Here is a 70067-nt window from a genome sequence, read left to right on the forward strand (position 1 = left end):
AGGGTCCCCAGGGGGTCACACACTCACTCCAGAATGGTCCTTCTGAGTCTCCTTGGCCCAAACTGACACTAGCCAGTCTCAGTTCAGAGGCTAAGGGGGTAGGGGAGAAAGGTCTTTAGAGTCTGGCGACTTGGGGCCTGTTCCCTGCCCTATTCCTGGCCTGCTGTGTGGCCTTGGGCCAACCACTCTCCCTCTCTGGGGCTCCATCTCCCCTTTTACAAAATGGGCTGGCTAAGACTGGGGTCTGCTTTGTCCTTGGTGTAAGGACTTCCTGTAAGAACCCAGCTGGAACCAGTGGGCTGAGGGAGAGGTGCCAACAGTGGCCTGGGGCCAGAAGAGCTGGGGGCCTCCGCTGGTCCTCTACTGTCTTGGACGATGGCCCAGGCATCTGACTTACGTTCTCTGAGCCTCCCTCTGTCCCCTCCTCTGGAGAGGGGGGTGATTGTCACTGTGTAGCAGAGTCCTAGTGAGAACTAGAGAGCTGACTATGACAATGAGAATGATAATACTAGCAGTGGTGTAAGGGCTCCTGCTTAACAAGCATGGCCTGAGTGCCCAGGGCTTTACACACATTAGCTCATTTGCCTTTGCAACTACTCCAGGATGACTATAGGCTTCTCTGTGTTTCCAAAGGAAGCTTTGGTCGACTTGTCCAGGGCCCCACTCAACCACAATGCCCCCACCTGCCGGTTGGAGCAGGTGTCTGAGGCAGCCTTTTTTTTTTTTTTTTTTTGAGACAGAGTTTCACTTTGTGGCCCTAGGTAGAGTGCAGTGGTGTCATAGCTCACAGCAACCTCAAATACCTGGGCTCACTTGCATCAGCCTCCCGAGTAGCTGGGACTGCAGGCACCCGCCACAAGGCCCAGCTATGTTTTAGAGATGGGGGTCTTGCTCTTGCTCAGGCTGGTCTTGAATTGTGGAGCTCAAGCAATCTACCTGTATCTGCCTCCCAGAGTGCTAGGCTGAGGCGCCTTCTGCTCTTCTCTCTCCAGAAGCAGGATGGCTGCCAATGGTCCCTACCCACTGCCTCCTCCCTCCATCCCCTTTGCATTCCCAGCAGATTCCACTATCCACTCTCCCTCCACCCTTGGGCCACTCTTATCAGGAGACATTCCTGCACTGGCTGAGAGCAGTTTCCACCTTGGGCCCTTCCAGGAGGGTGCGATTGCTGATAGAGGCCCTGTTGGTGCCTCCTTTAGGGGATGGGGCTTAGGGAAGAGACTGAGAGCTCAGACAATCCAGGTTTGCCTTCAGACACTGTCTTTATGAGCTATGAGACATTAGGCAAGGAGCCAGACCTCAGTTTCCTCCTCAGTTTCCTCATCTGCAAAATGGGGCTAACCACAGAGGACTGGGGCAGCTTTACCTGGGCTCACACGTCTATAGCGCACTTCTTAGCTTCTGCCACGCACAGGAGCTGTTGTTATTCTGAGGTCCAAGTGTCCCTCCTCTTTGTGGGGCCCCTAGTTTATTCAGCACCTATGTCTATCTTCTGGTGGGTGCATGTCAGGAGGGCTCCTGTTTTTCTTCTTTGGCTCTATGGAACAAAGAGAGAGCTTGAGTTAAGTTATTTTCAGAAGTTGAGAACCAGCAGTGTGATCGTGGGCAGTCCCTCTCCTTTGAGCCTCCGTTTCCTGGGTCTGTTCTATGAGCACTGGGACCTGGGTAAAGCTTTGTCCCAGCTCCTTGTTGTCACTGTCCCTGTACCTTCTGTAAGTCCTCTCTAGGCTGGCCCTGCTATTTGGCTTTTGACTGTCTTTCTTTGCAGTGTAGGGCATAAGAGGTGCTCAGCTAAGCTGATTTGTGGAAATGCCTCTTGTCCTTGAAGCCTTTCTCAAATGCTGCCTCTCCAGGAAGCATTTCCCAGTTTCTCCCAGCCAGAGGGGATCTCTGGTTCTCTGAACGCCTGGTCTGAGGCGGTTTGGTGGTACCTGCTACAATCCACCTCAGTGCCCCAGTAACAGATAAATAACCAACAAGGACTTGTGCTTGCCCTGTCTCATTTAATCCTCAACAACAACCTTGCAAGGTAGTTATTACTATTCTTCTTCTTTTTACAGAACAGAACACAAAGGCCAGAAAAGTGAAGTAACTTGCCCAGCTATGAGAGCCAGAGCCAGAATTTGAAACCAGGTAAGCCTGTGTTTTTCTTCAAAAGGAAAGGAAAAAATGTTAACACATACACACAGAGTAAAAACAATTCAAACAGTGTAAAAGGAGACCGAGAAAAGCAAGTCTCTCCCACCCAGGTCTCTTTTCCAGGGGTAATCACTTCCAAGAATTTCTGGTGTTATCCTTCCGGGGAGATCCAGGCATGGATAAGCATGTTTTTCTAAACAAATTTTCAAAGTATGCTCCATATTGATATTTTTAACTTCTGTGTTTGACTGAAAATTAAACGTTTGCAAAGCAAAAGATATTTTTAAAAACATGACAGCCACAGCATCTACCCTGCTCTTGAGCTGACTCTCAGAGATCCGTTTGTACCATGGCTTTCTTTTTCATGGTTATGTAGTATTCCACTGCAAGGATGGAGGTGAGGCTTCATTTAATTAATAAAAGACATTTAATGTATCACAACTGTATTGTGATTATTTCCAGTCTTTTGCTAGTTAGTCGGTTCTGCAGGGCATGTCTTTAATCCTATGCTTAGTCTTCGTGTGTGAGGATTCCTCTAGTGTTAATCCCATATTCAGGGTGAGCGGGTGTGTGCAGTTGTAATTTTGTCTTTTAGAGACGTTGTGCTGTTGTAAACCACAGCTTCTGATTTTCCTCCCTCTCACCAACACAGAATGTTTGTGAATTTTGTGACAAATCTGATAGGTGCCAATTTGCCATTCTTTTTTTTTTTTTTTTTTTAATGGAATGGTAACTATGTACATTAATGCACTTCTGGGGTACAGTGTGGGGTTTTCACACACAATCCGAAACACTTCCATCAAACTGGTTAACATAGCCTTTGTGTCATTTTCTTAGTTATTATTTTAAAACGTTCACATTCTGCTCTTAGAAAGATTCACTTGTACCCTTGTAAGATAAACCTCAGAAGTGATCCCTCCAATCCCCCTCCCTCCACCCCAATCCCCCTCCTTCTCCCTCCCCCCTCTCCATATTCTTAGGCTGTTATTAGGTTATAGCTTACATATAAAAGGTATAAATTAGTTTTATAATAGGGGTGTGTACATTGGATACTTTTTCTTCCATTCTTGTGATACTTTGCTCAGAAGGACATTCTCTAGCTCCATCCATGGGCAATTTGCCATTCTGATAGGAGAACAGTGGCCTCGGATACAATTTGATTTTTTTTTTTTTTTGCAGTTTTTGGCTGGGGTTGGGTTTGAACCCACCACCTCTGGCATATGGGGCTGGAGCCTTACTCCTCTGAGCCACAGGTGCTGCCCCCATAATTTGATTTTTTTTTAATATATCACAACTTTATTGCAATGACATTTACATTCTATAAAATTCACTCATTTAAAGTTTACAATTCAGGCTCAGCATTTGTAGCTCAGCCTCTAGGGTGCCAGCCACATACACCGGAGCTGACGGGTTCAAATCCAGCCCAGGCCTGCCAAACAACGACGACAACTACAACCAAAAAAATAAAAAATAGCTGGGCGTTGTGGCAGGTGCCTGTAGTCCCAGCTACTTGGGAGGCTGAGGCAAGAGAAGCACTTAAGCCCAGGAGTTTGAGGTTGCTGTGAGCTGTGACTCCACGGCACTCTACCAAGAGCGACAGCTTGAGACTTTCTCCAAAAAAAAAAAAAGTTTACAATTAGTGGGTTTTGGTATATTCACAGATTGTGTAACCATCACCACAGTTTATTTTAGAACATTTTCATTACTCCAAAAAGAAACTGGGTACAAATGACAGTCATTCCCTACTTCCCCCTAAACTTTCCTTCCCCAGGCCTAGGCAACAATGAACAAGTTTCTGTTTCTGTACATTTGCATACTCCACACACTTCACATAAATGGAATCACACACTATGTGGTTGTTTTATGACTGGCTTTTCTCACTTAGCATAATGTTTTCAAGATTCACATGTAACAATACATCATTCCTTTTTCTTGCCAAATAATATTCTATTATATAAACATACCATATTTTAATTTATCCATTCTTTAGCTGATGGACATTTGTTGTTTCTGCTTTTTGGCTATTATGAGTAATGCTGCTATGGCCATTTGCGAGTTTTTATGTGGACATGTGCTTTCATTTCTCTTGAGTAAATACCTAGGAGCGGAATTGCTGGATCATATGGTAACTCTCTGTTTAACCTTTTGCAAAACTAGCCAAACTGTTTTCCAAAGCAGCTGCATCATTTTACATTTCTACGAGCAATGTGTGGAGGTTCCAGTTTCTCCACATCCTTGCCAACACTTGTCTTTTTGATTCTGGCCTTGGTAGGGAGTGTAAAGTGGTGTCTCACTGTGGTTTTCATTTGCATTCCCCTAATGACTAATGATGTTGAGCATCTTTTCATGTGCTTATTAGCCATTTGTGTATTTTCTTTGGAAATGGGTTTATTCAGGTCTGTTGCCCATTTTAAAATTGGGTTGTTTGTCCTTTTTGTTGTTGAGTTGGAGGAGATTCTTGTATCATCTAAATATCAAATATATTGCACATCAGATATATGATTTGCGAACATTTTCTCCCATTCTGTGGGTTTTCTTTTTACTTCCATGTTGGTGTCCTTTGCAGTTATAATTCTGATGAAGTCTGGTTTGTCCTTTTGGTTTTTGGTCCTTTTTGGTTTTTCCTTTTGTTGCTTGTGCTCTAGGAGGAGTCAGATCTAAGAAATCTTTGTTATCCAAGGTTATGAAATTGATTCATTTCTTTCTCTCTATATATGTGTAATTATATATAATATATATTAATATGTGTGTGTGTATTTTTTCTTTTCTTTTTTATTTTTTTGAGATAAGTCTTGCTTTATTGTCTAGGTTGGAGTGCAGTGGTGTGATCACAGCTCACTGTAACCTCAAACTTCTGGGCGCAAGTGATCCTCCTGTCTCAGCCTCTTAAGTAGCTGAGTGTGCAATACCTGGGTGTGCAATACCACCCCCAGTTAATTGTTTTATCTCTTGTAGAGATGGGGGTCTCTCTATGTTGCCCAGGCTGGTCTTGAACTTCTGGGCTGAAGTGATCCTCCTGCCTTGGCCTCACAAAGTGCTGGGATTATGGGTATGAGCCACTGTGCTTGGCTGTTGTTTTCTTAATTTTATTTTGGATTATTTATTTTATTTTTCTTTCTTTCTTTTTTTTTTCTGGAGACAGAGCCTCACTATGTTGCCCTTCGTAGAGTGCCATGGTGTCAACAGCTCATAGCAACCTCAAACTCCTGGGCTTAAGTGATTCTCTTTTTTTTTTTTTTTTTTGAGACAGAGCCTCAAGCTATCCCCCTGGGCAGAGTGCCATGGCACCATAGCTCACAGCAACTTCCAACTCCTGGGCTCAAGCGAGTCTCCTGTCTCAGCCTCCCAAGTAGCTGGGACCACAGGCGCCCGCCACAACGCCTGGCTATTTTTTTTTGGTTGCAGCCGTGATTGTTGTTTGGCAGCCCGGGCTGGATTCAAACCCGCCACCTTAGGTGTATGTGGCCGGCACCTTAGCCACTTGAGCCACAGGGGCCGAGCCAAGCAATTCTCTTAGCTCAGCCTCCCAAGCAGCTGGGACCACAGGCGCCCACCACAATGCTGGCCATTTTTTGTTGCAGTTGTCATTGTTGTTTAGCTGGCCCAGGCCAGGTTTCCAACCCACCAGCCTCGGTGTATGTGGTTGGCGCCTTAACCACTGTGCTACGGGCACTGAGCCCTGGCTGTTGTTTTCTTAATTTTATTTTTGGATTGCTCATTCCTAGTGTATAGCAATACAATTTATTTTTATATATTGATCTTGTACTTTGCAAGCTTTTTGAACTCCTTTATTAGAGTTAGCATTTTTGGGGTAGAATTCTTAGGATTTTTTATACATAAGATCGTGTTATCTGCAAATAGAGATAGTTTTGCTTCTTCCTTTCTAATCAGGATACTTTACATATCATTTTTTTCCCTAATTGATCTGGCTAGATCCCCCAGCACAAACTTGAGTAGAAATGGTGGGAATGGACCTCTTTGTGGCATTCCTGATTTTAGGGAGAAGCATCTCTTCTTTTACCATTAAGCATAAAGTAGCTGTGGGCTTTTCATAGCTACCCTTTCTCAGGTTGAGGAAATTTCCTTCTATTGAGTGATTTTAACAGGAAGGGGCATTGGATTTTGTCAAATGCTTTTTCTGAAGGTATTGAGATTGTTCTGTGGCTTTTGTCCTTTATTCTATCAGTATGGTATATTACATTAATTGATTTTCAGGAGCTAAGCCAACATGGTATTCCTGAGACAAATCTCACCTGGTCATGGCGTATAATTCCTTGCATATGTTGTTGGATCCGGTTTTCAAGGTATTTTGTAGGAGAGTTTTTATATCCATATTTATAAGAGACATTGTAGTTTTCTTATGTCTTTATGTGGTTATGACATCAGGGTAATACTGGCTTTATAGATTGAGTTGGGAAGTGTTCTCTAGTGAAGAATTGGTATTAATTCTTTAAATGTCTTGCAAAATTCACCAGTGAAGCTATCTGGGCCTGGGCTCTTTTTTGTATGTGTGAAAAGTTTTAAAATTACCAGTTCAATCTCTTTACTTGTTTTAGATTTATTCAGATATTCAGATTTTCTATTTCTTCGCAGTTTTGGTAGTTTGTGTTCTTCCAAGATCTGCTCATTTTGTGTAAGTTAATTGAATTTTTTGGCATGGAGTTGTTCATAATAGTCTCTTATAATCTTCATTTCTTTAAAGTTAGTAGTAATGTCTTCCTGATCTTAGTAATTTGTCTTCTCGCGTCTTCCCTTGTTCAGTTAGGTAAAGGTTTGTTAATTTTGGTTATCTTTTTAAATAATCAACTTTTGGCTTTGTTTTTTCTCCATTAAAAAAAATCTTCTATTTTATCAGTTTCTGCTCTAATCTTTTCTTTTCTTTTTTTTTTTTTTAATTTTTTAAAGACATTTTATTTTTTTTTTGCAGTTTTTGGCCGGGGCTGGGTTTGAGCCCATCACCTCTGGCATATGGGGCTGGCACCCTGCTCGTCTTAGCCACAAGCACCACCCTGCTCTAATCTTTGTTTCTTTCCAATTACTTGCCAATGTTCTTTTGCCACTGTCTGAAGGTAGAGGGTGATGGTGTTAATTTCAGATCTCTCTTCTTTCTTAATCTAGGCATTTGCAGCTATAAATTTCCCTTGAAGTTCTCTTTTACTGTATCCATACATTTTGATATCTTCTCATTTTCATTTATCTCAAAGTACTTTCTAATTTTTTTGGTGATTTATTCTTTAGTTCATTGGTTCCTGAGGACTGTGTTGTTCAATTTTTACATCTTTGTGATTTCCCAGATTTCTCTGTTATTGATTTCTTATTTTATTCTCTCATGGTTGGAAACATGCTTTGTATGATTGCACTCCATTTAAATTTATTGAGGCTTGTTTTATGGTGTAGCATATGGTCTGTCCTGGAGAAGAATGTGTATTCTGCTGTCACTGAGTAGCTTGTGTAGTTTTAATTTGCATTTATCATATGAGTGAGGTTGAGCGTCATGTGGTTAAGAGCCATTTGGCTTGCTTTGTCTGTAAACTATTGGTGGTCATTTTTCTTTTGTGGGAGTGCAATATTTTTCTTAATTTGCTGTTTGTCTCTTGAATTTGTATATGGCGTTTATTCAGCCACACAGACATTATAGATTTTTTTATTGTACATTGTTTTATCATTTTGAACATGATTTCTAGGTTTTGTGTTATGTTTAGGAATGCTTTTCCCATTCTGAGATTAGAAAATATATTCTGGCCTTCCATTTTTGGAGCTTTAGTTTCACTTTTTTTGTGGGTTAAATATGATTGATTTGGAATTTTTTTTTTTTTTGAGACAGACCCTCACTTTGTCATCCTCCTTAGAGTGCTGTGGCGTCATAGCTCACAACCACCTCAAACTCTTGGGTTCAGGTGATTCTCCTGCCTCAGCCTCCTAAAGTAGTTGGGATTATAGGTACCCACCATGACACCCAACTAATTTTTCTATTTTTAGTAGAGATGGGGTCTTGCTCTTGCACAAGTTGGTCTGGAATTCTTGAGCTCAAGCAATCCACCTGCCTCAGCCTCTCCAGAGTGCTAGGATTACAGGCATGAGCTATGGCACCTGGCCTGATTGGTTTGGAATTTATTGGCAGAAGGAATGACATTGAGGTCCAACTTGATTTGTTTTCTGCTGTCAGACTGTTGGTCCCAACTCTATCTTAAAAATAGTTCACCTTTTCTATCATTAATGTGAAATGGCACCTTCATTGTATATTAAATTTCTCTGTGTTTGGGGACAGTTTTTGGATGCTCTCTTCTGTTCCATTGATCTATTTATATGCTGATATCACCTAGTTTTAATTACACTGTTTGTACTATTTTTCCTTCTTTACCGTTCCTTTTAGCATTTTATTCTTACCCATATGCTTTAATCAATTTAAAAATCAAGTTGGCTAGTTAAAAAAAAAAAAATTCCTGTTGGGGCTTTTATTGAGATCCCATTCAACTTTTAGTTTGATTCAGAATAATTGATGTTTTAATAATGCTAAGCTTTCTTTCATTTTATTTGCTAACTGCTATTGGTATATAGATATGTTATTGCTTTTTGAATATTAACTCAATTCCCTGCCACTTTAATTTGCTTTAAAGCTTCAAGTTGGATTTCAATCTCACTCCTTATGCCAATAAATTCCAAATCAATCATATTTAAACCACAAAAAAGTGAAATTGGAAAGCTCTAAAAATGGAAGGACAGAATGTATTTTAATAGTTTTGCAGTGGATTTTCTTGGATTTCCCAGATCTACGTCCATACCATCTGCAAATGATGAGACTCTTATCTTCTCTTTTCTAATATCATTTTATTTCTTCCACTTCATTTTCTAAGCTAATTGCATAGGCAGGCATCTCAGACTGAGGTTAACTAGTGAACATGTGCCCTAGTCCGTTCAAGCATCTTTGATGAAATACCACAGACTAGGTGGCTTAAAAAATGAACATTTATTTCTCACAATTCTGGAGGCCGGAGAGTCTGAGATAAGGTGCTGGCAGATTGAGTGTCTGGTGAGGGCTCTCTTCCTGGTCTGTGGAAGGCCGCCTTCTTGCTGCCTCCTCACACAGCAGGAAGAGAGGGATCTGGTCTCCTTTTCTTTTAAGGGCACTAAACTATCACGGGGAGTCTATCCTCATGACTGCATTGAAACCTAATTATCTCCTAAAGGCCCACCTCCCAATACCATCATATTGGGGACTAGGGCTTCAACATAAGAATTTGGGGAGAACACACATTGAGTCCCTTGCAACATGCCTGTTTTTTCTGGACTCTTTCACCGTGAAGTGGCTTTTTAGACCCTGGCTCCCAATCAAGTCTACCAGACAATCCTTCCTGGGCCAAGCACAAGGTGGGGCAGATGGTAGGATTTTTGCAGGCTTTTGCCTAATTGTGAGAGTGATTAGAAACAAAGGCCAGGGTCTGAAAGTCTCCCATAGAAATGATAATAATAGCTAATATTTGTGGAGTACTTCCTGTGTGCCCAGGCACTTTACAAATACCACCTCCTGTTTTCCTCACAATAAGCCAATTATGCAGCGGCAATCACACCACTTCCCACTTTAGAGGGGTGAGCTGAGGCATGGCTGGGTAGTGGTGAGCTGGCCTCTGAGCCCAGCTTTCTGGTTCCAGGCATGTATTTATTTATTTATTTATTTTACCCCTCCTGGTGCTTCTGCTTCCCTGGAGGGTCCAGAGACACAAGTGGTGATGTGAGAGGTTGCCCTTTGTCCCCTGTGTTGTCTTGCGCATGGTGAGTAGGACAGCAAGGGTGTGTCCAGCACTGCCCTGAACTGTGAGCAGCCAAGCTCTGCTGCAATCACTTGCTGTGTGGTCTCAGGCAGGGTTCCAGCTCCTCTGAACTTTGGTCCCATCTGTGAAGTGGGTGTAATTCTAGTCCCTGCTTCATGGTGCTGTCAGGGCGGTTGACAATGAACTACATGTAAAGTACCCCACTTTGTGCTCCTTTTTATTTTTTTTAAATATTTTAAACATATTTGGATATTTTTTAAAAATCTTGTTTACATTTCCTCTCCTTTGTCACCCTGGGTAGAATGTAGTGGCATCATCATAGCTCACAGCAAACACAAACTCTTGGGCTCAAGTGATCCTCTTGCCTCAGCCTCCCAAGTAGCTGATGCCCGCCACACAGCTTGGCTAGTTTTTCTATTTTTAGTAGAAATGGGGTCTCGTTCTTGCTCAGGTTGGTCTCAAACTCCTGAGCGCAAGCAATCCACCCATCTCTGCCTCCCACAGTGCTAGGGTTATAGGTGCGAGCCGCGGCACCCAGCCTCCCAGCTTAGTGCGTGGCCTCCAAGGTCCTGCCACCCACTACTGCCTCCTCTTACTCTCCACAGTGATGGTCACAACAGTAAATAACACAGTGCTGTTGAGTGAGCATTTATTCTTTTCCTGGCACATGGACTTGCTCTTGAATTTTCCAGATATTAGGCACATTCTTATTTCCATTTTCAAAGGGAGGAAAGAGGGGCCAAATGACTTGCTCAAGAAGATTCACCTAGTAAAGTAGAAGCAGGACTTGAACTCAGGCTCGCCTGGTGTCCTCTCTCTCGCCACCTGAGCACCTTGGCCTCCCCTTGACCCTTAGAAGTGAAGGTGATGTTCCTTAGGGTTGGGAAGGAAGGGGCTGTTGTATTGTGTCTGAACAACAGCTTGTTGTGGGCATCTGTGACCAGGAGGTGAGAGTGAGTGTAGTGCTTTTGGTCAGTCAGGTCATGGGGGAGCTGGGAGAGGCCATGGGAGAGGGTGGCAGCAGCAACTGCAGGACCGGGTGGACTCAGGGGTGGGGTTTAGGCCTGATCTACAGGGGAGCGAGAGGAAGCTCTTGAATATTTAAAAAAAATCTCCATTTAAAAAAAAATCATGACAAAGTAGTTTCTTTTTTTTTTGAGACAGAGTCTCAAGCTGTCGCCCTTGGTAGAGTGCTGTGGCGTCACAGCTCACAACAACTGCAAACTCTTAGGCTTAAGTGATTCTCTTGCCTCAGCCTCTCAAGTAGCTGGGACTATAGGCACCCGCCACAACACCTGGCTATTTTTTGGTTGTAGTTGTCATTGTTGCTTGGCGGGCCCAGGCTGGATTTGAACCCGCCGGCTCCTGTGTATGTGGCTGGGGCCTAGCTGCTGAGCAATAGGCGCCAAGCCAGACAAAGTGATTTCTAAATGTCAGTTGACACAGGATATAAAGTAAAAAAGGGATTTTCCTCTCCTTATCCCATACCTTTTGGATAAAACATTGTGAAGAATTTAGAATCCTTCCAGAACTTTCTGGAAGCATCCAGAGTATGTGTGCATGTGTTAATGTACACATGCATGTGGAAACCCATTTTTGTTACAGAAATATACTGGTTCATATTTGCTACAGGCCAGGTACCGCACTAAGTCCATTCCATGCTCGTCATTTATTCCCCCACCAACCCTGTGACGTAGGTAGCATCATTGTTTCCATTTTTCAGATGAGGAAACTGAGGCCGCAGGCTGTCCAGTGAAGATTCTTATCTGCCCTCTTTCTCTTTTCACTTAACAGTGTATGGTGAGCATCTTCTCAGGTCACACTGAGCTCTTGTTCTTTTTTTTTTTTTTCACATTTTTTTGTAAAGACAGGTTCTCAAGTCTTGCTCTGTTGCTCAAGCTGGAGTGCAGTGGTGCATAGTTCACTGTAAATCTCAAACTCCTGGGCTCAAGCGATCCTCCTGCCCCAGCCTCCTGAGTAGCTAGGACTATAGCAGCATATAACCACACCTAACCAATTAAAACTTTTTTTTTTTTTTTTTTTTGGTAGAGACAAGGTCTTGCTGTGTTGCCCAGGCTGGTTTTGAATTCCTGGCCTCAGGCCAGGATCTGGCCACAAAACCAGATTCTCCTGCCTTAGCCTCCCAAAGTGTTGGGATGAGGCATGTGCCACCAAGCCTAGCCTTCCTGGCCTTTTTAATAGCTGCTCAGCTTTCCACTCTGTGACCGCAGCATCATTTATTTAACAGTCCCCTCTGATGAACACATAGACTGTTACAGGTTTTCTGTGGAGAATTTTAAGTAGGGGAGGCCCCCAGTTGTCTGTGTGGTTTACAGAGATGCCTCTGGCAGTAAGAGGAGGATGGGCTGGAGTGGGCCACCACTGCTGTGTCCAAGGCCTTGGCCAGAGAGAATGGAGATATGTGCGGGTAGGAGATACCATACCCAGGGCTCCACCTGGTTAGGGCCTAGCACAGGGCTTGGCACATAGGAGGTGCTCTGCAAATATCTGGTGAATGACTGGGAGGAGTGTGTGTGCAGAGGTGGGGGTGGGATGCAGGCCTGGGGAGATGCTTGGTCAGCTGGGCCCTGGGGAGCATGTAGTACTCAGGACATCGCGGGGGCATGTGGGAAGCTGCATCCTGGCACCTCTCCTAGGGAGTGATAGTGCAGGCTGGCTGCCTGGGGTGACTCCTCAGAGGAAGGGGCCATCTTCCCTGGGAAACCTCAGGCACCCCCAGTGCAGGGTCCCCACTGCTTCCCTTGGACCCCCCGCAAAGATCTATCTCTACTTTGGAAGCTGCAGTGGAGGAAGAGATGTGGGGAGTTTGGGCCTTCTTCAGTGGGAGACTCATGGTGACTGGGCATTTGGGCCCCAAATCAGGAAGCCTGCAGACAGGGGATCTGCCCCTGTGAGGAGGGCCCTCTCTGCCAAGGTCACACAGCACAGGGCAGCAGCCTGCTGAGACTTGCCCCCGTCCTAAGTGGATCATCCTTCCCCAAGCACAGCCTGAAATCTAGTGCTTTCTGCAGGAGCAGAGCTCGGCTGCCTTCTCTGCTCACTCCCTCTACCAAGGGCGTCTGGCTGCTCCACAGGAGAGGGAGGTCCCAAGGGTAGGAGATGGGGCCAAGAGTTCCCCCACTGGACCCCAGGAGCAGGCCCTAATTCCTGATTCACACATCCAGTGTGGTTTCCTGTTCCCCTTTCTTTTACACTCTCACCCATGCTGTGCCACCTCAGGCAAGTTCCTCAACCTCTCTGTGCCTCAGTTGCCTCATTTGTAAAATAAAGAAATCATTAGTGTCTACCTCCTAGATTATCATGAGGATGTGATGAGTCACTGTTTGCAAAGTGCTTAGAGCAGGGCCTAGTCCAAGGTCAGATCTCTAAGAGTATTGGAGTGTCAAGGAATGATATTTGGTCTCTACAATGTGGCATTCCAGGAACCAAACAAGGTGCAAATGACACATCAGTGCTCACTTGGTCTTTTGTCTGTAACTATTTCCAGAGCATCTGGCAGGTGCCAGGCCTATCCTGGTCTCTGGGGATGTAGACATGGATCCAGACAGGACTTGCCCACAGGGAACTCACAGTCAAGGGCGCTAGACTGATCCCAGTTTTGTTTACAGTTGTGTGTTCCTGTGATACTGGAAGGAGACACGCTGTCATGCCCAGGCGGTTCTCTTGTAGGGGCAGGATTATGAGGCATTTCTTTTCTTTTTTTTAGTTCCTGGAGTTCCCAAAGAATACATGCTGAATGATAAAACATTGCCATTTTGTTGAGGACTAGCCACATTCCTAAGCACGTTCTGTGTACTTTTCTCATGGATGGTCCCAAGGCCCTGTGACATGGGGATTGTTATCCCTGATTAACAGAGAAGCAGCTGAGGCACAGGGTTCCCCACGGGGGTGGCAAGACTGGGATTCAGTCACAGGAGTGTGTTCCAGCATGCTAGCTTTTAGTTGCAACCTGCCCACCTCTACACACACACACACACACACACACACACACACGCACACACGTCATTTGTACAGTCAGAACCAACCACCACACAAACCAAGGCTTAGGTCCCCTTATCTTGGCCTTAAAGGTCCTGTTATGCTTCTTTTGAATGCCCCAGGGGGGAGCAGTCTTCTTGATTAGTTTAAGAGTTTAGAGGCCAGGGGCTGTGTCTTTTTCTCTTGCTCCTTCTCAAGAAGGCACATACATTCTTTGATGTAGGAAGGGCCTTCAACGTCCAGCCCTGACTTGCCCTATCCCTCCATGACACATGAGCCAAGAATCCATTTTCCTGTCTTTGATTACCTCTAGTGACAGGAAGCTCACTCTTTTTTTGCAATTTTTGGCCAGGCCAAAACGGGGCCAGTGCCCTACTCCTTTGAGCCACAGGTGCCACCCAGGAAGCTCACTCTTATCATTTAGTTTGTTCTAAAGAAAGTGAGGGCTCTTGGATAGTTCTTTATATATGCATGTATTAAATTTTGTTTTTAGTTTAAAATATATTTTTATAATTTTTATTTCCTCTCAAAGCCCACAATCAAGTCCCCAACTACGGCATCTTCTGAGGTAGGACCTGTGTTCCCCTCATCTCTGTATCCTCCTGTAGTGACTAGCAGAGGGCCTGTTAGTAGGTGCTATGAATGATGCACCAGGGAGCAAGTGTGGGGTGGCTGTCCAGGCCTCAGCCTCCATCAGGTTTGGGGCTGCAGGTAGCCAGCTCAGCAGGTCCTATGGGACACCAACTGTATGAGTGCTGATGGGCTGTGTGACCACAGTGGAATGGATTGCTATAGAGACTGGCCTTCCTTGTCCTCAACCCACTGACCAAGAGGCCCTGGTGATCCCTTGGGCTATTGAGCAGGTCTCCCCAGGGCCTTCCCAGCCCCACAGTGTCTGAGCTAGATGGTCCCTGGGGAGCATGCAGGCCACTTCCCCATTGTGTAGCCTGACAGCCTAACACCTAGAGAGTGCAGGGTGCCTAAAGTTCACATGGGGAGGAGGGTGGCAGAGATGGGCTTGGCATTCAGGACAAACAGCCTTGCCAAAGGCCCCAACTAGTCAAGGGGACTTTTTGTCACTGGGTTCTCAGAGGATTGATTCTGGGGTCTTCAGCATCCCCTGGAGAATAATTGGAACCTGCATTGCTGGTGTGTCCAGAATCACACAATATCAATAACAGCTGGTATGGCAGGGAGACCTGAGGTGTTCCTGGCACTCTGTATTGCACTCTGTATCACAATGACCCTATCCTTTACAGATGAAGAAATGAGGCATGGGGAGAAGTTAAGTCATGAGGTCACATAGCTGATTAGGGCCAAAGCCAGGATCTGGGTCTGGAGAGCCTCGCTCCAGAGCCCACCTTCACCACCATACCCTGCCTCACTCTTGCTGTTAAAATGCTTTGGGAGGGTTGAAGGATGTTTCAGGTCTGGGAGGTTCTTAGCATTGGATCTACAAGAGTCAGACCCTGATGAACAGTGAGCCAAGAATGAGCACCATTACAATTTCTCTTTCTAATCATATCTTCACAGCAGCCCTGAGAGGTCTGCTTTATTCCTGTTTTACAGACGAGGATGCTGAGGCCCAGAGAGAAGAAGTGACTTGGACAGGGACACACAGCAAGGAGAGGTGGAGCTGGGCCTCTAGTTTGAAAATCCTGACTCCACACCTGGTGTTGGTGCCAAGACCCCAGGCTGCTTCCCAGATCCTCTGGGACAGCCCCTGCTTTCCACCAGGTAAAACAATGGCCATGTCAGGGCTAAGATGCGTGGGAAACCCCAGTCAGGCTTGATGGGATCTCTGACCACCGAGAGCCTGTGAATGGGGAAGTGAGAGGCAGGGTGGTGGTGGCAAGGCTGTGGGCACTGGGAATTTTCACTTTGGTTCCGTGTTTCCTAAGCTCTCGACCTCCTAGCTTCCTGGCTCAGAAATCTCTTAATTCTTGAATAGACATTCATTCAACTCAACTCCTTATTGAGCACCTACTGTATACCACCCCTGTACTAGGCACCAGCAGCCCAGCAGTGACTAAGACAGACCAAAGGCCATGACAATAATTATATAATCACTTGAATTTAAAAATAATTAAAAACAGGGCCACTGATTATCAATATCAAGGAGAAGCACAAAAATCACCAGAACTTAATCCAGTGAAAGAATTTGGGAAACACTTGCTGAGGCAGTGACTTTTGAACAGAGAATGGAAGGAGGCCCAGGTTACCCTGGTAAAGTAGTTAGGACACTGGGAACAACATGTGCAAAGGCCCTGTGGCTAGAGTGAGCTCACAGCAATCTCTCCTTTTAACCTCCCACTTTGTATGGTTGCCTTGGTTGCCAGTTGTCTCCCAGTGTTAGACAATTCCAGTCAATCATATATTCATTCAACAAACCCTCAGTGAATCCCCTCCTTTAAGTACATAGGCATGACTCAGATAACTGTCCCTGCCCAAGAAGGAGAGAAACAGCGACTTAAAGGAGAGGTGAGGGAGGTCAGGGCTTCTGATCATGAAGCTTCTTGCCTGGCCCTATGCCAAGGAAGCCGGTTTTATGGATGCCATCATTATGCCTGTTTTACAGATGAAGACACTGAGGCTCTGGGAGGCTAACTGAGCCCTCACTGGGCCTCAGTTTTCCCAGGTAGCCTTTCCTGCTCGCAGAGTTTCTCCTCCACCCAGGATCCTCTCTCCTCTCCAGCCAGGATCATGGGCAGCAACAAGAGCAAGCCCAAGGATGCCAGCCAGCGGCGCCGCAGCCTGGAGCCCTCCGAGAACGCCCATGCTGTAGGAGGGGGCGCCTTCCCCACCTCCCAGACCCCCAGCAAGCCAGCTTCGGCCGACGGCCACCGCGGACCCAGCGCAGCCTTCGCCTCCGCCGCCGCAGAGCCCAAGCTGTTCGGAGGTTTCAACTCCTCGGACACGGTCACCTCCCCGCAGAGGGCGGGGCCACTGGCTGGTCAGTGGGCCGGGGGTGGCGGTGCGGGGACGTCCTCGTCCCTCCTTGCCAGGCCTGCTTCTCCCTCTCAGGAAGAGGAAGAGTCTGTGGCTTGCTTGGCCTGGAGGCCTTGGGCATGGAAGGGCTTTACAAACTGTAGAGCGTCAAGTGCCCTGCGTTGCCTTTGAGGGTGAATCAGACACGGACTGTAACGAGGCCTAAAGATGAGCACGCAGGGGGACGCTGCCAGAGAGAAGGGCACAACGGGGACCAGGCCTCAGGCTACTGTTTTATGGCCTAGCATTGTTCTCTGCCCGGGCGGGGCTGCAGATGGGGCAGGACGGGCGACCAGCGCGTGGCACCCGGGCAGAAGGCTGCCCCAGTGCGCGGGGACGTTTGAGGCTGGGACAGCGCCCAGATGCGCCCCTGCGCCCTCTGCTGGCGCTTTGGGGGCACCGCAGCCCCGGGCCAGCGACGCTTAGAGAGATGCAGATGGGGTGGAGAGACTCAGACACACATGTTCACACAAACATGTGCGCTCTGCTGGCACACACCCACCTAGCACACTCACACAGGCTGAGCGGAGCCAGAGACACAGGCACACAACACACATAGGAACACACTCAGGGACACGTGGATGCACAGACACACCCCGAGATAGATGCACACTGATACACACACATAGATAATGTATCTCAGATAAAGACACAGGCAGTGCAGTCAGAAGCCTGTGCAGAGACACGTGCAGGAGACATACAGGCACATGCTCAGCTAGAAATACCGTTGTGAAGACTCAGAGTCACAGGAGCACACATGCACACATGCGCAGTTAGAACATACACACAGAGACACACGGATGGGCGTGGACCCCTCAGACACAGACACACGCCCAGATGAGACAAATGGACTCAAACACACTCATGCATTTGTTCAAGAAATATTCATGGAGTTCCTACTATGTGCCAGGTCTGTTCTTACAACCCCCTCTGGGGGAGAGAAGTAAAGAACAGGTATGTAAATTGTGCAGGGTGTTGGAAGGTGGCAACTCTGTGGAGGAACAAAACCAAACGGTGGGAAGGGGGGGCCTGGGGAATGTGTGGAGGTGGAGGCTGTAAAGGGACCTCTTTGAAGGGACAGTTACCTGGAGCTAAGTCTTCCCAGACACTTAGAAGCACCCGGGGTCACTTACAGAGAAATAGAGCTTCTCCAGCCACCAGCTCATTCAGCCTGCAGTTCCTTCTTAAATACTGTGTGCCAGGCTCTTGGGAACAAAACAAAGATGCCTATTATTGGGGACTTCTGGTTCCACGAGCCAGACAGATGTTAAACAGATACGCCAACCCTCTCCTAAAGAGCAGGGGCACACTGAAGCATGAAGGCACACACCCTTGCAGGGATGCACAGACACGAAGACAGTGTGGACCCCCACTGAGTGTGACCATGTCTCTGGGCAGGACACAATGGCGTATAGGAGACATTGCTTTCCCCCCCACCCCAGTCCCCCAAAGGACCCCACCCTGCTTTTCTGACACACCCACCCTTCTCTGCAGGCGGAGTGACCACCTTTGTGGCTCTCTATGATTATGAGTCACGGACGGAGACTGACCTGTCCTTCAAGAAAGGGGAACGGCTCCAGATTGTCAACAACACGTGAGTGTACCCCTTTCCCATAGCCCCTCTGGACGCGGTGTGTGTGTGCGGGGAGGGGGCTTCACAGTAGAGGGTTCCTGCTGTACAGGAGCCGTCGACAGAGGGCAGTGTGGAGCCAGGCGCCTGCTGCACTCTCGCCCTTGGCAGCATCTGCTGTCCTCCCTGGCTGCCCCGCCGGCAGGGCACCCCTCCCTGGCCGCGGGGAACCCCTCCCTATCCTTGCCTCTGCTTGCTCCCTCCAGCCCTCTCTCAGCTTCTCCCTCTCTCTGCTTTTCTCTCGCTGGCCCTTAGGAGGAAGGTGGATGTCAGGTGTGTACACACTGTGTGGGCGGCGGACTGGGCGGGGGTGCTTTGCTTGGGGCAGGGTGCCTTCTGCATGCATGTGCTTACACCGCCAGTATCCCTCACTGTGCTCTCTGGCTCCCTTGGCTGCTCTCCATCCCAGCATCCCCAGCTTCTCCACCCCCCACCAGTTTGCCCTGGTCCTGGTCCTGGGCCAGGCTGAGATGGAGGCCACACAGCGGACCTTCCTCACACTTCTTCTCTGTGCCCCTCCCCTCTAGCTCTCCCCTGCCCACTCAGACCCTTCAGCCCACCTTGAGCGCAGCTGCATGCAGGGTCCAGTGCTGAGCCCAGTGAGGCCGGGGTGGAAAAGGCCTTGTCCATACCCTCCTAGAGCCAGATTGCAGCTGGGGAGCCAGACCTTTGCCCAGTCTAGGCTAAGTGTCAGGCAGAAACTGGGGTCAACTCCTGGAACCCCTGCAGTGTGCCTCCCTCTGGTGGTGGCCACAGGGTCTGGGAGGGTCAAGGGCCTTGTAGGAAGGACAGGGAAGTTGTGTGGCAGGTGGAGGTGGTGGACAGCCACCCCTTGAGGAGGGCAGCTTGAGGGAGGGTGGGGACTGGAGGAGACTGATGCCTTTGGGGCTGTGCAGGGAAGGGGGTTCTAGAGGGTAGAGGAGAATTGATCCATCTCTGAGTGTCCTCAAAGGCTTGGCTCAGGAAGTGGGACATGTCCACATCTGCCCGTGTGTCTTGCTTGTCCATGCCACCCTTTCCTTGTGCATGCTATTCTCTCTGCCTGAAATGCCCTTTCTCCAGCCTCTGCCTAGTGAACTCCTATTCATCCCTCAAGATCCAGTGCAGACCTGCCTTCTGTGTGAGGCAGAAGGGAACACAGGTGCCAGGTGCTGTGCCAGTCATCTTTGCCCATGTCCTCCTTATATCTTCTCCTCTCTGCAGTCCAGTGGGCTCTAGCAATGGGGAAAGGGACTGTCTCCATGAAACTGAGGCTCAGAGGTATTGAAGGCCCTTGTCCAAGATCATATGGACAAGTAGCAAAGCCAAGATTAGAACTTGGGCTGTGGCTCTCTCCCCTCCTCAAGCTGCTCTCTGAGGGAGGCGAGGGACTTTCCCAGCAACCCCCCACCCCCAGTTCCCACATGTCAGAGTCCTGACTCCAGTCCCTCTATTGTCACCAGCTCTTTGCATCTGCTTCCCCCAACCTGGAAGCCCCTCAAGAGTTGCTCTCTGGTCTTCCTCTCTTCAAGTCCCCATGTCACCTGTTGTTCAGTACATTGGGGGTGGCCAGCCGCTGCTGGTGAACAGGATGAGTGAACAGAAATAACAGTGCTCTGAGCAACTTTTGTGCTCTGTGTGTGAGCCAGGTCCTGTGCTGAGTGTTTTAAGTTGCATTATTTTATCTCTGTGTCACTGCAGCCCTGAGAAGTGGGAACTCTCATTTGATCCATTTTACAGAAGAGGAAACTGAGGCCTAGAAAGGTGAAGTGACTTGCCCAAGGTCACACAGCTAGAAGGGGCAGAGCTGGGAGGGGTAGGCCAGCCCTTGGAGCCATGCCCCTTGCAGGAAGGCTCAGAGGAGGGGCATGTGGAGGGAAAGGCCTGTTCAGGGGGAGGACCTATCAGGACCGTGGTTTGGAAGTGCTAGGGGCATCTCACTGTAGGTGACAGCTTTAGTAACTATGTGGGGTCAGCAAAGACTCAAGGAATTTTGATTCTGCCTCTCCTGACCAGAGTGAGAGGGCAGGCTGGCCTGACTCCTTTGTCTAGCCCCTCTCCTCCCCTCTTCCTGCCTTCTAGGATGGGTTGGGGACGTTTGACCAGGCTAGGGGGATGGAAGAGATGGAGCATTACCCATGAGAAACCCCTGGGTAGCAGTGAGGGGCCCTGATGCGGGTGGGTGGATGAAGGAGCCCTTTCTCGCCCTTCCTCCTATTCCTACACTCAGCTCAGCTGAAGTAGAATCCCAGCTAGAAGGTGGGAATTAGAGTAGAGCTGGCACTGGCACTAGAGGGAAAAGAGAGAGAAGGGGACCGGGGAGGTGGTGCTTAGTGGAAGATGGGACACCCAAATTTGAGGTGATTGGGTCTCATACCTCACTCAGGGACCACCATGGTTATTTAGGATCCATTATTGTTTAGTGGCTGCCCTAATCTGTATGCATGAGGGAATCCAGCATGGGCCCCCACCCCATGTGTGGGGGCTGGGCTTGCTGTCAACGGAGGTGGAGAGCTTGACGATGAGCCCATCTATTGGGATTTGCAGTTAAGCTGGGGCAGCTGGGTGTAGCCAGCCAGAGCCTGACAGCCCCAGGCCTGAGGGTGGCTTGGGCCCAGGAAGTGCCAGGCAGTCAGATTTCTAAGATGATGACCACAGTCCATTGGCCTTGTTGCCAAATGGCCTTGGTACTGTGTAGCCCCGGGTCAGAAGAAGCCCAGTGGGGTCTGAAGTCTGCCAGACCTGGTGTCTGAGTTTCTAGGGCTCAGGACCCCTTTGAGTTGCTCCATGAACTGCTCCTTCCTACCACCCAAATTCCAGCATCTTCTTTGGGGGAGCTCTCCAGCAGGCACTGCCCGGCAACAGCACACCCACCAACCTCTGCCTCCTTGCCCTGAGCATTCTAGGGCAGAGGGCACCTCAGGACTGGAGCCTCCAAGCACTTCATGTCCTCCTCCACAGCCTGCCCTGGCCTCACCCTTCCCTCACTCTCTCCCAGGCCTTGGGGCTTGGAAACTTGATTGCCTGGCATTACTTGGGGCCTGGCAGCCTCAGGCCTGGGACTGTCAAGCTCTGGCTGGCCACACCCAGCTGTCCCAGCTTGTCTGCAGTCCCCAAAGAGCTCCCCCGACCCTCCTAATAGTTCAAGTGAGTTAATATCAAGATGCAAACTGGCATCATGTCCCAGGTTCCAAAGCTGCCATAGCCCTGATCCACATGCCAGCCTGGCTGGCCACAGGATTAAGTCTATAAGGAGGATCCTGAGGTTCAGAGAGATGAGGTTAGTTGCCTGAGGTCACATGGCTAGTGATCAGCAGTTGAGATGTAAAGTCTCAAATCAGGGCTTCCACGCTCCGTGCTTTCTCCTCTGGCCACACGTGGGAAGGTGAGAGGTTGAGCAGGGGGTGTGTGATTCCTTCCTTTCCTTCTTCCTGCCCATCTCATGAGGATCAGGTTCCAGGGAAGGCACTGGATGCAGTAAAACTCCTCAACCTGACAGATTGATTTTGTTGTTACATCCCATCACAGCCACCTGAGGGAGGTTTGTGCTTCCAAACCCTTGACATGAGAAGATAGGGCTTGGTGTCCCCATTTCACAGTTTGGCAAACTGAGGCTCTGGTGATAATCACAGTAATTATCTCAGCTTCCTCTGACCCCCAGCTCAATGTTGACTATTTACACACTTTGCCTGAGTGGGAGAGTCCCTGAGTATTATTTCCTTTTTATAGATGAGGAAACTAAGACCCAGAGAGGGGCTCAGCGCCCGTAGCTCAGTGGTTAGGGCACTGGCCACATACACTGGGGCTGGTGGGTTTGAATCTGGCCTGGGCCATGACAACTACAACAAAAAAATAGCCGGGCATTGTGGCAGGCACCTGTAGTCCCAGCTAGTTGGGAGGTTGAGGCAAGAGAATTGCTTAAGCCCAAGAGTTGGAGGTTGCTGTGATCTGTGACACCATGGCACTCTACTGAGAATGACATAGTAAGACTCTGTTTCAAAAAAAAAAACAAAACCCTAAACCCAGAGAGGGTATAGTACTCACCCAGGGTCACACAGCAAATCCTTATTGGAGACTAGGACTGTGCTGCTCTGGGTTTAGAGACATTTTGGAGAGTAGGGAGCGGCACCACAGAGACACAGATTTGGTTGTTTTTATTTATTTGTTTAGCCAAATTGGGATACTACAGTTCATGCATGTTCAGCAGCCCTGTTCTGGCATTTTCCATCCTCCAAGGGAGGCATGACTATTTCCTATCTGACAGATGAGGAAACTGAGACTGAAGGTGTGATGTGGAGGGGTCAAAGCCAGCAAGGTATGAGCTGCGATGCCACCCAAGGCAGTCCAATTCTGGAGCTCAAGGTCTCAGACACCTCCAAAGTCAAAGGCTAGAATGAAGTTGGACCTTGTGTATCCTTTAGCAAAATTACAGTGCATTTCTTTCCCTGCCCTTGTGAAATAAAACTCCCAAAGTAGTCTGTGAAACCCCAAACTCACATGTGGGCTGATGTTGGAAAGCTAGGAGCTCTGATTGCTGAAGTCTGGGTAATGTCAGCCAAACTCCTCTCGCTTCTGGGGCCCTGCGTGGCTGGCCACTGGACCTGTGCTTCCTGCCAGTCGTCCACTCTATATGGGGGGCAGGGACTCCTCAGAGGGCAGCCTCCAGACTTTGGCTTTGTTAAGCTGCCTCCTTTGGCCTCACAAAGTTCTGGGCTTATCGGTGTGAGCCACTGCACCTGGCCGAGCAGCCTCTGACCTTTTGGCCCAGTTTTGGTGCTTTGGGTCCTGTCATCTTCTGCTGGCTTTCCTGAGGGCCTCAGCCTCTGTGAGGTCCTGGAAGGCCTGCTGTGTTTGCCTGTGGGCACCCAAGGGCTCCGGTTCTCACCCTTGCTTTGTCATTGATTCGCTGTGTGACTTTGGGGCAATCACTGCTCTTTTGTGTTCAGTTTCCCCAGGAGTAAAATGGAGGCTTTGGACTGAAAGATCTGAGAGAACTGTTCCCTGTGGCTTGAGTCCCTGCTTTCCCTGACCGTCCCTGTCTGTGACTCAGTTTCTCCAACTCTCTAAAGAAAGTGCTGGGTGCTGTGTGACCTTGGGTGATCCCTCAACATCTCTGAGCCACAGTTCCCTAGTCTGGGGGCTAGAACCTTGCCTGCCTTCCTTGCAGGGTGGTCATGAGGGTCAAATGAGACAGACAAGTGTGTATACCTTGGGTGGTTCACAGTAGGGAAGTGGATGGAGATTTTGGGCATCCATGGGCTTCTTTCCATGGGAAGGGACTCACCCCTTCCCTCTAGGGACCCCCCTCTTGCTCCTCTGCACATGAGCTGTCCCCCAAACTGAACATGGGCTCATGTGTTGCCATCACACAACTGAGTCAGCTCCACACAGCCCCAGCCGAACCCTTTGGCTCACTCCATCTGAAGGGACCCACACCCTCTGGTTCACCTTGGCCCACCCACTCAGCTGATCCCTGGGGTCTGTAGTGCTTACCTGTCCTCTGACAGGTCCTCAGAGAGCTCCCCTAGTCCTGCTTCTTCTGGCCTCAACTTCTTCATCTTTAAAATGGACTGAAGAATCTGGCCAGGGGCAGCTCAGAGGAATAGGGAGCCAGGGTTCAGATTGTGTCACTGTAGACAAGGTTCTTTCTGGAAGGGATTGGGGGGCATCCTAAGGCCTACACAGGGCGGCTAGGACAGATTCTTTTAGCTCTGCATTTACTTTCTTGCCTCACTATTTGTACAGATGATCTCAGGGTCATGGTAAGGTCCAAAGGCCACACAGGATTGAGAAGAGCTCAGCAAGCTGTCAGCCCCACCCCTCTCTGTAGGTGAGGGTTCCTTCTCAGCTGGAAGCCTGGGTCCAGCTGTGTGACCTTGAGCAAAGGCTTTTGCTTCTCTGTCCACAGTTTTGCCATCTGTACAGTGGGATTGAGAGGGGCCCTAGTTCTCAGGTTGCCTGCCCAGTGACTCCCCCCACCAATCCCCATGGACCTTCCCTGTCCCTGTTGGTTGCTGTGGATGTGAGGCCTCTGTGGCTGCCCTCCCCCCCGCCCCCACTGTCCCTGTCTTCAGCACCGCCTGGCTCTCCCGCTCTCTCCCTTGCTCTTCCTGTCATTCTTTGCCTCTCACCACCCCCATCTCTGCCTCTTCTCTCCTGTCGGGCTCTCGCTTTCTCCTCCCTCCTCTGTCTCGGGACCCCCGATCCAGCCAGACCTGGTTCACGTTCAGATGGCTGCAGAGGTACTTCCACCCCACCCTGCCCCCACCCAGGCCCAGGGGACCTGACCCCAACCCCTCCTGCCCTTCCTCCACACCCTCTCCACCCCTTCCTTTCCACTGGGCAGTTAGCATAGATGTGCCCTGGGCATTGGGGCTCTGCCACCTTAGCCCCCTCTGACATGGCTTGCTGTGTGACTCTGGGCAAGCCCCAACCCCCTGTGGCCTCAGTTTCCCCCTGAAGCTGGTAGGCTGCAGGAGGAGGCCTGAAGTCTTTAGCCAGGAAGCCCTTTAGATGTGACCCATGATTTGTGACAGAGACAAGCATTTGCTCTAGTTTTCAGGGTGGGGTCTCAATTGTCACTGGGCCCCATCCATGTCTCACCAACTCCCAGGATTGGGCTTCTGAATCTCAGGGCTTGGGAGACTTTGTGAGGTCTAATTTGACTCTATTTTGAGCAGGAACCTTCTCTCTTGTTATAACTTTACTTGCCTTTAGGGACAGGGAGGTTACTCCCTCACTCCAAGGCAGCTTTAGGCATCTTGAGATGTCTCAATACATCTGAAAGGTAGCAGATTACTTCCTGTCCCAGGACTTTCCCTTCAGGCTGCTCAAAGTCAGTCCTGCCACGGTCCTAGACAAAGGCCCTCTGAGCCAGCTTTGGTGAAGAGGCATCTGGGCCAGGGAGGGGCAGAGTTCAAGGCCAACTTGCCCTGGCACGCTGTGGGAACTCAAGCTGGCCCCCCCTGGGCCTCATTCGACATCAAGGGGCCCTAGCACAGCACCTAGGAAGATCACGGGCACCGGCTCACCGCTGATGGCTTCCTTCTCCTTTGCTCCTCCTTCTGCCCTGCTCAGAGAGGGAGACTGGTGGCTGGCCCACTCGCTCAGCACCGGACAGACAGGCTACATCCCCAGCAACTATGTGGCGCCCTCTGACTCCATCCAGGCCGAGGAGTGAGTATATTTACTCCCTGTTTCTGCCAGTGCAAAGTCTTTCCTGGACTAGGGTGGGAGGTCTGGCTGCCCAGGGCCCCAGCCACATCCAGGGAGAGGCACTATGAGTGAACAGAAGCCTGGATGGCCAACACCACCCACCTCCCTCCCACCCCAGGTGGTACTTTGGCAAGATCACCAGACGAGAGTCCGAGAGGTTACTGCTCAACACCGAGAACCCGAGAGGGACCTTCTTAGTACGAGAAAGTGAGACCACAAAAGGTATGGGTATTTCTGTTGACCAATGGAAACTGAGTCTTTTATGGGTGGTTTGAACTGGGTGTTGCAGAGTGAATAGGAGTTTGGTATATGGAGTGGGAAGAAAAGAGCTATCCAGGTGGTGGAAATGGCAGGATCGAAGATAGGGAGATACATCTAGGGACCACAGTAATCTGGGTTGGCCAGAGGTGCAGTGAAAGATGAGGCTTAGCCTCTCTGGCCTCAGATGAGGAGTGGGCACAGGTTATCAGGAGGTCTGAGTGTCACATAGCAAAAGGCTTATTCCCAGGGTGGGTGCTGGTGCAATTGGCCCCTCTTCTTCTCCTTCCCAGGGGTTCTGGGGCTGCACTGGGTGCCGGGCCTGGCTTTGCATCCCCCATGTCCTACCGTCTTGGCCCCTGCTCCCCTCCTGACCCTCCCCCAAGCCAGAGAATGAAGATCATCCCCTTTCTCTCCAGCCCCTCTCAAAGTGGGTTGCAGGCGCCTCGTCACCATGGCAACCAAGCTGGGCCGCTTCCTGTGGGCCTGGGGCTCAGCAGGAGATGGGAAAGCAGAGCATCCATGTCGTGCGTGTGCGTTTATGAGCAGCTGTGTGGCCGTGTACAAATGTGCATGCTGTGTGTAGGTCTGGGCATGTGTGTGTGTGCACGTGGGGGTGGAATTGTGTGTTGCTGTGTGGGAGTGAATTGTTGCAGTTTGTCCTTGTGCCTGGGGATCTGGGGAGCGTGTGCTTGTGTAAGCATGTGGCCATTGGGCACGGCATGCCTGTGCGTGTGTGCACACATGGTCGGGGTTGGCTTCAGCCTCAGGCCTGTGTCTTCTACTTGCACACAGCCTGGACCATCTGCAGAAAATCATGGTTGTCCAATGCAGGCTTGAGATCCTTGGGTATGGGCTTGAGTGCCAGCTCTGTGTCTGGCTTGCTAGGTGACCATAGGCCAGCTACTTTTCCTTTCTGGGCCTCATTTTCCCCAGCTGTACACTGAAATTGTAACCTCTGCTTGAGGACTGTCCAGAGGAAGGTCTGTGGGCTGCAAGAGGTGTGCTTCCATTCTGATGTCTGCACAATGGCAGGCCAAGTTCCTGAGAAGGGTCTTTTCTGGCCTCCGGTGTCTCTGCTCCACCTCTGGGAGCCAGCCCCCCTTCCTCATGCCACCTAGGTATCTTTTGGGCTCAGGTTAACAGAGGCTCCTACCTGGGCCTGCTGGGTGGGAGGAAACATTTCCAGCAAAAGCTTATCTAGGCTCGAAGGAAACAGGGAGGGAGCCACCAGGGCTGGCCCTACTTGGCCTTGGCAGCTTTCAGACATCACCTAGAACATGATCTGCCCATGACTGCTGTCACCTCTGCCAGCCATTCCCTCTTGCCTGAGCCTGGGCCTGTCTTCAGGAATGAGCAGGCCACAGACAGTGCCCCTGTGGGCCTACCCAGAGAGGGAAAGCGGTTAGGCCAGGGAAACACAGCCATGTGGAGCCCTTCCCAGCCTCCCAGCAAACACTTATTGACTTCTTACCACCTGCCAGGCTCTCTGTATGTGGGCTAGTCAATGAGATTCAAGATTCTCATTGAATCTTCCCAGCCATCCTGGGAGTGTCCCCTTTGTGCAAAGGAGGAAACTGAGGCTCATAGAGGGCAAGTGACTTGTCAAGGTCACATAGTTGGGATGCACACCTGAGAATCAGAGGTCCTTCCAGGGCCCAGGGTTCGTGGCAGGACGATCTGGTCACGTGTTCTTTGCTTACTTGGCTCTGCCTGGGTTGCTGCCCCAGAGCTGGTTGCTGAGAGACAGGGTGGGCCAGTCAGGCACAGAACAACGCTTGGTGCCATGGCCTTTGGGAGTGATTGGCAGGGTGGTCACACTCCCTTTGGGCCTGCCCTGCAGGTGCCTACTGCCTCTCTGTGTCCGACTTCGACAACGCCAAGGGCCTCAACGTGAAGCACTACAAGATCCGCAAGCTGGACAGTGGTGGCTTCTACATCACCTCCCGCACCCAGTTCAACAGCCTGCAGCAGCTGGTGGCCTACTACTCCAGTGAGTGCCCAGGGCTGCCAGGCAGTGGGGGTTGGGCTAAGCCCTGGGGGGATGGGAAGGGCCTTGGGACCTTAGCCACAGACCCTGAGGAAGGGGCTTTGGAGCCTACAGGAGCTGGGGGTTTCTGTTATCCTGGAAGGCCAGGTCTGCTGCTCCCTCTACTTCCCCTCCCTCCCCCACTCCCCCTCTTCCTATCTCCCTCCTCCCCCCTCCTCCCCCTCTTCCTTTCTCCCCTTCTCCCTAACCCCCTCCTCCTCCACCCCTGCCCCTCTGGCCTTCCCTCTCCTCCTCCTTCTCTGTAGCTGGCTGGTGTGGAGGGGGCTGCCCTGAGGAACACCAGAGTGAGCTGGTGGGAGGGAGGGAACAGAGGCTGGTATCATTTGTCTCCATTTGTCTCCACAGTAGGACCGGTCTGAACCGGTTCCTGGGGAAGGAGGAGGGGGTGGCTAGATTGTAGCAGCAAAGAGGGAGAGAGTGTGGGAGAGAGAGTGGTTGAAGGGGCTCACCGTGTAGGGTGGGGAGGTGGGGGCTTGTGCAGTGGTGTGGCCCACCCTCCTGGACATCCCGAGTCACCCTGTGGATTGCTATGTCAGAGGCCTGTGCGTGTCTGTGGCCTCTGTGTGTAGGCGTGGTCTACTCAACACCCCCAGCCTCTTCCCCTTAGCTGGGCCTCCCACTTTCCCCTAGGCTCACCAGCACTCTTGGCCCTGGCCACCGCTGTGGGGTCCTGCTCCTACAGAACCTTCCAGGGGCTATCTTGGGTGGGACCTTAAGATAAAGACCCCTCGCTGGCTCTGAGGCCTGTGTGGTCTAATCTCTTTCATGAGAGCCTCTGCACAGGCCCTACCCTCTGCTTGGAGTGTTCTCCCCAACTTATCCCCTCACCCTCCTCCAAATCCCAGCCCAGCTGCCACTTCCCTGGGAAGCCTCCCAGGACTCAGGCCCAACTGCTGTTGCACACACAGCTGTCCTGTCCTGGACATAGTCAGACACATGCATGGTACCCCGGGGAGGCGGGGGTGGGGGGTGGGAGTGATTGAGCTCTTCCTTGGCTGTGAGCTCCGAGGTTCCTGTAGACTTTTTCCTCACTGGGTCTCTGACTACCCTTAAAGCAGTGGTTCTCAACCTGTGAGTCACGACCCACAGGAACTGTATTAAAGGGCCACAGCAATAGGAAGGTTGAAAACCACTGCCTTAAAGTGTGATGAATGAATAAATGAATGAATGACTCAGTAAGCAGATGTGATGCATATAGCACTGTCGGCCAGTGTGTGTCGGGGGCTGTGTACACAGACCGTCACACCTGGCCTGGAGGCAACCTGTGTATGTACTGTGAGTGGGGCTGCAGCACATTGGACAGGGAGGCCCAGGGCGGTCGCCTGGCCTGACCTGCACCCTCCTGCCTGCATCCTCAGAACACGCCGACGGCCTGTGCCATCGCCTCACCACCGTGTGCCCCACGTCCAAGCCGCAGACTCAGGGCCTGGCCAAGGATGCCTGGGAGATCCCTCGGGAGTCACTGCGGCTTGAGGTCAAGCTGGGCCAGGGCTGCTTTGGAGAGGTGTGGATGGGTAAGGCCTGGCCCTGCCCCTCAGGAGAGACCGTGGCCCGGCGAGGCTGGGGGGGACCGGGGCAGGGTAGGGGGTCCACTTGAGAACCAGGCAGATGTCTGTCTTGCGTGGAAGCTCAAGGCTCCCTTGGTTCCCTTTCCTTTTAGTCACCTGTGCTGAACAGCGAGGCACTGTTGTAAATACAGAGCTCCCCAGTGCCAACTGGCACTGAGTTAGGGTGTAGCTCCCCAAGTGCTATGCGCGGCACCCCTGCAGAGTGTCGCATCTGTTTGTTAAAGAGCTGCTCAGAGTCAGGCACTCTGGCTCCCCACAGACCTGCCAGGCAGCCTCTCTCTGAGCCTCAGCCTTCCCAAGTGTAAAATGGGGCTGGTGATAATAGCATCTATCCATCGTGGGACTGTGAGAGAACATGGCCTGTGTATGTCCACATGTTAACTGTTAGCCATGGGAAAGGCAGCCCCGGCTCGCTGGGTGGGGGGTGGGGCACTGAGAAACTTAGGGTCTGGCATGTTCTGTGCCTGTTAGTGATTTCCTGTCTAACCTTGGAAAAACAGCAAACCGTCCTTGAAAATGAGCACCATTTAGCAGTGACAAAACCCAGGCCCCTCTTCTACCGGCTGGTTTCTGCTGACATAGGAATGTTATAGCCAGGGTGGAGGTGGCCATGACAGTTCTAAGTCTGTGGCTTTATCAGGGGAGCATGGTCTGCTCTTTCCAAGGTGGTTTCATCTGAGCCACAGCATGTGTCACCGTCTCCTCTCTCCTCTCTTCAGAGCTGACTGAGGAGAGGGGAGAGGCTTCCCTTAGGGCAGTGGTTCTTAACCTGTGGGTTGTGACCCCTTTTTAACAATGAAAATACATTGAGGCATCAGGAAGGTTGAGAACCACTGCCTTAGGGGAAGCAGTGCAGGGCCAGAGGCCTGGAGGTTGGGGGACGGGCCAAGTCAGGCAAGGGAAGGTGTGGGCATTGAGCTGGCGAGCATGGAGAGGACCTGAGCACCCCTTGAATGAATGCATAGCTTTGGCCATTGTGGTGACTGCAAAACTCATCTTGGCTTGGGCATGTGGTGGTGTCTGGAGAGAGGGTCTCTCTTCCTCCCAGGCTGCTCTCAGTAGACTCTTGAAGGGCGTATGCAGATCCCCAGATGGCCAAGGCCAGGAGGGCCACAGGGATGGGCCCGATCCCCAACCCTTAGATCTAGGTGTGGCAGTGGGGAGGAATGGGCCCAAGGCCACTCATTAAAGAACATTCCAGCCTAGCAGGGACCAGTACCCAGATTAAACACACTGGTCTAGGACATGTCTTCCCCCAAGGCTCCCAGTGTAAAAACCACATAATAGTAAAATGCATTGGCATTACATTACATTATTTACGGAGCTCATAGTGGGCCTGGCCTGATGGCTGAAAGCATTTCAGCTCAAATAGCTCCCACAGGTAGGCCCAATGGGATTTCCATTTCCAGGTGAGGAAACTATGGCAGGAGGCAGGAGCAGGAGCAGGAGTCACACTTTGGCCAGTTTGACCTCCATGCCTCTGTGGTTGGTGCAGAGCTGTACTTTCTAGGGGGTGTGGGCTCCAGAAGCAACCGCTTGTCTGGTGGCCTCAGTTGTCCCTCGGACCAGCGCCTCCTCACCACTGGCCCCAGGTAGTGCCCATTCCATTTGTGGACACCTGAGGCACCTTTGATGCCCTGTCCAGAAGGAACATAATCACCCAGGAGTGAGAGCAGTTGAGTTGGAGCTTCTTTGGGGTATATTCCTGAAAATCACAGTCCTGACAATAGCTACTGTATTTTTGAGCAAGTTACAGAGACCTATTTAATTCTTGCAACAGCCTTATGAGGAGCACTGTGTAATTGTCCCCATTTTACAGATGGAGATACTGAGGCACAGAAAGGGTCAGTACCTTGACTGGCCTTGTTACATGGCAAGGAAGGCCAAAGCCAGAACTGGCACCCAGGCAGGGAGGTCCTGGGTCCTTGTGCTATAGGAACAGAGGATCCTCTGCTGAGGCAGTCTGCATCCCTCCCCTGACAGGGACCTGGAATGGCACTACTAGGGTGGCCATCAAAACCCTAAAGCCGGGCACGATGTCTCCAGAGGCCTTCCTGCAGGAGGCCCAGGTCATGAAGAAACTGAGGCACGAGAAGCTGGTGCAGCTGTATGCAGTGGTGTCTGAGGAGCCCATCTACATTGTTACGGAGTACATGAGCAAGGGTAAGGCCTGCATGGGGTCACGGCGCCGCCCCTCGCTGGACAGCCTCCACGGATAGGGCTGTTCACAATAGCCGGCAGGTGGGGTACGAGCTGCACCTCCCCCCAAATCTAGGTTGTACGTCTTCAGAGGTGGATCGGAATATAATCAGATTCACACGTCAGTGGAAAGTTAAACCAAAGATTGCCTTCCTCATTTCACTTTTAAATGACTTCCTATGGTGTATCTTGTCTCCCCCACTTTTCTGGTTTCCTAAAGCTGTTTACCATATTGGGGCTGAGTTGCATCTAGGTCAAGTTGACAACAATTAAGTTGACCTTCCCTTAATTTTTGAATTACTTAGTTATTTTTCAAAATTGCACTTTTTGGAGGTATCATTTACATACAGTAAGAATACCCCCCATTCTACAGGCTGTCTTAAAAGTTGCCATACAAAAGGAAAATGGGAAATCATAGCTGAATATACCTTTATTTACAAAATATTCACTATAAAATTTTATAAAATACTTATAAAATATTCTCTACTTCTTATACACATGAAGTCTTCTCTCCCACTTGTGGTGAACACTGTCCAAGATATGTATTGTTAAATTTTCCCTATGGTGACTCTTAGGCCATGATATGAGTGTCGGTTTAGTGCGTTTTAACAAATGGATTCTCTGTGTATCCCTGGCCACTCTCAAGATATACAACATCTCCATCACAGAAAGATCCATGTACCCCTTTGCAGATGGTACCCTCTAGCCCCAACTCTAGTCACCAATGATCTATCTTCTGTCATTATAGATGCATTTCGTTTGTTCTAGAACTTTACCTATGGAATCTTTTACCTCTGAGATTCACCCTTGTTGTGTCTGTCAGTAGTCTGTTCCTTTTTTGCTGCTGACTAGGAGGATTCTGTTGTATGCATATACTACAGTTTATCTGTCCACTTGGAGGGGGACATTGGGTTGTTTTCCTTCCTGTTTGTCTTTTGAATGACACGCTGAGTAAGACTTTAATCCAAGTTGGGTTTCCGTATAAACTGCTGTGCTGGTTAAAGCAAGGCCAGCCTGCCTGGGTGGACAGGATTTGGGAGTCAGGGCTTCAGGGCTCAGGGAGGACAGGGTAGGGGCTAGAGCTGGTGTCTTTCCGCCCAGGGAGTTTGCTGGACTTTCTCAAGGGGGAGACAGGCAAGTACCTGCGACTGCCTCAGCTGGTGGACATGGCTGCTCAGGTGAGTCAGCCCCCCCTGCCTCCCACACTATGGGCCCTCAAGCACCCAGACCCATCTGGCTTAGCCAGTTCTGGCCTCTTGAGTGCCCCCTCCAGGAAGCCTGACTTGATTGCCCCCCACTCATCGACCTTGCCCTGTGTATCACTGCTGTTGTGAGTGGTGGTTCTGGGCAGAGGAAAGCCCTTACCTGGGCTTCAGGAATCATTGACTTGTAGTGGGACCTCAGGCCTCAGTTTTCTTCTCTGTAAGGGTATTTAGTCACTCAGCAAATACTGTAGGCAGTGCTCTACAAGCATTTATTTTTTTATTTAATCCTTATCACAACCAGGAGTAATAGGGAATGGCTGTTATTAGCATTTGACAGATGAGAAAACTGAGGTTCAGAGATGGGATTTGGAACCACAGTCAGGCCCTGGCGCCTATCTGTGTCTCTGGGTCCGTGGGGGTGTCTTTTCATGGTTACCCCATTTTCCTGGCTGTATCTTATCTTATACTTCCCCTTGGCCCCCTGCCCTGTGCTCCCTCCTCCCACTGGGTGCTGCTCCTGCTTTTCATGCCAATGCATTTATTATAAACTGACTTCATTTGCTTGAAGGAGCGTGCAGAGGGCAGGGAGTGTGGTTGGCACCCTGGGGGTGACCCTAACCTTGGTCACGTGCCCTGTACCCCTGGGAAGGGTGTGGAGTGGCCCTCAAGCCAGGCTCCTGTGGTGCTGCCTGCAGATCGCTTCAGGGATGGCATATGTGGAGCGGATGAACTATGTCCACCGGGACCTCCGTGCTGCCAACATCCTGGTGGGCGAGAACCTGGTATGCAAGGTGGCTGACTTTGGGCTGGCCCGGCTCATTGAAGACAACGAGTACACAGCCCGGCAAGGTGAGTGTGGTCTGTGGGTGGGTGATACATGGCCTTGGGCAGTCACATCCTGCTCTGAACCTCAGTTTCCTCATCTGCCACAGGGAGATGAGGATGGTGGCTATCTGGCAGAGTAGTCATGACACACTGATGAGCCTCCCTGACCATTTTTGCTTCCATAGGTGCCAAATTTCCCATCAAGTGGACGGCTCCAGAAGCTGCGCTCTATGGCCGATTCACCATCAAGTCGGATGTGTGGTCCTTTGGGATCCTGCTGACAGAGCTCACAACAAAGGGACGGGTCCCCTACCCTGGTAAGCAAGGTCCCCATGGCTTATCTTTAGTCCCTGGATGCCTCTGTCCTGGTGGCCTTGGGCAAGCCACACCCCCTCCCATGCCTCAGTTTCTCCATTTGAATAACAAAGTGGTTGAGCATCTGATCTTAGGCTCTCTCTGTGGTCAGGGCTCTCAGCTTTGGGGACAGGACTTACCCATCGTCAGGTCCAGCCTGTCCTAGGCAGGAAACCCTTTTGTTGTCCCTTTAGCTTCCCCTACAGCATTCTCACTGGAGCCGGGCTCACCCCATGTTCTACTCTGCCCACAGGGATGGTGAATCGTGAGGTGCTGGACCAGGTTGAGCGAGGCTACCGGATGCCCTGCCCACCCGAGTGTCCTGAGTCCCTGCATGACCTCATGTGCCAGTGCTGGCGGAAGGAGCCAGAGGAGCGGCCTACCTTCGAGTACCTGCAGGCCTTTCTGGAGGACTACTTCACGTCCACTGAGCCCCAGTACCAGCCCGGAGAGAACCTCTAGGAGCAGGAAGGGCCAGATGGACTTCTTGGCTTGGATCCTGGTCTGGGGGACCCCTTATGTGGGTCTTGCCTCCTGTTGCCTGCCCATGTGGGCCCTCCCTCTGTGGAGCTGAATTGCCGGGGCCAGACCCCTCCCTCTTTTGTGGCATGGAAGGGCTTTGGGACATGCTGGAGCCTGTGAGGGCAGGGCCAAGGCCAGCACAGTGACTCTGTTGCAGCTCCTGGGACGTATGCCCCCTCTCTGGGTTCTCTCCCTAGGTTCACCAGTCTTTGGAGAAGGAGCCGGGAAGAGTGTCTGGACTAGGGCTGGGCACCCTCTTTCTGTGCATCAAGGTCCTTTTCTACTTGCCATGCCCCCCAGGTCTGTCTCAAGAGCTGGCCAAAGAGCCTTTCCAAAGAGGAGCGAAGGGCCCCTGGCCCTTAGCCTGCCTGCCACCCTGCCCCTTGCCATCCACTTTGGAAACATCTGTAGGCGGAGGCCATCAGGGCCAGACCCCCCTGCTGTCGCTCCCAGGCTGGGGGCCTGAGTTCGACGTGATGCTGGTGGGTGTGATGAGCACCCCTCAGACCCTGCCCTTCTTAGATCTGAGGAACCCTTAGGGATCTTCAGTTGCTTGCCCCCGTTTTACCCATGGGGAGACTGAGTCCAGAGAGGGATTGTGACTTGCCACAAAGAAATTCAGGGTTGAAGTGAGATTGGAACCTGGTGCTTCCACTGTCTTCCTCAGGAACCAATGAGAATCGTCCTCTGAGGCATCAAGGACAGACGAGGACAGTCCAGGGGGCAAGGGTGGGTTAGAGATAGTGAGTTCTGCAGCTGCTGCCCACTTGACTGGGCTGTTGTGGGGGAAGAGATTGGAGGCAGATGTGAGGCTGAGCTGGGAATAAGAGGGGAGGTGCAGGTGTAGAGAGGCAGGCTTCAATCAGGATGTGGGTGGCTTTTGACCTTCAGAGCCAGCTAGCCATGAAAGAGTGAGCTCCCAGGCTCTGGAGGCGATCAAGCAGAAATAGAAGACCCAATAGGCTGGGAGACCCTGGCCCTGACCTCCGGAGGGAACCCCAGGTCCTCCTTTCCCCACTTTGTCCTGTGCCATTTCAATGCCTGGCCTCTGGTCTCTTGGCACCCATTTACTTATGAGAAGAGAGAGAAGTACTTACTGGGGTGAAAGAGGATGAGGAGCCCACTGCCATGCACCAGGATTGGCTGTGTGACCTTGGGCAGCCCCTGCTTTATCTCTGGACTGTAGTGTCTGCCCCATGTGTGGCATGATCTCTGCAAGCTCCTGTCCTGACCAGACCCTGTGGCAAGACATCCATGGGGAGCCCAACCCTGCAACATCAGGCGACTGTTTTGGGTGTGGCTCCACTGTTTATCTGGACGGCTTCTCCCTGGGCCTCAGTGTGCCCATCTGTAAAAGGGCAGACAAGTTTGTGGCATCCTGACAAGGGTCTCCATGTGTGTATGTGTGTGCACGTGTGTGTCTTCATGTGTGTCCATATTTAACATGTAAAAACGCCCCCCCATCCCCCAGACACATTGTACATTTCACCCATGGCACCCCATGTCATAGCAATAACATTCCCACTGTCAAGGGTTCTTGAGCCAGCCAGGCCCTGCCAGTGGGGAAGGAGGCCAAGCAGTGCCTGCCTATGAAATTTCAACTTTTTCTTTCATACGTGTTGATTACCCAAGTCTCCCGTCCATCGCAGTCATATCTGGGCTCGCTCACCCCAGCGTGCTCTCAAATCCCCTCCAACTGCCCAGGGCCCTTTCTATAAGGTGTCCTAATACTGTCCTTTTTATAAAAAAACAAAAAAACAGTGTTTTGTAGATTTCAGATGACTATGCAGAGGCCTGGGGGACCCCCGGCTCTGGGCAGGGCCTGGGGATCCCAAATTCCAAGGCCCAGGCTTGGGGGGAGGAGGGTAGGGAATCCAGAATTGGTTGTAAATACTTTGCATACTGTCTGATTAAACACAAACAGACCTCAGAGTTTGGCCAACAGTTTATTCAACACCTACTGTGTGCTGGAGAATGAGAGGGGTGGTTTGTGAGAATAGGCGGCCAGTGGAAGGGCCTTTGGCAGCTCTGGGTAGCTGGAGGGCTCTAAGCCAGGATGGAGATGACATGATCAGATTGGTGGTGGAAGGTGGTGGCTGTGTGCGCACATCTGTACCTGTATTTGGGGTGAAAACCCTGGAGAAGCACCAGGGGAAGCCTAGGACTCCCCTAGTGTGACAAGGACAGGACTCAAATGCCTGTGGTGGATGGTGGCAGTTGACTCAAGGGACTGGGTAGGTTTGTCAGTCCTGCACGGAGTTACTGGTGTGTTCACAGGGAGATCACAAATACACTGCTAGGATACTGCTCTGTGTGCTACTTGTGTGTTTCCTAGGAGTGCTGGGCAGGGGTGGGGGTAGATCAACAAAAGTCCTGAGCATTCCGAAGAAAAATCCAAAGACCTTTGCTCTCCTCCCTCCTCCCCACTACCACCTGGAGAGGTGATTAGCAACATCTCCAGGAAGAAATTTATTTTACATAAATACACATCAGATTGCACACCTATGCATGCCGAGTCACTGCTGGCCATAACAACATTGCTTAATTAAAAGCAGCTGCAAAAACTGGACATTTCTCTGTTCAGTGTTATTTCTACCAGCTAAATACACCATAATGTCCAGGTCAGAATAGAGACCCCAGTGGGCGGGCTTGTGTCCTAGTAGCAAAGACCCCGTGTGGATGTGAGGCTGCCTGCTGGTAGGAGTCCCTCCTGGATGGGTTTGCTTTTGTGTACATGTAGGCAAGTGTGTGAGTCTGTTTGCTCACGGGTGTCTGTGCACCCATGTGCCCTTGGATGTTGGTGTGTGTGCACGTGTCCAAGTGGTCTGTGAGCCTGACTTCCCAGAGATGGGTCCCAGATGTGTGTACATGGCATTAATGTGGGATGGGGCCTGAGGGTCTGTTGGCTCTGGCTGTGTGCGGGATGTTCTGTCCTACGTCCTGTGCGGATACAGGAGTTGAAGTGAGGCTGGGGCCTTCTGGGGCGTGTGCAAACCAACTTGTGCGGCTGAATTTTCCCAGGAGTGGGGGCGTGTTCCCGAGCCAGCGGGCTGAGCTCCTGCGAGGCCACTCGTGGGCCCACTTGAGAGCATACGGGGGAGGGAGGGATGAGCCCAGGTGGGGACAAAGCGCTGGCCCGCGCGCAGCAGGTGAGGCGTCTGCGCGGGGCTCAGGACCATCGGGGTCCCCAAGGCCCTGGTGGGGTCCCCAAGGCCCTGGCGTATGTGTGGTGAGGGGGCGGATGTCGGAACTGCATCCCGGTGGCTTTCTCCCCTGCCCTCTCTCTGCCAGGGCGCTCCAGCGCTTTCTGGGCTCTGTCTTGACATTTTTCTGTTTTTCTCCCCACTATCACCCCTCCTCTTTATGTTCCACGCTTCTGATTTTCTTCTCTCTGTATCCCCCTGGGTCTCACCTCTCCTAATTCCTGTCTCTCTTCCTCTGTGCCGCCTGCTGTGTCTCTTGGTTTTTCCAGTCTCCCCCAACTTCCCCGTTTCTGCTCCTCGGGTCTTCCTCTGTCCATCCCTCTCCCTCTCCCTCTCCGACTTCTCCTGGGCCCTTCCACACCTCCAGTCTTCACGCAGGCCGTTTCCATTGCTGGGAATGCTCTTCTCCCTCTGCAACTTGGCAAACTCCTATTCACCCTTCAAAACACACCTCAGAGGCCACAGGCCACCCTTGGGATCTCTCCCTGACCCCAGTCAGGGTGGTTCTGCAGTAGAAGGAGCACTTGAGGGTGGCTTGAGGGTCCCAATTGTGAGCCCAGGGTAGGACACACAGGCCATGTCTGGTCAGGAAAGGGAGGCCTGAAAGCTACTCCACCTCTGTCTCTCTCTCTGGCTGCAGCTACTCCCTCTGGGCCTGTGCCCAGTTTGCTTGAGCTTGGCTCTGCGTGTGAGAAGAGCAAAGGTATAAGGCGGTGGCCTCTCCATCCTCTCCTTCCTCCACCCTGTCCAGTGTCTAGCCCTCTTCAGGGGATGTGAGACCCTGAGATCCTGTGTCCAGTCTTCTCTTTCTGGTTTTGGTTGGTTTTATTCTTATTCTGGCTGCATTTCTTCCTTTTGAGAAAAAAAAAACGTTCCCCCCCCCCCCCCCCCCCCCGCCCCATGACAGAAATAACATATACTCTTTTTGGCAGAGTAGGAAAGATACAGAAAAGTATAAATTAGGAAAAACTAAATCATAGTTCACACTCCCAGTTCTGCCCTTCGGCCTGGTAACTGGGGCCTGTCTCCAGGGTGTCTGTGACCCTCTGGGCTTGTCACCGATCTCTGCCTTGAAGTCTCTGTCTCTGCATTTCTCCAGCCTCTGGTGGACACTTGTTGGCTACAACTTGGCCTCCTGGTTTCCTCATACATTTGTACATAAAACTTAGGCTGGAGATTCCTGGGCTGGTCCTGCCATGGCCTGTGCACGTGTGTGAGCAGGTGTGTGTCAGGCCCTCCGTGCCTGGGCAGCGTGTCTTCCTGCAGCCCCTGTCTGCCTCCCTTTCTCCATATTTTCATGGCTTCTCCTTGCACCGTCACACTTCCAGTGCGGGCAGCATGGGTATGGGGAACGTGCCCTGTGTGTGGGGTGGGTGTATGCATGGTGCAATGTGTGTGGTGTGCGCCGTGTACATGAGATGCATACAGGGTTGTGCATGGTGTGTGTAGCAAGTGTGATTTGTGTAGCGTGCGTGCCGTGTGATGTGTGCAGAACGTGTGGTGTGTGTATTGTATATAGGGTATGCGGTGTGATGTGTGTACAGTGCGTGGTATGGTATGTGTGTAGCATGCTTATGTGCCTGCTGGGGCTGCCTTCCAGGCTCTGCCCTTTGCTGTGATGGTCTTTGTTCATATTTTGCTCTTTTCTTTTCTTTTTTTGAGACAGAGCCTCAAGCTATCGCCCTGGGTAGAGTGCCAGGGCATCACAGCTCACAGCAACCCCCAACTCCTGGGCTTAAGCAATTCTCTTATCTTAGCCTCCCGAGGAGCAGGTGCCACAACGCCCGGCTATTTTTTGGTTATAGCTGTCATTGTTGTTAGGCGGGCCTGGGCTGGGTTTGAACCCACCACCTCAGGTGTATATGGCTGGCACCTTAGCTGCTTGAGCCACAGGTGCCAACCCATATTTTGCTCTTTTCATCTCTTCTCTTCTCTTTCATAAAATTATCCGGACCGGACTTTGTGCTGGGCACACGTGTGCTACACACGCCACACACAGGCCCTCATCTGCATTTTCTCTCATCGCTGTCTTCTTTTCCATTTTTCTCTTGGGGGCTCCAAAAAGCTGTGGCTTTCAGAGAGAAAAAGATGAGCAGTGATACAGAGAGACGGGATGGACAGGGAGGGAACCCCAGATGGAGACGGGTGGGCTGGAGTAGAGGGAGTGAGGGGCAGGGACAGGGCTTTCTGTCTGTCTGTCTGTCCCGGTCCATCCTGATTCTCATTCTGCCCAGCCCCCCACCCTAGGGCTCCCCTACCCAGCACCAGAGTTGTGTTTCCCTTGGAGCTGCCCTTGGAGTATGGCTCCTGGGATCCTGGGCCTGTGTCCTTCTGTCTATCTGTCTGTGTGTCAGCCACTGCTTCCCACTCCCTCTTGCTGTGGTCTCGTTAAGCGCCTGCATCTTTCTTTGAATGTCCCACACCCAGCAGTGTGTGTGTATATGTCCGTGCGGCTGGATCTCCATGCCAGTGGGTCAGTCTGTCTGTCTCTGCCAACCACCTCCCCTCCTTTTCTTCTTCCCTCCCTCCCTTTCTTGCCGCCCTCTCTGTGTATCCTTCTGCATACATGGGAGTCTGTATGACTTTCTCATTCACCACATTTCCCTGTCCCTGGGGCTCCTGGGGCCTATTTTTCCCTCACTGCTCTTTCTGGGCCAGCTGCAGCTTCAGGCCTTGCCTCCTGGACAGATTCCATGATGACCATCTCCTAGACATCTCACCCACAAGCCCCCAAGACTTAATGCACCTGTTCATTGCCAGTCCCACAGCAGAGGGACTTAAGGCACTGGGCCACATGCCCTGGGTGGCCCAGCCATCTCTTGCCTGTGTTCTGCCCTGGCCTTCCCTTTCTTCTTTGTGTATCTTGTCCTGTTCAGAGTCCTGTGTCTCCCTTCCCATCAGGCTCCAGCTGCCCTGTGGCACCCAACTCCCCGACTGCAGGTTTCACCACGCTGCTCCTGCTTGGCATGTCTTTCTTTTTCTTCAGCCTGCAAATCCCACCCTCTCTGGGAAGGCCTCCTGATGGCCCTCTTGCCCTGGTGCCCCATCCCTCATGTGTCCTGCAATGAGATCTGTCCCAACCTTGGCCTCAGTAAACCAGTCCCAGGCTGGGCACCCATCCAGAGCTCCATGCTGACTTCTGTAGCCCTGGGCACCTTTGCCTTTCCTCCAAAAAGATGACTATATTAACATTATTTATTAAAACATTTTCTTTGAGCTAAAAGTTCATTGTTCTTTCTTCTGATTGTAAAAGAAATTTAAACATTTTCTTAGGGTCCTGAGAGTATCATGGGCTGTGTGTTTGCTGAGTGCCTCTTACTGGGCCTGGGCAATTGCTGATCATGGCAGACAGGCCATGTGTCCTCTGTGCCTTCTACCCTCTCACTCTAGCCGTGAACTCCTGGCCTCCAAGTGATCCTCCTGCCTCAGCCTCTAGAGTAGTTGAACTGAGGATGTGCAGATATCGGGGTTCCTGGCTGTATCTTCCTTTTTCGTTTTGCTCCTGCAGTTTGCCCTTGTGTGAGTGCATCAGAGTGAGAAGCATGTGTGGATGTGTGTGTATGTGATGTCCCCTTCTCTGTCTCTCTGTCTCTGTGTCTTTCTTTGTCTATCTCTTTCACCCCAGCAGTTTATCCTCTCCACTGAGTTCCCCCCATTCATTCGTTTCTTCTCCCCAACAAACACATGTAGCCTGTGTCTGTGTGTCTTCATGTCTGCCTGGGAGTGGGGCCCAGTTCCTTGTCTTCCCCTGGGCCTCCTGCCCGCCCAGATCTGCAGGCTCATGGGATTCCCAGTATGGGCCATGCTCCCTGCCCACTCACCCGCCTCCCCTTGCTCCAGCTCTGGGGGTCCTGCTGTGGGCTGGAGGGTTTGTTTTCTTTCACTCCCTCAGCTCTTCCTAAAACACTCATCGTGGAGCAGCTGCTCCTGCCCAGCAGAGAGACAGAAACAGAGAGGCCCCCTCCCTCCCGCCCACCTGTTCTCTCTCTGTCTCTAAGGCAATGGCCAGGCTCCCTGTGCGCAGCATTTATACACACACACACACATGCATGCACTCTGTGTGTGTACATGTGTGCATGTGTACGTGTGTGTGCTTGTGTGTGGGTGTGTGCATGTGCACTGAGCTCTTCACGTGCCTGCTGCTACCCTGGCTTCCCCCTACTCGCTGCCCCCAGCTGTTCCAGATGTGCCTGCCCCCGGCTTTCTGTCCTCCACGTCTCTCTTGCCTCCTTCCCACCTCTCTCACCTTCTGCTGCTTTATTCCACATTAGTCCCTGAAGCTCTCCAACTTTATTTTCACCATTCGTTCCTGTACTCATTCACTCACAAGCTTGTCTGTTTCTTTAGTAAGTTTTTTCTTTTTCTTTTCCTTCTGTCCTTCCTTCCTTCCTTCTTTCATTCATTCTTTCTTTTTCTTGAGACAAGAATCTCAATCTGTTGCCCCAGGCTAGAGTACCCTGCTGTCAGCCTAGCTCACAGCAACCTCAAACTCTTGGGCTCAAGTGATCCTCCTGCCTCAGCCTCCCAAGTAGCCGGGACTCTAGGTGCCCGACACAACACCCAGCTGATTTTTCTATTTTTAGTAGAGATATGGGGGTGGGGGGGAGTGTCTTGCTCTTGCTCAGGCTGGTCTCGAACTCCTGAGCACGAGCAGTCTGCCTGCCTCAGTGCTGGGATTATAGGTGTGAGCCACTGTGCCGGCCTTTAACAAGCTTTCATTGTGCATATTCTATGGATCCAGCCCAGGCTTGGGGGCTTGGGGACTTTGAGGCTAGAGGTTCTGGGGTGAGGTGAACTGGGACCCAGCCCTCAACCAGCCACTCAGTATCTAGAAGGAATGACACATAGAATGGAGGCAGAAGGGCCCCAGGTCTCAGGAGACTGGAGATAGGGTTCTGAGCTTGTTTGTAGGCTCACGCAGGGCTCCCTGGGGGGCTGAGGCCTGAGGATGGGGGGTGACTAGGTGAGGTGGGGAGCAGGGGCAGCAGGGGAGAGGGCACTCCAGGCAGGAACCCCATACTCACAGAGGCTGGGAGGCCAGGCTGGGGAGGGGGCCCATTGTCACAGCCTCTCTTTCCTCTGGCTCTCTGTTCTTCCCTTTTTGGGGGGTTGTGATTGTGTGTGTGTTTGTGAGAGAGAGAGACAGACCTGCAGACAGACACCAAGAGAGGGCACTGGAGGCGCACAGAGGGCTTCTGCTGTTCCTCTGTTTATATCCCATCTCTCTCCCTCCCTCTCCTCTCTGGGGCTTTATTGGTATTTTGTCTTTTTTTTCTGGGATTCTTGCATTTGTTCCTGCAGGCAGGATTCCTTGGATCTGGCTCCCCCCTCCTCATCCTTCCTGTGACCCCCGAGCCCCCACACTTTCTCTGCCACAATCCAGGCATGTGTGTCTGGTGTGCAGGGCCCGTGTCACATGGCTGCAGTGTGTATTGTGTGGCGTGTGTGGTGTGTATGCAGGGTAGTGTGTGTGTAGCGTGGTGGGCATATGGCGTGCGGTCCCTTGTGGGCTGTGCTGAGGGGCCTCCCGCCCCTGAAACATCTCCTCCTTCTTTTCTTTCAGTCCCCATCTCTCTCCCCATCATGTCTTTCTCCTTCTCTCTCTCTGTTTCCCTTTCTTTGTGTCCGTTATAGTATCTGTTTTTCTCGTTCTGTCTTTTGTTTTTGTTCTCTTTTTCTGTCTCTCTGTCTCTGTCTCTGAGCCTCTCTTTGTCTCTTTCTGTTTCTCTCTGTCTTTGCCTCTCAGTTTTGGTTTAACTCTGCTTTGGGCTCAGGCATTAATTCGTTTTTCCTGCTAGGATGTGACTATAAGGTCGAGTGTGTGTGCGCCTGCACGCACGTGTGGATCTTCTTTGCTCTTTCCAGCAGCCTTGGCCATTATTCCACCTCCCATTTATTTACTCAATGGCCCCCTTCCCTGGCATTCACATGGTCCTCTCAGGGGTATGCATGTGTCTGTGTGGCCAAGCGAGGCGGCTCTCACCTGTCCCTCGGGCCAGCTCCTGGCCTCCGTTCTTTGCTGGCCTGCAGGATCGCCAGGGTGCATAGCGCCCACACCCCTTGGCTCTGGGACGCTGCCAGGGGGGTTTGTTTTCTTTCACTCCCTCAGCTCTTCCTATAACACTCATCACAGAGCAGCTGCTCCTGCCTGTGTGCGTGTCCCTGTGTGTGTGACAAAGAGAGATGGGGTCAGAGCAGCCCCCTCTCTGCGGGACTTGGCTTTTGTGCTTATTCTGTGAGTCACTTGCATTTGGCCCTACATTCAATCAACACCCCTTCGTCTCTCCTGTGTGCCGTGTGTGCGCGTGTGTATGGTGGGGGGGGCTCTGCGCCTCTCCCCCCTGCCCGCCTGTTTTCGCACTGTCTCTAAGGCGCTGCTGAAATCCACCCTGGTGTTATGTGTGTGGCATTCAGAGTGAAAGGCTTGCGTGTGTGAATCAGAGTGTGTGACAAGCTGTCTGTCTGCGTGTCATCTTTGCCACTCTACCTAATCCTTTCCTTACACTCTGGGGTAATTTATTTTATATTTTCTTTTGGTCAACATGTGTTGAACAGCTCCCGAGAGGTGTGCACTCTGTATGAGTGTGTGTGTGTGTGTAAGAGAGAGAGAGCTGGGGGGGTGTCTCGCTGGCTCTCTGCTTCCCCTTCTCTTTTGGGCTCCATCTTGATTTTTGCAGACCTGGCCATATCAGTGTCTCTCCCAGCTTCCCTGGCGTCTCTCCGTGTCTCTTTGCACACACGTCCCTGAGACTCCGTCCAGCATTTGCTTTTGCACTGTGATGAGCAGAGGGCTATCTTCTTGTCCGTCCGTCCGTTGGTCTAAGAGTTATTTCTGGGCCCTTGTCTACCTCCCTTTCCCCTGCCCCTCTCCTGGGCCTTCCCTCCCTGCTCACTCTGCTGGGTCGTCTCTGTGCCCCCTACCCACCTAGGTGGGTTCTGTCTCTTGCGTCCTCACCCCCCACCCCCACCAGCAAGTCCCTGTGGGTCTCCTCCCCATGCAGGGCTCCCTTTCCATATGGGGGTCTAGCAGTTGGTCTTTTTCTCTCTCTTGCTCATTTTACTTTCTTATTTCCTTTTCCCTCTTTGTCAAGGTTTTTTCTTACCTGGGCATCATTTGTATGTGTGTGGGTGTGCATGTCTGTTCCCGTCTCCCTGTATAATGCATTCATCTTTCCTCCCCCTTTTTATTCCCTCATTTAAAAAATTGAGGTATAACTTACAGAGCATGAAATGCACAAACCCGAAGTGAAAAACCTTGATGAATTTCACATGTGTCTACACCTGTGGCTTCACTGCCCGTCTCAGCCCCTGACAGTTTCCCTCTTGTGCCTCCTGATCATGATTTGGGGGGTTTCTCACTTCACATGTGTGTCACATTCTGTCTGTCTGTCTTGGAACTTTCTCAGCTACTGCTTCCCTCCTGGGAGTCTCTGTCTTTGTTCCTTCATTCCGTCAACAATCAGCAAATACCTCCTAAGTGCTGTGTGTCTAACTCTCCCCTCCGCCCTCCCTCCGACTCTCCCGCTCTGGCTCCCTCTCCTAGTCCTTATTGAATTCCGCTCCTATTCTGTGCTTACTGCAGGAGTGTGTGTGAGTGTCTCCCCATTACCCACTGCTCCCCCCTCGCTCTCTGCTTCCCCCACCTCTGCTGCCCTCCCTTCTTCTCCCACTTCTGGGGCTCTGTCTAGATTTTTCTAGGTGAGCCTAGTCCTGTGTCTCTGGCTGTCCCTCCGTCTCTGGCTGTCTCTCCTGTCCTTCCTACCCTGCTGTCTTGGAGGAGTGGGTAGGGCTGGTTCCCACCCTGCACATGTGCCCCTGGTCCCTGTCCCTTCCCCCCTCTGGCTGGCTCTCTTTGCTCCACTGACAACCCACCTACACTGGGGGCTCCACTTGGGAGCATGGAGCTGAGCTGGGGCCTGTCCTCTCACTATGGTCCACGTCTCTCACCACGGAGTGACCTCTACCCCCTGCCTAGCCCCTCCTGTGCCTCTTATGACCCCCCAAGCTGTCTTCACATTGCACCCCCTTCTTTTTCTGTCCGGCTGCATTTTGTGCTGGCCCCCAGATGGTTCTCATTGTGACCTCATGACCTTGCAGATGTGGCTTTCTGTCTCTGCACACATGGTGTCCCCCTGAGCCTCTATGCTTCTGGGAGGTCCCTTTGTGAGTCTTGCCCTTCCTCTGGGCTTTGCTCCTTGTTCTCTTCCCTTTCCTCTCGATCCTGGCGATCTCCCCTATTGCAGGGACCACCCTGAGCCTCCCCTGCTTTGGTCTGTGCTCTATTCCCCTCCCAGCTGGTGCAGTGCTCCAGCCTGCACTTGGCCAACACTGGGCAAATTTAGTCATATGCTCAGAATGAGTACCCCTGTTGGGTTGGCCCAGGGACAGAGGTGTATCCATGGCCTTGGTGCTTGGTCTGCTGGGCTGTGGGCACGTGGCCTCACACCCTCACACTCTGCTCCATCTTCTCACTTCCTTGACCTCTCTTTCCTTCTGTCCTCTCCATGGCAGTGGGTATGTTTTTGTCTGTCTTGGAGTCAATGTCTTTCCTGAGTCCATCTTTGTGTGTGTATGAGTGTCAGGGTGTGTGGACATCTGGTTTTCCCTCTCCTGTCAGTGGACGTGACTGTGTGTCCATTTGACTCTCTGGGGGGCCTAGTGTCTGACTTGTGTGTCTGTGGGTCAATGTGGCATGGCTTTCTGACTGTCGGCATAGAAAGAGCTCTCTGGTCTCTGCACCTGACCTGCTGTATGGCTGCCGCCTGTGTCTGTGTCCCGGGTTGAATTGGAGGGTCTGTCTGGGTGATCCTGTCCGTGTGTCCTTCCTCTCTTCTGAGGGGTCTTGAGGGATTGCAGGCTCTCTGTCTGTCTGACCATGCAGTGTCCCTGGCTAGTTGGCTCACTAGCAGTTCTCTCCCCCTCCTTTCCCTCCCCTGCATCCCCTCTCCTGGGCTCTTTGTTGGGGTCTGCACGTCATTGCCTGTGCCTGAGAGGCTGTGTGCGTCAAACAAGCCCTGCTGAGACCCCCTCTTCCGGCGTGGGCTGTGCGTGTGTGTGCGTCATCCAGGAGCCTCTGGAGGAGTGGGGGTCTCTCCTCGCCGCTCCTGATGCTCCTGATCGCTCCAGCCCCACCCTCTCTCCCTCTGATCCTTTCTCGAGCTTTCCTCTCCTTCCTTCCTGCGTCAGGCTGCGGCTCTCTCTGCTCCTCGCTCTCGCCCCTCCTGTTGACTGTCTGGTGCTGAGCAAGTTTGTTGAGAGAACTTTCAGAATTTGCCTGAGTCCTCTGTCCACAAGCCCCTCAGGGGGCAGGTGGAGTGGGCAGGGCCGGGCCATGGGCTCATTTTCCCTTTACCTCCTCTCCTTTTCCCTCCAGGGGTGCCCCACTGGCTAATCCAAGGCACAACCTGCAATTTACAAGGAAGGCCCTCTGGCTGTGGCATTCTTCAGCCCCTCCTTGCCACAGTGCCCACCTCTCCCTCCACCCCAGTCACCCTGTCCTTGCCTTTCCCACCTTAGGGTCTTTGCACGTGCCATTCCTGCTGCCTGGATCGCTGTTTCCCCAGGGAGCTGAAGACTCCCTGGTTTGCCCTTTTGGATCTCTCTGTTCCAATGCCCCCTCCTCGGTCTGGCCTTCCCTACCCGCCAGTCTGCTGCTCTTCTAAGCCCTGCTCTGCTTTCTGTGTCTTCCCAGCACTCATCGCTCCCTGCCATAGTCTTCCATGTTGACTTTTGGGCTTTTGATCTCTCGCACCACCTGTCTGGCCACTATGCTCTAAGACCCAAGAGGGCAGGATGTGTCTGTCCTCTGGCTCTAGAACAGTGCCTGGCACATAGAAGGTGCTAAGCCTTGTGTGGACTGGCTATAGCAGAAATCCCTCCTCTTGCCTGTCCAGTGCCCAGGAGGCAGCCCCTAGTTCCATCTTCACTTTCTCCACATGCCCACCCCTGTGGCTGTTTCCAAACCTCACTGTAACCTCAGCCAAATTGCCCCCTCCCATTTGGATGCTCAAACACCTGATTCCTTTCTGGTTTTCCCATCGCTCCACACAGTGGTCAGTGATGGGTCTGAAAGGTGCACCTCTGCTTCACAGCCCTGGGGCTCCCACCTCCAGGAAGTACTCAAGCCCCCTCATCTCCTCCTGTTTCCAGGTATCCCCCCACAAGCTTTCCTGACTTGACATCTTTGGATATACTGCTCTCTCTGCCCAGAAATCCCTTTCCTCCCAGGCCTGCTTGCTGAATTTCAATGCATCCTTTTATTGAGGCAAAATTCATATGAAATTCATCTCACATGAAATTGACCTTTTTTTTTTTTTTTGACACAGAGTCTTGCTAGCTTCAGGTTGGAGTGTGATGGCTATCCACAGGCATTATCATTGCTACATTATAGCCTTGAACTCCTGGGCTCAAGCAATCCTCCTGCCTCAGTCTAGAGGAGGTGATGGGGGATCCAGTCCCAAATAGTTGGGACTACAAGAGAAATGAAGCTTTGTCAAGTGAACAATTCAGTGGCATTTAGCACATTCATGGTGTTGGGCAGCCACTACCTCTATCTAGATCCCAAACACTTTCATCACCCCAAAATAAATCTCATGCCATTAAGCAATCACTTCTTCCTATCCCTGTCTATTTCCTCTCCCTTCTTCCTATCCCTGTCTATTCTGGACATTTCATGGGAATGGATTGTACAACATGCAACCTTGCGAGTCTAGCTTCCTTCTCTTGGCCTGTTTTTGAGGTCCGTCCATGCCGTAACATGTGCCAGGACTTCGGTCCTTTTTATGGCTGACTAATATTGCATTGTTTGGATGAAGCACACTTTGTTTATCCACTGTGCAGCCTTTTGAGTCTCTTGGGTTTAGGGGGAGAACTGGGGACTCTACCGTCTTAGGCTCTCTGTTCCCAGGATGATCTTGGCCACCTTGGGGACTCTACCTTCTTAGGCCCTCTGTTCCCAGGATGATCTTGGCCGCCTTGGGGCTGGCTCTGACTGGACACTTGACTCCTAAAGCTGTGACTCTCACCTTCCTTCCTGAGCTGCCTGCCACAGCTCACTGTAGTTCCCACTGCCCCGTGGCTACCCCGATCTCCTTTCACCCTCCCAGACACAGCTTCTCAAACCCACGTCCGACCATGTCTGTCTTTTGCTCTGTCAACCCTCCCTGGGGTCCCCTGCAGCCCCTGGACACAGTCTAGTCCTTCACTAGGGCTTCAGGCCCTATTACACCTCTCCAGCCTCATCCCTCTTGGTCACCCCACATCGCCACCAGCTGCCAGATGGCCTGCCATCCTAGACACCCCTCTGGGCTTTGGACCCCTCATGGTGCTGGCCCCCTGCTCCAGATTGCTTGTCCCTGCAGCTTCAGACACTAATCCCTGACTTTCCCATCCCTCCCACCCCTAAGCAGAGTCATGTCCTCCTGCTGTGGCCTCCAAAAGCATAGGGCTTCTGGAATAGCTCCCACACTACTGCACAGCATCCTCTGTTAGTGGGCCCCCCTCTGGGTGGGTAAGGAGAGGGACTTGGAGTGGGTATGAGGGACAGAGAGGGAGGGGTGAGTGCCTGGCCCTGGCCCCCTTCCCGCCATCTTCCCCTCCTATTTGGAGCACCCCTTGGCCTGGTTTGCTTTCACCCTGGATGTGCCTATCTGTCCCTCTGCCTGTCCCACCTTCCTCCCTTGGTGCGTGTGGCCTTGTGCTCCTTTTCAGCAGCAGGTGCTGCGTTTGTGTGGGTCTGTCTCATGGTGCCACACATAATGTCCCTTGCTCTGTCTGTCTGTAATACCGTGCTGTACTTTTTGTTTTCTCTCTGCTCTAGCCCTTCAGGTCACTGTCACTCTTGAGTGTGTGAAAGGCACGTGCACACAGCACACACACAGATGACAGAACACACACACACCTCCACCTGGCCCCTCTGGGTGTGGGGTCTTGCTTTTGTGTTTATTCTGTGAGTCGGATGTTCATCTGTCCTCCTTCAGTCAACATCCCTCCTGTGTGCTGGCTGTGTGTGTGCATGCCTCTCCCCACTCCCTCGAGCCTGGACTCTGTCTCTAAGGCTCACTGAAATCTTCCCTGGCTCTGAGAGGGAAGGAGAAGGGAGTATCAGGGAGGGGGCTGTGTGCTGGCAGCCCCCACAGCCCGAGCCTCCCTCTCCTGGGCTCCTGGTGTCCAGTTCTGTTCTCAGCCACTCCCTGTGACTCTCAGCTGTCTCTGGGTCTCTCCCTCTCTCTCTGACTCTCTCTCCCTCTCTTCCCTCTGCCGGCTCTGTCCCTGCTGATCGCTCCCTCTTTCTCCTTCTCTTGGCCCCTCTCTCCTCCCTTCTCAATTTTTCCAGATGTGCCATGTCTGACTCTGTCTCCTGCCACGTATCCCCCTCGCTCCCTCCTCCTCTCTCAGGCTCTGTCTTTGCCCCCGTCCTCCTGTCTGCTGTGTCTCCTTCTGTCCCTCTGCCTACCACTACCCTGCTAGGCTCCTGAGGCTCCTTCCTAGGGTCTTATCTACTCACTGGCACCCCCAGCTGTGGCCTCACCCACTCCTGAGCCCCATGCTTAGGGATCCTCACCCACCCCCCATATCCCACAGAAACCACAAAGCTAGACTCACCTTCTTCTGAGACCTGGTTCCCCAGCTCCAGAGCTGGAGAGTCCCATCCCTCCCCTAGTTGCCCAGGCCAGGGCCACCCCCTCCTCTCTGGCCCTAAGCCATCATGAGGTGCCTGGACTTGTGGTCTGTCACACCACCCTTCTGGTCACTAGGCTCTAAGCCCCAAGAGGGCAGGGTACATCTGTCCTCCAGCTTTTGATCTCTTACACCACCCAAAAGCAGCTCTCAGTCCCCCCCATTGCCACCTCTCTTGGGCCACTCTCAACCGTGTCTTCCTGGAAGGACTCTGTTTCTGTGGTTCCATCAGGGATCAAACCTGTGAACTTGTCACTGTGTAAAGAGCAGAACCCCCGCCCTGGGTTGTCAGGCCTGGCACTCAGGCCTCCATCCCCTTCTCATACCAGGTATTTTTGCTCCTCCAAACCCCTGTCCTCTGCCTGGTGAGCGGGCCCATCTTTCCCCTCTGCCCTCCCCCCTTTCTGTTTGGCAAACTCCTCTTCCTCTCAGGGCCCTGCTCTGTGGTCTTAGGCTCAGGATGCTCCTCAGGAAGACCCTTCCCCTGCCTGGCCTCTGCATCAGCTTGGGCCTCTCACCCCAGATTGAGGTATGCTCAAGGGGAACAGGCTAGAACCCCATCCTACCCCCAGGAGCCTGCACACAGCAGGTGATCAATAAATGTACCCCAGTCTCCTGAGTGAGGGCCTGCTGGGGGTGTGGGTCTTGGTGCCTCCGGGCCTGCCTCCCCCTGCCTGCCTCCTCTGCTCTGCCCACCGCCTCCCCACTTCTCTTCTCTGAGTCTCCTGCCTGTGTGCACCCACATGTGCATCTGTGTGTGTGTGTGTGTGTCTCACCCTCCTCGCTTACTCTCTGTTGCTTTACCTCCACTCATTCTCTCTGCACCATTTTTCTTTCTCGCTTTGTTTTCTTTCCAGGCACATGCTTTTTCCTGATTGCAAAGGTAACGCATCCATCTTCCTGATAGAACGTTCAGAAAATACAGAGAAGCACGGGGAAAACAACAGAAGTCCCTAGGAGTCTCATTTTCCAAGAGGAGGGGACCCAGCAGAATGCTGGGGAGTGGACCCAGAGTTGGTGTGAGCACCCGGGCACCCCTGCATGTGGTGTGTGCCTCGCAGCCTTCGTCTCCCCCAGCCTGCCCCTCATCTCTGTCCTGCACCCTCGTTGCGTCTCTCAGTCCCTGTCAGCGTGCACTGTCTGTCTCTGGGGCCCTCTGTCTCTGGGCACCTCTCTGCCTCTGCTGTGCTCAGCCTGAGCCACCCACACCCACATTCATTCATAAAACCCATTCTCCTGGCCGGGATGTGTGCATCTGGGAAGAGTGTATTCCCACGGACACTCGGGGGTCCCTGAAATTTGCCTGCACTCTGTAGGAGGCCCCTGGGGCGAGGGTGACCAGGCCTCTGGCTCCCTGTGCACCTGCTTGTTTTTCTGCCACCTCCCTCCCTCTGCAGCCTTTTAAAACTGCCGACTTGCCCTGTGCCACATCCTGCGTGTGTGTTCCCAGTTTATTCTCCCTCTGTCTCTGCGGGTCACTCCCATTCATAAGCTCTTTTGCTCATTCAAAAACTGGAGCATCATTTTTTCTAAATTGTCTGCCATGGGCACAGAAAGCTTTATTAACTTTGTAAAGAGAGACACCCATGAGCGTTACTACCAGCATGCCATAAGAGTAACGGGAGTGGTTGAGAGGGCTTTGCTGGTGTGGATGCTGACGTGTGCCTGTGCTGGGGCCTGTGAGCGTCTGTCCTTTCACCTCCAGTCTTCCCAGCTGCTGCTCCTTTTTCCTCTTCTCCACTCTTTCTTCCTTGGAGATTTCTGGAATTTCACTCTCGCTGCTCATGCCATGAGACTGAAGAATAGGGCTCTGTGTGTGTGTGTGTGTGTGTGTGTGTGTGTGCAGGCTCTGTGTGTGTGTGCAGGCGTATGTGTGTGTGTGTGCAGGCTCTGTGTGTGTGAGTTTGTGTGTGTGCAAGCTCTGTGTGTGTGTGTGAGTGTGTGTGTGTGCAGGCGTGTGTACTCTCTCGTTTCCCTCCCTCGCTGCTGCCTCTCGGAAGCCTCACCAGCCTTTGTTCCCCCTCGGTGGACATTTTCTTTCTTTTAGAAATGACAGTTATTGTTTTTCTTTGCTCTCAGATATAATACACATCCCCTTTAGAAAAGGAGGGCAATGCCCAGAAGAACGTGAAGAAGAGTATGAATAAATGTCCCCGTGATCCCACCTCCCGAGGAGGAGGAAGGAACCTGGGCTAACATTTCTGTGATCCTTTCCTGGTGTCTGAGAGCCTTTCTTTCTCTCTGTGGATCTTTCTTTGCAGATTCTCTTTTGCCCTCTTCTCACTTAATCATTCCTTCAGAAGCATTTGGGGTCCCCACGTGGGACACGCCTGTGTGTCTTTGTCAGCCCATTTGGATGTCTCTGTCTGGAAGGTCTGTCTGTGTGAGGGTCTCCTGCCTCTCTCCCTCCACAGGCGGGGGTGTGTGTAGAGGGGGAGAGAGAGAGAGAAAGAGGGGAGAGAGAGAGAGAGAAAGAGAGAGAGAGAGAGAGAGAGCGCTGTGCTCCCCTCCCTCCCTCCCTTCTTCCTCCTCTGCCTTCCTCAGGGATGCAGTGCTGCGCTGGCCCCTGCCTGGGCCCCCCATCCTCTTCCTGCCCCATCCTTCTGGTTTTGGACTCCTTAAGGATGATGAGAGCTTTGGGACGTGGGGGAGGCAATGCAGGAGGAAGGCACAGCTCTTGGCAACAAGTAGGGCAGTGTTTCTGGAAGATTCCCTCAGGTGGCCCTGGGAGACAAGGGGGCAAAGCCAGGGGTCTGGCTGTGGGGGTGGCTTGCTCTTGTTTCGCTGGAGTAGGCTTCATGGAAAACACCACTTGCACACGGTTAGCACCCAGGCTTGAGTGGCACTGCTTTGTCCCAATCCTGTCCCGAACATCGCCCTCAAGTGCCCCCTCTCTCCTCTCTGGCTCTCTTGCCTGGCCTAGTCTCTGTCAGTGCAGGCCTGGGCTTTGCCTGGAGTCCCTCTACTAGCCCATGGTCAACTTTGAGGTTTGCAGAGTGCAGAGCCAAGCCAGGGCCTGAGAGGCCCCAGGGGTCTGGGATGGGGACGGTGAGCAGAGGGAGGGGATGAGCCATACAGGTTTCCCATTCTCGTGAGGCTCCAGCCTAAAAACTGACCCCAAACCAGCTTTGCCTTGTCTCTGCCACAGGCTTTCCCCAAGGCCTTTGGCTCAGCTGTTGTATACAGGAGGGGACTTCAGGGAAGGGCTGAGTATGGATTTGGGGTCACTGCTCCTAGGTGGGGCCTCACCCCTTTGGCCTCAGTTTCCTCATCTCTGAAATGGAGCTGGCAATGGCTCCCCTTTCCGAGGCTGTGGGGAGGCTGGAAGAGTGAAGGCAGCATGCTGAGAGGACAGCTTGGCACAGGGCCAGTGCTCATGGACATTTGTTCCCATTGTGCCATGGCTGTCCCTATCATGGGCCCTCTCTGGACTGCACTCCTGTGTCTGCGGCAACATCCCCAGCACCTCTCCTGGAATGCAGGAGGTGCTCCTGGCTGGTGCTTGAATGAATGACTCAGAGCGAGGTGGCGAGCAGGCCTGACTGAGGCAGACAGACAGGCGGACAGACGTGGGAACACACATGAACACAGACCCAGCAGAACCGACGGGGCATTGGAAGGAAATTGAACTCAGTCCTACAGACAGACATTGAGAAAGAAAAGACCAAAGTTGGATGATGGGGGCTGGAGAAAGACCCCAGTGGGAAGACCCAGAGCCCCCACAGAGATTGGGTCTTGGTGTGGAGCCTGCCCTGCAGGGGGCTGATAGGGTCTGCACTAACAGACTGGCCAGCTGCAGAGTGTCAGCAAGGTGGAGTTGGAGATTCCAGGACGACAGAGAAAGAGAGAGACAGAGAAAACCAAAGGAGAGAGAGAGAGAGAGACAGAGAAACAGAGAGAGATGTAGAGATGCCAGGAGAGATGGAGATAAGCAGAAAGACAGAGATACCCAAGGACAGAGAGAAAGATGCTTGGGCAGACAGAGGACACAAAGCAGGGGACAAAAATGTGGGTGACAGAGGGGACTAGGGGAGAGAGTGAGACAAGAGAGTCCCCAGTGGAGAAGGGAATGGAGGGTTGAGATACTGCCCTGAGAGTAGGTCTTGGCCTTGGGGAAGGCTGGGCCAGTGCCGGGAAAGCAAGTTTTAGCAAGTGGGGAGAATTCTGGGCTTCACCCTGTGGACCATAGGGAGCTAGTGAAGGTCAAGGAGCAAGGGAGGGGTCCTGACATAGTGGGAGGTCTTGGTAACACGCCTTCTAGAGGCAAGGGAAGGAGGATAGGACAAGGCTGTGAAGGGGCTGTGAGGGGCTGGGGAATAAAGGGAGGTTGGTCCACCCAGGTGTGGCTTTTCCAAGGTGTTCAATCGATACTCAGAGAATGAGCCAGGCAGAGAAAACATGGAGCTATGGGGGGAGGATGGAGGAAGGAAGTCTGCTCAGGAGCACTGGGGACATGGGTGGCCTCCCCCAATGTAGGGTCCCCATGCCTAAAGGCTTTGCTCTGGCGTCCCCTTGGCCCAGGAGACAGTCCTCTTCCCCTCCCTGCTCCTTCACCCAGCTCCCTCTTTCTCTTTGCCCCTTCCCATCACCCCCCGAGTGGGTGTTCTGCTTTGGGGCTTCCATGGGCCCTGGCAAGTCCCATCACTGCTGTCACCATGTTTTCTTATAACCATTTATCTCTTCTGTGTCTGCTTTGTCCCCTGACTGGGCGTGGCACAAGGCAGGCCCAAAGCACATGTTCTGCCTGGGGCTCTGTTCTCACCTGTCCAGTATAGGAGTGAACACATGTGAGGCACTTGGGGATACCAAGAGCAGCTGGAAGAATGAATAAAAACCGCCTTCTCCTCCTGGGGAACTTCTCTGCATCTTTCAAAGCTCAGCTCAAATGGTCCTTCCTTGCTAAAGCCGTTTCTGATTCCCTTTTTGTAAGTGGCCCCCTCATAAATGTGGTTGTTAAAACAAATCCCACGTCACGTCATTGTTCTCTTTTTGCATGTCTGCTTTCTAAAGGCTGTGGGTGCTTAAGAGCAGAGCAAGACAGGATGTAACAGCAGCAGCAACAGCTAATTCTTGTGCAGTGCTTACTACACGCTGGAAACGGCGCCGAGCGCCTTATGTCTGTTTTTCACTTCGTCTTTTATGGTCACATTCATAGAGTCAATAAGATTTTTGATACTATTATTATCTCCATTCTACAGATGGTAAAATCAAGGCCCAGAGAGGTTAAATGACTAATCCCAGGCCACACAGCAAGTTAGTAGTGGAAGTGGGGATTTGAACCTAGGCTGTCCACCTCCAGAATCACCCTATGAGGTGATGTAAGATGATGTGTTAAGCATTTCTCTCTCACAGTTAAAGGTCCTTGGGGTCTTTCTCTTTCCTGCATGTCTTGTCCTGCCCTGGGATCCTTGTTCCCTGATTCTGTACTTTCTCCCTGGGCAGCTCATCCCCTGCCTGCTGTGCCGACCCCCAGAATTCCTTCCTGAGGGCCACCAAGGATGAAGACACAAAGCCAGCACCTGCCCAGGCCCTCTCCAGAGGCCTCAAACCCACCACCTGTCTCTGCAGCCCCCAGATGTGTTTTTCTCCTGTTCTTATTAGTGCTGGGCGTCACCACCTACCGGGGCTGCAGCTGGGATGGAGTGGGGGTGGGGAGACATCTTTGAAGTCTCCAGTCCCCACTGCCCACAACCTATCTGTCCCCACTTCCTGCTGACTGTCCTTCTAGGGGCCCCTCCTGCAGCTTGGCCCGCCTTGGCCCCCACCTCCACCCTCACCCCTCCACTTCTGGCTCAAACACCTGTTACTTTCCCAAGGCTCCAATGGCTGTAAAGGAAGCTAAAGCTGAAGCGTTCTTCATGGGGTGCCTCAAGGATTAGGCAAATCTTGAAAAGCTGTTGTGGCAGGCCCAGGCCGTCCAAGATCTGTAGCTGTGATTAAAGATTAAATGGGTAACGGTCATTAAAGGTTTTCTGAATGAATGAGTGAATGACCCGGGGCTGTGCCATTCTTATTCCTTGTACTTTTCTCAGATCCCCACACTCCCCCACTCACATTCCTTGTCTCTAGGGAAGGAATTTTTAACATTTCTGAAGGATGGCTACCTTTTGAAAATTTCTTGGATTTTTCCAGCCGTTGTGCAAGCCTCTCCCATCTTAGAAAAAGATCTCTCCCTTGATTCCATCTCTCTCCCACCTACAGCCCCACTTCTTCCCTCCCTTCGCATGGAAAGGCTCCCATCATCCCACCCCCTCTTCACCCACTTCCACCAGCCCCTCTTCCCTCCTCTTGGCCAGGTCACGGTCATCAGTGGCCTCCATGCTGCCAAATCTCATGATTGGTGGTCTTCATTTCACTTGGACTCTTCGCAGTTATTTCAAGTGCTGTTCTTGGTTTCCAGGATACCCCTTTCCATCTCTCCTCGTGTCTTTTGATGGCTGGAGAAGGGTTGGGGAATGCCTTCTAAGAGTGGTTGAAACGTTGTTGGGCCCATGGCTCAGTCTGTCTCTGTCTCGCTTCCTTGGGAAGCTTGATTCATCCAGTCCTATGACTTGAAAACCCAACAAGACTCATGCTGATGATTCCCAGCTAGAGCCAGAACACCAGGCTTAGCTCCCCAGCTGCCTCATGGCCATCTTCCTGTGTAGGTCTACGAGCCACTCAAACTTGACATGTTCCAAATGAGCCCTTGACCTCCATCCTCCAAGTTTGGCCCCTGCTTGGCCTTCCTCACGTTTATCACTGACAGAACCATCAGTCTCACCTGAAAGAAGGGTCTCACTCCCCACACACCACTCTCTCTCCCTGCTCATAATTTCCATCACCCCCCAATATATGGATGATTCTTGAGTTTCTAAATCCTGCCTAATCTTTATTCTAACCCTCAGAACTATAAAATGAGCCATGTCTCTCAAGGACCTGCTACTCCGTGAGTTCCAAAGTGGACTCAGCATCTTCTCCTATACATGCTCCTCCTGTAGGGGTCCTTGTGTTGGTAAAGATGCCTTGCACCCTAGCATGGAGGGTGGTGCCCCACAGAGTGCTTGATTCATTGAACCTCTCATTGGGTGGTCACCTGCCAACCCCCTACTGTGTCTGTTCCATCACTGAGGTTTGTGTTTCCCGGTTCTCTGTCCTATTCCTTATTCTGTGGCTGTCCTTGATGCCTTAAGTACCCACATTGAAGCTGTAGCCAACACCATGGTCTAGACCTCCCAGGTGCCAACAATCCTGTCCTGTGTTCCACCTCAAGCACGATCACACCTTGCTACACAATGACAACAACTTCTCTGAAAGCTCAGTGTTGAGCTATCCCATCTCATTTACTTGAGCATGCCTTTGACATGTCTTTGACCTCAACAAGACCTTGGAACTCTTTACCCCCTAATTAGCCCCCCATGCCCACTTTGCTGTTGACACTGCCCTTGGCAAGATCACTGGTGATTTCTGTCTCATCCAGTTGATGGTCTCAGCGGCAGCCATATTTGTTTCTTTCAGCTCTCATTTTCCTTGTCCCATCAGCAATGTTGGATGTGGTTGATTATTTCCTTAATCCCCAGACATTCACTTTTCTTAGCCTTCATGATGTGACCCTCTTCTGGTTTTCCTTCTCGGTTTCTGTTTCTGGATTCTGCTGCCTCCTTCTACCTCTAAACAGCCCCCTTCTCATTTTTATCTGCATGCTCTACTTTGGTGACTTCATCCAATTCATTGGTTTGGTGAACTATTTATTTGCTGATGACTCCCCTACTCTACTTACTGCTCCTTGGACGCCAGACTCTAGTGCTCATTCACCATCACTATTTGGATGTCTAACAGGCATCTCGAACTCACTGTGTCCTAGGCCAAACTTATTCTATCTCCCCTGCAGACCTGCTCCTTCCCCAGCCTTTCCCTTATCAGTAAGTGACACCATCCAAAGACCCCAGAAGGCATCCTGGAGCCTCTCTTCTTTCATCATTCATGTCCATGCATAAGTGCCACTGACTGAATTTCTATAGCTTCCCAAATCCATTCCATTTTCTTTATCCCAGCTGCCCAATCCTACTTTCCAACCCCATTGTTTGTCTGGGACACCAGCTCAGCCCCTTCTCTGGCTCTTTGCTTCTACTCCTATTTCCAGTTCATTCTCCATCAAGACCTAGAAAGATCTTGTAAATTAGATCATGCCACCTCACATCCATCCATCCCCTACCTCCATCTACCTATCCATCCACCCCTCCATCCACCCATCCATCCATCTGTCTGCCATCTAAGAAGTACTGGGTTCTATGCCAGTCAGTGAGAAGGTAAGTGTGTGTACATTGTACAGTGAGCCCGTGTCTATATCCTGTGTATATCTGAACATCCCATTTCCCTTCCTCACTGCCTGTGTTTCTATCTCATTCCAAAGCCATATTCCCCTTCTCTCTACAGAGGAGCCTTGTTGGCTTTTTGGTCTGAGTTTGCAAGCCCTTCTTGCTTTGTGGGTGTGTACATCTGTCAGTCTCTCACATCTTTCCTCCTGGGACTTGGGCTGTGCAGTTCCCCATCTCTGGGTCACTGTCATTCACACTTTGTCCATCTATTTGTTGACTCATCCACAAGAGGTTAATTAAACACCTGCTTCATGTCAAGGCCAGGACTGGCCCATTATGGGCCACTCAGTGTGCGTGTGTGAGTGCACATTGTCTGCTGTCCCTGCCTCTGTCTCCTATTCCTCCTCTTCCCCTTCACATCTTGGGACTCTACCCCTACTGCTGTGCACCCGCTTGCTCCACTCTTGGCGCCGACAGCCCCACAGGCCAGACTGCTTTCATGCTCACATGTTGAAAACTCAAAGCCCACCTCCAGCTGGTTTGGGGACTGCAAGCCTGGCATGTGACAAACATACCTCATCACTTCCGCACTCTCGTGTGTTTTTCTCTCTGTTCTCATTAGTGCTGAGTGTCATTGCCTGCCTGGGTCCGCAGCCAGGAGCCCCGAGTCATCTCTGAGTCCATACTCTCCTGCTACCCACAGCCCATCTGTTCTTCCTGTAGAATCTTCCTCCAAACACTGCTGAGTGCCCCTCCCCCATCTAGCAGCCCGTCCCTCAGCCCAGGCCTAGACAACTGAACCCTGGACCACCACAGCCATCCACCTATCCACCCGTTAATAGACTTGCATGGAGAACCCACTGGATCTCTACTGAGGACACAGGCCCCAAAGCCCCAGGCCATGTCTTTCAGGAGCCTAGAGTCCAGGGGAAAGACAGACCAGTTGTCACTGATTGCACTTGAAGATGGGTGACAGGGGCTTCTCAAGACTTTATGTCTCTTTGTTCATGACACAGTGTGTGCTTGGGATGGGGGGGAGTATGACACCTGTCCTACTTGTCCAGGCCATGTTTTCATACCTTCTTCCTCCGTCCAGTCCTCTGCAGGCCGCATTCTCCTGCTGTGGCCCGCTGTCCATGAAGGGCACCTGTGCCTTGCTAGCCATGCCAAGGGCTGCTGTGGAGGATCCTCCTGCATGTCCGCTGTCCCTTCCTCAGCCCCATTTGGATGCCCAGCAATGCACAGACTTGCCAAGACAGGATCAAACTCCTCAGTATCCACCCGTGTTCCCATCCCCATCTCTGCAACTGAATCTCTTACTGATCCTTCCTCCAGCACCTCTCTCTAGTTTTCCCAGTTCCTTCTGGTCCTCATGGCCAGTATTGTTGCCCCAGCACCTCTCTCCAGTTTTCCCCAGTTCCTCCTGGTCCTCATGGCCAATATTGTTGCCCTAGCACCTGCCATTCTCCCTTCTGTCCTGGCTCCTCTCAGCTGGAATCATGCACACTGTTCTCTGCTCTGGAGAGCACTCATCTGGATCTGTCCCACTTCTGTCCCCATCTCCCACCCTCGCAGACACTGGGGAGGGCCTCCTTGCCTTAGCAAGGCCACCCTGCTCCTTCTGTGCCCACCATGGTGCTGAGGCAGAGCCCTCTACCTGCCTCCACAGTCACTTTTCCTTTAAGCCTCCATCTCCCTGGTATGGAGGTGCCTGGGGGCATCCTATTGTCCTAATGGCTCCTCCTCACTGTCACCACAATGACCTCTTGCCCTTATCCTCCTGTCTTTCAAGAATAAGAACCACATCCCGTTCGATGAAGCCTCAGTAGGCCCCTCTCTCCTTGGGAACCCCATCATCTCCCCAGAGTCCCCCCACCCCCAGCGTGGCCAGGCACGCCTTGGTTTGGGTGCCTTTCCCCCCTGCTGGACTTGATGTCTGTGTCTTCTCTGGACGTCAGCCCAGAGCAAGGCTAGGAAATGCGTGAGACTGGGGCGGGGAGGAGAGATGGACGGACAGGTGGGAGGTATGTTTGCATGGGGTTTCCTCTCTTGCTTGTTTTTTATCAGTCCCTTTCTCAACCCTTTCTGCCATCTCTATATTTTTTTCATTCTCACCAGGGACACACAAATATGTCGTCTTCTTAAAAGATTAGAACATTATATGTGCGTCTGAAGCCTCTTCTGCTGTACCCCCAACCTATATCCTGGTCTCCAATCCTCCCTTTCCCAAGAAGAAACTAGAGTTATCAAAATAGTGGGAAAAAATTCATCACACACATACACACCCTCATAAAACAGCTACAGTCATAGCCAATGGTGAAAGACTGCTTTCCTCCTGAGATCAGGAACAAGGCCTGGACTTCTGCTTATACCTTTCCTATTCAGCAGTGTATTGGCCAGCCTAGCCAGTGCAATAAAGCAAGAAAAAGAAATAAAAGAACCTACAGACTGGGAAGGAAGAAATAAAACTCTATATTAGAAAACAGCGTTATTGTCTATATAGAAACTTCTAAAGAACCTACATTTCCTAGAACTATTCAGTGAGTTTGGCCAGGTTGCAAAATAAAAAGGTCAGTATAAAAAAAATCAGTCAACAATTGGAAATGGAAGCATCTATATTCCTCTAGAAAATGCAGAGTATGGTGTGGTAGTCTTGTCATCAGAATATTGTTCTTGTTTTTAAGAGAAATTGTCTCATACTGTGTCTATTATTCTCCGGTGAGCGTTTACTCTCAACTGTTCCCTTAGGCCCCTTTTTCCTTGTTAGAACATTCAGCCGCTCTTAATTCCTTCCCTCTGCTGCAAGGAATTCCAGAGAAAGAATGCGCTAGATACAGGGGTCCTCGGACTTTTTAAACAGGGGCCAGTTCACTGTCCCTCAGACAGTTGGAGGGCCCGACTGCACCCTGGGATGAGTCAGCTGCTAAGCAGGACAGGCAGCTGCTGCAAAAACACCTGGCGGGCCGGATAAATGTCCTAGGCAGGCTGCATGTGGCCCGCAGGCTGTAGTTTGAGGACGCCTGCGCTAGAACGTTAGCATTTATTCAGCCCTTTCCCCAGAAATGGGCATTTTGGTTGTTTCTACTTTTTCACCCCTACAGATAAGGTTGCAATGAACACGGGTATGTATTCAGCTTCTTCTGTTTTAGGTTCTAGAGCTTCCCAAACTCTGGGCACTCATCTGTCTCTTGGGGTCTCCCAGTTCTCTATGACTGTCCTTCCTTGCCTCATTCTCTTTTTCTTCCCTCATCTTCCCAGTTCTCTCTGGACTTGGCCCTAGTTCGTGTGTGTGTGTGTTGCCTATTCCCCACTCTGTGTGTGTAACAGTTCAGGCCCCTCAGGAAATTGATGTCACAACCAAACGGGTAATTTCAGGACACTTCCTCTCTCTGGGGTCTTCCTCAGGGTTTGTTTTCACCCTTGGGTCCCCCATCTTCTCATCCCTCCACCTGTCCTCCCAGACACCCACCTACAGAAACCCAGCAGCCTGCTCCAGGAGCTGGGGCTTAAGAGTGGTGTGTGTGTCAGAGTGCATGCGCACCCACACCCGAGGGGTCTCACCTGCCTGCTAGCAGGCTCCCCAAGGGCCCTGACTCTTCCCTGCGTTATTACTTTTGAATTTACACATTGCCGTACTCCTCTCCAACCTTGATATCCCTGGCACAGCTGTGCTCTTTCCTACTCTCCTGAGAAGTGTTATTCAATTTTGCTCTGAGTTTGTGCATTGTTCCTGCTGTGTACTTGTGTGGGCTCCTATGTACACATTGGCACCACTGGGTTCCACCCTCTGTCGTTCTCAGTGACCCCCCATCCTTCGGCCTGTCTGTCCATCTGAAACAGCACACTGTTGTGGTGGGTCCCAGGGTCTATCTGACTGTCCTGTCTCTCTCTCACAGCCTGACTCCTCCTGCCTTCCTCACCCTCAGATCTTGGGGCTCCCACTTTTCACTGGCTCCTTGGGCCAGTTGGCAGAATCCTTCTTCTCACTGATCCCCCAGTACCCCTGCAGCCCAGACCTTCCTCTTCCTCTCCCCCTCCTGCCTGTGGCTCACGCAGACTTGGCTTCTGCACGCAAGCCCGGTGCATTCTGTCCCATCCTCTGAACGTGTTTCTCGCCCAGTTCTCATTAGCGCTGAGCATCACCACCACCTGGGGCTTCGCAGCCAGGAGCCCGAGTCATCTCTGACTTCACTCACTCCTACCACCCACCACCCATCTGTCCCCTTTCCTGTCAAATCTCTCTTTGAGGGGCCGTGAGCAGCCCCCCTCCCTGCTCCCATCCCCATACCCTCCACAGCCCAGGCATTAGTTTTTTGATGCCTGGACCAACTATCCATCCATCACCCATCATCCATCTATGTGCAGGCTGCCACCGAGCACCCTGGGTCTCGCTCTGTGCACCAGTGCATGTGTACATTCGTGTGCTTGTGCATCTGTGCCTGTCTGTGTGGGGTCACTCTTGGCCACTTCTCCAGTTCTTCCCCCCTCCTGCTCTCCCGCACAGATGCCTCCTGCAGTCCTGTCTCCCTCCCTCCCTCAGCCCAGCCCCAGGAGTCCAAAGGCCCTGCCACAAGTGCTGCCTCACTTCAGTGTCCCCTCCACCTCTGCCCTTTGTCTCATCCTCAGACCCCACTGGCCCATCATCCCCTCCTCGGTTCTGTGTGGCCCTCCTACCCCACCCCATTTCCAGAGCCTGACATCTGACCTCCCCTACCCCATCGCTGTCCCCAGTCTGCCCCCAGGTGTTCGCAGTCCTCCCCAAAGTGTCACTCCCACCTCCCCCTTGCTCTTCCCACCTCTAGCTATCCTTGCCAGTGAGTATTGGGCACTGGCTATCTCTCTCCCTTTCCCTCTGCTATGGAGAAGCCCTGTCTGAAGCCCCTGAGCACCTGTGAGGCTGCCCCACCTGCCCTTGGACAACCTGCTGTCCTCTGCTGTCCTCTGCCCCCTAGAGCCAGTGTGGCTTCTGGACACACCAACTCCTCCCCAGCTCCCAGACTCTGAGAGCTCCAGGTCTCCTCTGCCTCTTAGGCTGAGCCTCCTTTGTTTCCTTTGGAGAGTGGGATCCAGCCCGTGTGGGATCTGGGTGCTCCCAGGGCTGTCCTGGCCCCTGCCACTGTGTGCCTTGTCCACTGCCGGCCCCGTCCTCCCCTTCCACAGCTCACCCTGGCCAGCTCCTCACTGGCATCCTCCACAGAGAAGCCCCAGCCGAAACCCTGCCTTGGGGCCCTGCAGGACCCAGGGAGCACTCTTCTGGGAGCATCAAGCATCAGGATGTGCTCCTCTGTGGTCTCCCCCACCCCAGCTGCACGGGAAGGACAGTGGAGGCAGGACAGACAGAAGGTGCCTGTGAATCTTCTTCCCCACTCTCATGTTCTTTCTTTTGTTTTTTCCCACTCTCTTCCTCTTTCTCACCTTCCCCCCACTCTCTTGCTCTTCTCCCCTTGTTCTTCATCTTTCCTTTCTGCAAGTAATGTCCAAATTCCACATGTGCTAGAAGGACCTATTGTATTTGTAGAAAGCACGAAGGCCTTCTATCCATGCCTGAGGTCCCCTTCGACCCTGCTCCTGCCTAAGCTGCAGCCAGGTTCCAGCAGGAAACATGTCTCCCTCAAACTCAGGAAACCAGGAGTGTCTGTTTACAAAGACACGGAGGTGTGGGCATGGGGTGGGGGTCAGAAGAGGAAAGGGGTCAGTGCAGGAGCCTAGAGGAGTAGCAGTCTTGTTATCACCAATGGTTCTTAGGAATGAGGGTGGAGAAGTTTCTAGAATTGTGGAGAGAAGACTGCCGAGAACAGAGAGATGCAGCAGCCTGAGCCCCAGGGAGCAGATGCACTGGCCTCCTCTCTCCTCCCCCCATCTCCTGCTGGAGGACCCCTGGCCAAGCCTAGCAAGGAGCAGGGAGCCCCGGGGCCCATTGGTTCACTCACAGGGCTAAACTTCTGGGTAGGAGCAGGTACGGGGTGGGTCTGCTGGAGGTGGAAGGGCTGAGGCGGAGAGTCATCTCACCCTAGGTCTTGTCCCTCTGGGCCTTCCTCAGGCTTGGGTCCCCCTCCAGCACCCCACTGAGTGTCCAGCCACCAACACAAGTTAGCCCTATCAGGCTGTGGGCTGCGCCTCCACCTGCCTGCCCGCCCTCTCCCCACAGGGCTTCGCTCCCTTTCTTTGATTCTTAAACTTTCTGTTGACCACCCCCAGCTCCCTCACCCACGTTCTTCCTCTCTCCAGAGGAGAGTTATTGAATTTTGCTCCATTTGTGCGTCATTCCTGCTGTGTATGTGTGTATAGCTGCTGCCCTTCCTCAGCGCTCTCTCTCTCTCTCTCTCAGTTGTTTTTCTTTTCTTTCTTTTTTTTTGCAGTTTTTGGCCAGGGCTGGGTTTGAACCCACCACCTCCGGTATATGGCGCCAGCGCCCTACTCCTTTGAGCCAAAGGTGCTGCCCCTCTCTCTTGTTTCTGAGTCTGATGTTTTTCTCTTTCTCTGTGTCTGATGTTTTTCTCTTTCTCTGTGTCTTGCTCTGTGTGTGTGTGTTTGTACATACATGCTCAGGGTTGCTGCTTGCTTCACCTGCCCGCCTGTCTGTCCATTTGTCTGTTCCTTCCACCCTCCCATCCAGCCACCCCTCCACTTCCTCGCTCATCCACCTGCCCACCCGCCCTTCCTTCCATCTATCCAGTAGATGCCATGCCCTGTTTTCTCCAGGTCAGTTCCACCCCTCTCGGGGCATGGGAGGGTCCCTTCATCTTGGTCATACCTGTCTGTGGCCCAGAACCTTCCTGCTGGGCTGGGACCCCTCCACCCATAGGCCTTCGTCCTGTGTCCTCTCCACCTACAGCCCTGTTGGCCCTTCCCCTCCAGGGTGCCCGGGGCCCTCAGGCATGGCTTGGTTAGCTCTCCCTTTGAGCTTCTTGGGGGCAGGGTCTGTCTCATGTCTAATGTGACCCAACATTTGCAGCTGGAGAGGGGATAGATGAGCAGATGGCTGGACTGTCTGTCGGGGGGCGGGGGGGCTCTCCTTTTCCTTCAGCTCTCTTACTCTCTTTCTCCATTGCTTCCTCCTCTCTTTTAAAAATTAATGTTTAACTACTTAAGTGACACATGAGTACATCATCTTTGCCTAAAAAGTAAAGTACTGCGATTACGGATAAGACTGCAGGGTCCTCTTTGACCCGCCTCCCATCCTGTCCGCCTGCCTCTTCCTCTAGAAGGAACCGCTTTTCACTTTAGCAGTCTCGATCTGTACTGTATACTTATTTTTAAACATAGAAACATACATTTTCCCCTGTGGCAATCTAAAGTGTTCTGTGGTAGGGTTTGGTTCAGGGCACTTTTTTCCTGCAGGAATTACACTGAGCTAGCTATGTGTGTGGTTGTTTCATGAGAGACTCAATAATATTTTGGGCATCTCTTTCCATCTGGGTGCACACAGATGTACACTGGCCTTTTTCTCAGCTGTGTGGTGTTCCAGAGGACAGAACCGTCATGGTTTATTTAGCCTTTCTTCTGAGAATGGGGATTTAGGCGATTTCTACTCTTTTTGCCACTAAAACATGGCGGCCGTGAACACCTGTGTCTCTGCTCCCTCATCTGTGCGTGCTCCCTTCATCCAGGGGTCTGGGTCGCTGCTCCTCCCTCCTTCCTCATTCCCTCTCAGCTTTTCAGCTCTCCCTGTTCTTCCTAGACGCGGCTGTGCCGTCCCTCTGTGTGGTGTTGTCTGTTTCTTCTCACCATGGGTTTGTGTTAGCCAGGGTCCCAACAGGAAAGAGACAGAGCGCTCGAATGTAGGAAAATCTGAGGAGTTTATTTACAAAGGTGCTATATTGCAAGACGTGGGAGTCGAGAAATGCTGACGGATTTTGCAGAAACCCGGGACTAATAGTGGTGAGGTTGTGACCAGCCCTACTCCTTAAGGGGGAGAGTGGGAGTAAGGACCAAGCCCTGGGGACAGATGGTCACAGGGAGAGGCTGCCATGAGGAGAGCCGGAGCCTTCAGTTAAGGGGCCACCTGGCCTGAGGTGACCCAGGGGAATGAACATCCTCATCTCACTCTCCTCCCACACCCCTCTCCTCCCAGAGCAGCCCGTTGGCCAAACCCAAAAGGAAGCCAGAGTGTGGGGGAGCCCCGGATGGTGGCTGTTGTGTAGTCAGCCCTCTGGAGCACAGGAGAGGGGTGGAGAGGGAACTGGAGCAGCAGGCAGAAGGCATCTAGAACATTCTTTGTTTGGGCCTGTTATAAAGTTTTATTTCCAGTCTTTGGGTTACTTTGTCCATCCATCCACCCCATCCATACATCCAGCCAGCCAACCAATGTGCACGGAGCCCTCCCAGGACCCTGTGCTAGGCAGGTGGGTGTGGGGCACCTGCTGGAGGGGTTGGTGCACCTGTGAGCCTGTGCCTGGTCTCTGCTGCCCCCGCCTATCTGTCTGCGTGTCCCATGCCCCCCTTGTTTTCAACTTTCTTATTGATACACCACCCTTCTCTTCCTGTGTCTGACTTTGCCTTGCTCATCTCTGCTTCTTCCCTCTCCAGAGGAGAATTATTGAATTTTGCTCTGAGGCTGTGCGTCATTCCTGCAGCGTATGTGTGTGTAAGTGTGTGGTACGTGTACTGGCTGCCTTCCCCCTGCAGCTGTCTCTTTTCTGGGGGCTTGCGGAGTTTTTCTCTGAAGTCTTGACATTCGCATTGATTTCCCTGATCCAAGTTCCAACCTCCTTCCCCAGAGGTAATCTCAGTTATCACCATGATGACTGGCAAAGTAATCCACAGGAATCTTTCTCTTTCTGGTTCCTTTATCTGATTGTATTTTTACTCCTTGAGTTATTACATCCTTCCATCCATCTGTCCATCCATCCCTTCATCCATTATCCATCATCCGTCCGTCATCCATTTATCTGTCCATCTATCCACCACCCATCTTCCATCCATCCATCCATTCATCCACCCACAACACACAGTAGTTACTGGGTGCCAGGACCTGTGTCCCCATTTTTGCTCCAGTGGGTCTCACCTTTTCCTCTGAGGCATGATTAGAACTGCCCCCACCCTCTCTGTCGCTCTCCTTGCCTGCCTATCTGCCTGCCCAGTTAGCTCAGTGCCAGGATGTTTGTCCCATTTCTCCAGCTTTCCTTCCCCAACTCCTCCTCCTGTTCTCACCCCTCAGGCCCCAAGGCTGTCCCAGGGTTCTCTGTTCACTTCATTCACATTCCCTCACCCGAGGTCCTCTGGCCCCTCCTACAGCCTAGACTCCTTTCCCTTCCCCTTGAGCCACTGGCCTGAGCTTGAGGAAGCCCCTACCTGGCCCTCAGTCCATGGCATCACTTCTGTATCTGCATGTGCCAGCACTGGAGCCCAGAATCATCTCTGACTATTCTCATCTGTCTCCGTGGCCCTGCTGTCCCTTCTTCCTGCCAAGACCTCCTCTACCCTCCCCTCAGCTCCTGCCTCAGCCCAGCTATAAGAATCTGATGCCTAGACCATATCCACCTACCATCCACTCACTGCCGAGTACGGTGTGAGCTCTTCTCGGGTGTCCTGTTGATGACAGACCCCCAAAGGCCAGGCTGTGTCCTGCAGAAGCCCAGCATCCAAGGAGAAACTCCCTCAAGCTTTTGACCTTCTGTTTGCATCTCCCTTCCCTCCTCCTGTCCATGGAGGTGCCAGGGAGGGAACCCTTAGCTCTGCTTCCCCACCCCTCACCCCCTATTTCTCTGTGGCCACCCGTGACTGGCCTTGAATCCACAGCCAGGCCCAGGCAAGTTGCCACCAACGTCCTGATGGCCAAACCCAACCAGTTCTTTCTTGTCCTACCTCAATGTGATGGGCAGTTCCTGCTGCAATGCTTTCTCTCCCCCGCTAGCTCCAAGGGTGCTGATGGCTTAGGGCTTTTCTCCTCCTCTCTGGCTGATCCTTCTCTGCTTCCTTTGTAGGATTTTCTGTTCCCTCCTTGGAATGTGGCTGAGCCCCGACCTGACCTTCTGCTGCTGCTTCCTGCTCTGCCCACTCTCCTGGGGCAGTTTCTTCTGAGAAACAGGGCGGGTTACTGTCCGCACCCCATTGCACCCAGCTGAGCCCAGACTTGAGCTCTCGTCTACCTGGGCTGGGGTATCCCATCCTCGGACTCCCCCATCACTCCCTCCCACCCCACCCCATGTGTAACAATAAGGCATTGTTGAAAAGAAAAAGAGAGGATGAGAGCGAGTGGAGAATTGGAGTCTATGTAGGTTGGGGGTTTGCAAGTTCAACAACAAAGCAGGGCCATGAGAGCTGTGGATGTGCCCACAGGAGGGGAGCGGCCAACAGACTGTGGATACTAAACTGGACAGGGCGAGGTGTCTGCCAGGTGGGGCGGTCAGGACAACCGGTGGCCTGGGTCCCCCTGTAGAGGACTTGCTGGCTGATGCTGTTCCCCAAGACCCCCCAGGCCCGGGCACCAGACATCCTTCTTGTCCCTCAGACTTGAACCTTCTAGGGAAGAGGGTCTGCCCCTGGATTCCTTTCAGGTCTCAGGTGAGAGAGGAGGAGGGGCAAATGGACAAACAGGTGTGTCGTTCTAGCAGTCTCTTCTCTTCCTCCCTTGCCATGTCCTCTCTTGCCCTTTATAAAGTTAATTTTTAATTATGCAAGTGGTTCACTGATCTGCTGTGTTTGTGAAAGAAACAAATAAACAAAAATGAAAAAACAAAACAAAACGCAAACCTCACAGATAAGAGGATAAGACCAGACACTTGCCCACTTCTCATCCGGTCTAGTCCAGGGTCCAAATTCCGCTCCCCACAGGAAAACAACAGTATTGATTTGGGAGAATCATTGCAGAAGAATCTCTGTTGACCACCCAAGGGACAGTAACAAACTGGTCAACATAAGGAGCTAGGCCTGCTCTACTGACACGTATATATGGGTGGATGTCAGTGGATGTGGGTCCAAATTCCACTCCCCATAGGAAAACAACAGTATTGATTTGGGAGAATCATTGCAGAAGAATCTCTGTTGACCACCCAAGGGACAGTGACAAACTGGTCAACATAAGGAGCTAGGCCTGCTCTACTGATACATATATATGGGTGGATGTCAGTGGATGTGGGTCCAAATTCCACTCCCCACAGGAAAACAACAGTATTGATTTGGGAGAATCATTGCAGAAGAATCTCTATTGACCACCCAAGGGATAGTAACAAACTGGTCAATATGAG

At 51.9% G+C, this 70067-nt stretch overlaps 1 protein-coding gene across 1 annotated transcript; it reads left to right on the forward strand.

The window, feature by feature from the left end:
* Positions 1 to 2109: 2109 nt before the first annotated feature.
* SRC (SRC proto-oncogene, non-receptor tyrosine kinase) lies at positions 2110 to 36637 on the forward strand. Its single transcript, XM_012803976.2, has 13 exons — positions 2110 to 2133; positions 15477 to 15644; positions 16603 to 16860; positions 18390 to 18489; positions 25582 to 25680; positions 25838 to 25941; positions 27821 to 27970; positions 29386 to 29541; positions 31579 to 31758; positions 32896 to 32972; positions 33695 to 33848; positions 34010 to 34141; positions 34432 to 36637. The coding sequence occupies exons 3-13, from the start codon at positions 16611 to 16613 to the stop codon at positions 34638 to 34640; spliced, it is 1611 nt and encodes a 536-aa protein (XP_012659430.1). The 5' UTR covers positions 2110 to 2133; positions 15477 to 15644; positions 16603 to 16610; the 3' UTR covers positions 34641 to 36637.
* The last annotated feature ends 33430 nt before the right edge of the window (positions 36638 to 70067 follow it).

The sequence above is a fragment of the Otolemur garnettii genome, unplaced genomic scaffold, assembly GCF_000181295.1.
Source record: "Otolemur garnettii isolate 467f Iridium unplaced genomic scaffold, OtoGar3 scaffold00023, whole genome shotgun sequence".
Lineage (NCBI taxonomy): Eukaryota > Metazoa > Chordata > Mammalia > Primates > Galagidae > Otolemur > Otolemur garnettii.

Bases quoted from the DNA above. Each gene is read 5' to 3' on its own strand.
- SRC (XM_012803976.2), top strand. From the start codon at position 16,611: ATGGGCAGCAACAAGAGCAAGCCCAAGGATGCCAGCCAGCGGCGCCGC. The intron at 31,759-32,895 runs GTAAGGCCTGCA...CTTTCCGCCCAG, and splicing joins TACGGAGTACATGAGCAAGG to GGAGTTTGCTGGACTTTCTC. The intron at 33,849-34,009 runs GTGAGTGTGGTC...TTGCTTCCATAG, and splicing joins CGAGTACACAGCCCGGCAAG to GTGCCAAATTTCCCATCAAG.